At 43.6% G+C, this 60948-nt stretch overlaps 1 protein-coding gene across 2 annotated transcripts; it reads left to right on the plus strand.

The window, feature by feature from the left end:
* Positions 1-45309: 45309 nt before the first annotated feature.
* Positions 45310-60392, plus strand: TMEM250 (transmembrane protein 250). Of its 2 annotated transcripts, none has more exons than XM_032767707.2 (3): positions 45310-45467; positions 54954-58175; positions 59068-60392. In XM_032767707.2, exon 2 carries the CDS (start codon positions 55087-55089, stop codon positions 55504-55506), a length of 420 nt encoding a protein of 139 aa, XP_032623598.1. In that variant the 5' UTR covers positions 45310-45467; positions 54954-55086; the 3' UTR covers positions 55507-58175; positions 59068-60392. The 2 variants fall into 2 exon arrangements, with proteins under 2 accessions (XP_032623598.1, XP_032623599.1); XM_032767708.2 differs by lacking the exon at positions 45310-45467 and adding an exon at positions 51756-51817.
* The last annotated feature ends 556 nt before the right edge of the window (positions 60393-60948 follow it).

Here is a 60948-nt window from a genome sequence, read left to right on the forward strand (position 1 = left end):
ACAGCGTGATCCAGAGCGCACACTCCTTGTCTGCCTGGAGAAAGCCTGCTTTTGCCAAACAGAATTCTTCTAGCAGAGAGTGCATTGGGCGTTGATATTTCTATAGCCCTTCACCGCACCATCCAGGGAAGGATTTGGCCATTATTGACCTACTTAACCTAAAGTTTTTCTGACTTTACTGCCATGTTAAGTCATAACATTTCAAGGATTTCCATGGTTCTGTCTTTCTTTGAGGAATACCCACCCCCAAGCATAGGGGGGATAGACAGGATACCAAATTCAGCTGCATTCAAAGGTTATTTCATCAGATGAAAACACAGAGGGACAGATGCTCAGCTGGTATAAATGAACATGGCTCCACTGAAGTCAATACTGATTTACTCCAGATAAGGACCTTGCCTAATTAATAAACTAGTTTGGCAGAAGCTGAAAGCCCGGACTATGGTAGTTTGTATGGCGATGGGATAACCGAAAGGACAGATGCATGGGAATGGATTTTGCCCATGGTTAGTGACTGTGACCAAGACCATGAAGAGAACTACATTGCGGTACAATATTACTGCGGACTACTACTGGACTGTGTTCAGGTATAACACAGGCATTCAGGTACAATGGTGATAGGAACCAGTACTACACCTGGATAGGCTCTGATTGTGGCCCCACTGAAGTCAATGGCAAAACTTCCATTGACTTCATTGGTACAGGATCAGGCGCACAGATAGACGGATAGCTCCTGCTACTAACCAAAGGCCTTTGGTGGAAGCTAATGGGAGTTTTGCTGGAGAGAGAAGCACATGAGGGCTCCAGGCCTGCACAAATTGGCAGTAAGCCTTCCAAACAGCTTGTCCTTGAAAGCGCTACTATCCCCTTTTGGCTAAGCAGTGAGTGATGAAAGGAAAGGGTTAATTCAGCGGGAGCCTCAGGAAGTTACAGGCTCACTTACGATTATTCCCTCGCCCGGATGGCAGGGCCGTTATTTAGTCACCACCATAATTTACATTAATTGGATGTAATGCATAACAAATTTATGAGACTAGGGCCAGGCCTCACCTTAGCATGAAACTCATCATCGTGACATGCTGACCAAGCACAACTGGCTGAAACATGCCATTCTCCAGGTGAGCTGCTTTGGCACACACTCAGCAGGGTACAGAATGTACCAGAGGAATACGTGCACCAGCCCTGGACTCTAGGAGAAATATTACTATTGAACATCAGGCTCTTTGCAGGCCTTCCCCAGGGACAACATGCAAGAGCATTAGGGCCTTTCTTGACATGTACGCTGATGAGTACGTATCAGCAGAGATTGGTCAACAGTGCCGGAGAATGCTCATCGTGCTTCTACAAGCCAATACAAGTGGCTTCTTCAAGGACAACCCAGGGCACCATATTCCCAGCACCAAGATGAACAGAATCTAGTCTCATGGGGAGGGAGGATAGCTCAGTGGTTTGAACATTGGCCTGCTAAACCCAGGGTTGTGAGCTCAGTCCTTGAGGGGGCTACTTAGGGATCTGGGGCAAAAATTGGTCCTGCTAATGAAGGCAGAGGGTTGGACTTGATGACCTTTCAAGGTCCCTTCCAGTTCTAGGAGATTGGTATATCTCCTATTATTATTATTATCCCCAGCACACAGTGCCAGCCATAAAATGAGCAACTAAAACAATGAGCAGCAATGCTGTAGAATCATCTGTATCTGTCTGGAGGACTCACAGCACTTCATATGTATTGCCTCATCTGCCCCTTTCTAGGTAGGGAAGCATCAATATTTCCAACCCCAGGCACAGGGAGGCTAAGCCATTTGCCCATTGTTTGTGAAACACTGTAAAATTTCCAGAAGAGAGAGGATGTATGAATGTTAGAATTAATATGATTATTGTGGTTACACAGTAAGTCTGTGTAGCAGAGTTGGGGCTAGAACCCAGGGGTGCTGATTTCCAGGGCTCTTAAAATTAGGCTCACTCCATTAATACTCCAGGATCCACTCTGTACACATAAATTGTGGGTATTAGTGTGGAGAGAACTATATGAGGAGGAGCAAAAGAAAAGTGGCAAAGCGTAGCCAGAAAGAAAGATGGCAAAGACAGTTGAAAAAACTTCCCCGAAAGTTCATCTTGTTCAGACGATGGTGTTGCCCTCTAAACCCAAATCATTTAAAAGTTCCATTTCCTATTTAACCTAAACAGACAGAATATACAATAAAGAACTGCTCCGGAGAGAAAGGAGAGTAACTGCATCACAATCTGTAACTGTGTATGGAACTTGCACAGTGAATGAGCTCCATGCTTTTCTCTGCCATCAGTCAATTGCACCAAGTGAATGTATCGCTGTTGCCACCAATTACACTGGTCAGGGGGAAAACAATTAGCTGTGTTTGTTGGGGGGTCATTTTTCTTGCCTTTGTTGCAAACTCAAAAAAAGGAGTAAAACTAGAGGTAAGCTGAGTGTTTGCCGTAAGTAAGGAGGCTCCCATCTCAGTCCATCCGGACAATTTCACACCCATGGTGAGCATCAGGCTGAGATCTAGGGGGTTACTGAGTTTTCAAACAAAGAGAAAAGGGAAATGCCTGCAACTTGATCCCTGACGCTAATTAGTTTGACCCCAGCAATTGTGTCTTAAAGTAACACTGATGACCTTTAACCTTGAGGTTCTTCAATTATGATCTAATAAAAGTTTCTGAAATGAATTTTGCCTTTGCATGCGGCCCCAGGGTATTTGCGTCTGTTAACTTATTTGAGAGGAACCTGGGAAACCATAGAATCATTACATTAACCTTCATTTCCTTACTTTACAAGATACAGATTCTGTCTGAGATCTAATGACTGATAATAAAAACATCAGTCACCTCTGACCTAGCAGCCTTGTAACAGGAGTAAATACACACACAGAGCATGCTTTACAGGGTGAAGACCAAATGGATAAGGTACATGCTCCAGAATGCCCACCCAGGCAAAACTCCCATTGAAGTCCCACGGCTACGTTTTGATACCCTTTACGTTGGTTTAACTCCATTGCCTTCATTCCATTGTGACCATTGACTCCAGTGGAGTTGCATTGGGGTAATTGTGAGCAGGATTTAGACCCAATTTGTTTAACTACTTGTGGCCCTTGCTTTAGTATTTATTTGGGCACATTCTGAAAATGAATTATGTGTTATGTACTGCATGCTGGATAATAATATGAGAGGACTCCATACGTCTTAAACTAAACTGGTTCTTTATTAAGAGAACTATAAGGAGGGATGCTGCAATTGCAGTTAGCATTCTAGCCATGTGGACACAGACTGACTTCCTGGTGCCTCCTCCAAACTCTTCCCTCCTGCCACCTGTGCTCCTTCTGCCAAGTTCCATGCAGCTTGCAACATCTTTCTTTTTAATTGTTGTTGTTGTGCCTTTTCCTTGCTAACTTGCTAGGACCAGGAGTTACTAGTGCTTAGCCCACTGTAGGGATATGACCTTGATTGCCAGACCATTGTGGCTTCTTAGGCCTCATTGTCTTTCAAGTATGCTCATCTCTGAACTAGTCTCTCATTTCTTCTTTCTGTTATCTCTGATATTGGGGGACTTGCTTATACCCTGTTGCTGCCTTCATTCTGTCGGGGTGGCATCCTGGTGTTTCTCTCTGTTGTTCATATACCCCATTTCTCTAGCCTTTCCTGCATCAGTCCAGCTTAAGGCTGAGGCTTTTTCTCAGTCTTCTTTGACATCACAAAAATCTTCCACAAATATTTTGTGTACATACGTGCATTCTGTGCAAAGTAAATAAATAAAATGATACAATTAGCAAGATATGTCAAGGACTGAACATAACCCATTTGTTGCCTCACATGAAAATAGTTTGACTTCAAGAGAGCAGACAAAGAATCAGTGACACATGAAGCCATTCTATGATCTACAGCAAGGCCATGTGACTCCTACATTAAAGATCAGGTCCATGCTGTCCCGGTTTGAACACACAAGTCAATGGGGTTAGGGTGTAAACATGAAAATTACAGGCAAAGCCTCCAATAGAGGTTGAAGAACATGGTACATGACCAGACTCGCAATTGTCCTGTGCATGACACCAGGCAGTGAGATGAAAAGGTTTCAGACAAGGATCCAGAAACTCAGCATCTCCACGGCACAGTTGGGACCTGATCAGGCACTCACGGAAAGCACTGAAGAGCCCTTCATTGACTTCAGTGGGTCTTGGAAAAGGATGTCCATGAGCAGCACCAGCAGAATCACCATTACTTGCAGGACATAGAGGCTAAGGGAAGCAGTGGAACGCCAGCCTGGTGGTGTAAGGTCCTTCCTGATTCCACAACAGAAGAGAAGGAAGCAAAGAATCTGATGTGACCAGGGCCGGCTCCAGGCCCCAGTGCACCAAGCGCGTGCTTGGGGCAGCATGCCGCGGGGGGCGCTCTGCCGGTTGCCGGGAGGGCGGCAGGCAGCTCTGGTGGACCTCCCACAGGTATCCCTGCGGAGGGTTCGCTGGTCCCGCGGTTCCGGTGGAGCATCTGCAGGCACAGCACCCCCTGCGGCGTGCCGCTGTGCTTGGGGCGGCGAAATGGCTAGAGCTGGCCCTGGATGTGACACTCATATCTCTGTGATCGCAGTCAATGGGCTAGACTCTGAAGAAGCCCTCCTAAGCTCTCATTCTTTGACACACTGCACCCTGGGGGACAGAATCTTAATCTTTCATGCTGATAATTTATTACCAAATTAAGAGTATTACACAGCAAACTTGCCAGTAACGCTTTTCCAGTATATGTACAATACTTTGTTAATTAAAAGTATTAGGTGATATAGGCTCCATTGCTGTGAATTAATCAGTTTAATTATGGGGATGATTAAATATCATAATTAAAATAATAGCTTTCAGTCTTATACCAAGATGAAACTTCGGAGAATATTTTTTTTTCATCCCTAAATGATAAACCATTATTGGTCCTCATCCCCCCATCTCCTTCCCCTGGGACAGGAGAGCAGGAGGGGGACCTACTCTGAAGTGGGTGGATTACTGAAAGAGTGAAGCACAGAGACAGTAGCATAGCAAAGAGAGTGTGAATTAGATGCCCATTTTCTCCCATGCTGAGCCCATCAGGGAACAAGGTCCATCTCTTTCACGCTCCTGATGCAGCTGTGCCAGCTGTGGCACACTAACAGAGATTAGCGCAGGTTGCCAGTGGCTCTAATTTATGGCACCTGGTTAAGGGCTTACAGGACTTTGCATCAGTTGTGAATTGGCCTAGCTTAGCTGCATTTGTCCTGTGCCCATGTTCCCCAAGCCAAGGGCGTGGGGTGGGATAGGCTGTTGGCACAGGAGCCAAATATGCCACATGATGTCAGCTGAGAGCTCCCCCACACCTGCTGGCCAATGAGAGTTGGATTCCACCATTTTGCACTGTCTAAGTGGCACAACATGGTCAGAACTGGGGGGAGGAGAAATCTCACCTTAGATGGTGGGTGCTTATGGCAATCAGATAAGATGGGCCAGCACTGCTGTTCTGGACCCAGAGCTGTATTTTGAACTCCTGCAAGTCCTGGGGTATTTGGATCTAAGAGTTTTGCTTAAGACTATTATAGAGGGATGAGCAAAATCTGGATCAGCTGTGGGTTTGGATGTCAGCCATTTGGTCCAAGCCTAGTGGTGGTTGGACTCAAGGTTTGGGTGAGATCAGAGTCCTGATAGTCCAATAGGTTGACATAACATTTAAATGTTTGGTTTTTTTAAATGAAAGGCTAAGTGAGACTATAGGAAGAAAGCATTTGGTTTTCTCAACTATGTTTCCAAGCATGGGTATTCTGCTGAGGAGATTTGGTTTGGTTAGATGTCAGTTTTTAGGGCTCTCTTTTTCCCTTGGCAACTTTTGGGGAAAGCTGCAGGGCAAAAGGAAATATAGTTTAAAAAATGAAAGCATTAAATATATCACATGGGATTGAGGCTGTCGTCTTCTGAATGTTGTGGTTCTTTTGCTCTGGTCCGGTCTCTTTCAAATCCTGTAATAACAGCCAGAGACTTTTTTTATTGGAGATAATGGAAACCTTTTCACTCCAAGATGAAAAGATCTGTTCACTGTCTTCCTTTAAAAAATGATTTCTTCTTCTTTTATTCCTAGTCGTAAATCAAAGCCAGCCAAGTCTGTGTTAGGGAAGGCCACGGTAAGGATAAAATGCTGAAGTCTGGAAATGTAAATAAAAATTGCATCTGAGGCAGATTCAAAGAGTCTCCTGGAACAGAAGATTAATTTCAAAGAACAATAATCGAATGGACTCAATTAAGTGTAATGACAAACTTTCTAGTCTATGGAGCCTACAGTGGGCTATGGTGGAAGGGGCTACAGTGGAAGGCCTGCTCTGACGGGGAGAGGATTCTTGTGCACGTAAAGCTGTAATTTTGCAGCTCCTGTCTGTTATATGGTTTATCCCACTAACTACAGGGCAACCAGCTCTTCAGCTGGCAGAGCCTGGTGAAGCTGAGCCATATGCCAGTTGAATGATTGTCCCAACACTCACAGGCCTGTATGAACAGAATGGGCTCATAGGGCCCAATGCAACTCTCACTGAGGTCATTGGAAAGACTTCTGTTGTTTTCAGTGGGAACTGGCTTGGGTTCCTTTTATTCCCTGAATTGCTCTGGAAATAAGCCCTGCTGAGACCATTCAAGCTGTGATGATGGCTGTGTGCGCTAAAGTCTGTCATCAGGCTCACTGGAGCAACCCTGCTGACTCCACTGGCCGTGGCACAGGTGTGAGTGAGGACAGAAATTGGCTCTGCGAAGGGAACGTTGACTCATTCGACAGACATAAGAGCAAGGCAGATTGTGAAGTAACTAAAGGACCACGTCTCCCTGTAGACACCATTAGGGGAGTGCTATTTAGGGCCAAATGTTTAGAAATAGGAGGTCTAGTTGCACATGCAGACATATGTGCAATTGCACGACAACACTTGCCTGGGATTTTATCACAGCTGTGCACAGATTTGTACAAAGAAATGTCTGATCAGGACACACACATGAGGGCATGCAGCAGCAGAAACATTTCTAGGTGCAAAAGTGGACCACTGGCAATGGAAGGTGATTTAAAAAAAGTCTAGTATAAAGAAGTCCGGATTAGCCAATTCAGCCCTGGCGGAACTCCTCTGATGCCAGTAAAGTTGCCACAAAGGCAAATCTGGCATGAGCATGGCTTCCCAGGCAACAGCTGCCATTAGGAATGAAGGTCAGAAGGCAAAATGAAATTAGGAAGAGAGCTAGGATAGTTCATGCTCCAGCAAAACTGAGTTTTATGCATTATCGACGCTCAGCTTTTGTTTTACAACCTGGCTGTGTTTGGCCAAATGCACATGAACCCATTGGACAGGCTCCCTGCAGGTGACACAGCTTTTTGTTGTGAGGCTCTCGGTTTTGTGTGTGTTTTTTGGGAGGTTTTGTTGTTTGTTCTGTTTTGTTTTTTGCTCCCATAAACAAGAGTGAACCTTCACAAAGGTTAATTGCTGGGCTTTGCGTTTTTGTCTATTGCAGCTCCTCTTAAAGCCCAAGCTCATGTTACACCAGCAATGCCATCTGCTCAGTACAGCCTGGGCCCTGTGCATAATTCACTAGTTTCACATGTTGAAGTTCTTATGAGCAATTGTAGGCTATTCATGAGGAGGTTACCTCTGAGGCAAGGATCAGGTGACTGGTTATCTGACACCCTTCAAGGCTGACTTCTGCTCTGTTGTCCTTTTGCCCTTGTTGTTCCTAACTCAAAGTTGGGTGAGTTAATGGTCACTGAGAAGCCAGGATGGTGCTGACAGTTCTCATAAACCAGCTGGGTGGTCCTGTCATTCTGCAAAGAAAAGGGGAAGCACCAACCATTTCCCCAAAGTGTGTCTGTTCGGGTTCTGCCTGAGGCTTTGCTATAGGTCAAAACCAAAACTCCTCCTTCCTGGGAAGTTCCCAAAAGTCTCTTGGCTTTTTCCCCTGGGATGAGTGGATGAGGAAGGGTGTACATAGGGTGAGAAAAGTTTCAGCTTCAGCCAATGAATGAACCCCACAAAATTCAGAGGCCTGGAGAACAATAAATAAACACATTTATAGAGCTGCTGTTTATAGGAATGATTTTTCCTTCCATCAAGTCCCACAGAAATGCAGCCACCTCTGGGGTGGACATGGGGGATGGCAATCAACATTGTACATAGCATTGAGGAGGTGAGAAAATTTTAGTCCAGGAAACCTGGACAAAACTAACAAATTTATGAAAGCGCTGTGGCATTGTATTGATTGGTGTGAACAATCTTCAATCATATCTGAAAAATGCCCTAAATTTCACAGACACGTCCGACCCACCCCTGAACATATGAGCCTCCAGACCTGGGACTGAGTTTAGTGTTCTGCTCATCCAAAACTACAATGAACTTCAAGCTTCACTCTCCATTTCTCCATTCCTAACCTAGAGGCAGGTCCAAAAGTGACTCTAAGATCTCTTAGATTGTGGGGCCAAGCAAAGTGTAGGTTCAAGAAGTCTCAGGCAGAGTTCTAATTTTATCTGAAAGGTCCCCCCACACCCTCAATTTTCTGCATAGCTGAGTGACCTTTAACATATATTGTATGTAGGTCACTTCTGTAGCGGAGATGGGAGGTAGTGAAGAATTGGGAGGTTCAGTTAGAGAGTTGGAGGCCATGGTGAAATTCAGACACAGTTCAAGGTTCTATTTTTATGTTGTTGCTGTTCCACATGCTCTGTGTCCAACGCACATGCTGGGTGTATCTCATCTTTGATGTCAGAATGTATAGATCAAGAGAGGCCACTGCTGGAGATGAGTGAAGATTGCTGAGGTGTGTGGTGAGGAAGGTCATCGGGTGTTTTCAGTCTCTTTCAAATTAGCAGTTGGATTACAATTGAGTACTCTATTATCAATGAAACAATAAGCTGTAAGTGGGGGCTCTCTTAAAAAAATGGCAGATTCAAAGAGATTCGCTGGTGAGACCGTCTCACCTGTCACATTCTGTGTGCTCGATAAGGACAGTAAACAGTGGTGCTGGAACAATTTGTATAATGGGGGTGCTAAGAGCCATTGAACCAAACTGTAATCCCTGCATATAATGGAAACCACTTCAAGGCAGGGGATGCTGCAGAACCCCCCGCACCCTGAGTTCCAGCATCTATGACAGTAAAGTCTGGTTACAAGAGATCTACATTCCACTTTATGGCAACTATTTGCCTTCCTCCTTAAAAATTCCACCTTACCTGGAAAACTCCTCATACTTTTTAAATAGTAACACATTCACGCACAATTTTAAATGCTTCTGAACCTGCCAAGACTCTAGTTTGCATGATGTTACCTAAGTAATTAACAAGAAGCAATGAGCTTAATCTGCAGCAAGAGAGATTTAGGTTAGATATTAGGAAAAATGTTTTAACTATAAGGGTAGTTAAGCTCTGGAATAAACTTGCGAGGGAGCTTGCGGCTAGTCTTGCCTCAGCATAGAGGGCTGGATTTGATGACCTCTCGAGGTCCCTTCCAACCTAATATTTCTATGATTATATACTTTGAAAGCACCTCAAATGCAATATGATAGGGAATTTTCTTATTACCGTCGAGTGCCTGGCTTTCTTACATTAGGTAAGTCATCTCCCACATGTTTTTATCTGCCAAAACATCTGTTTCCACATCTGCGGGCTTGTGAAACCCAAGGATCTTTTCACTCTTTTTTAAAATAGATCCCTCTCCATTAATATTTAAGGAAGAATACTACCAAATGAGCTCTAGCTAACATTTGGCAAACAGATTTTTGATACACTAGGGTCTACTGAAATGATGATGCATCAAAGAAACAAACACTGCAAAGAAATGTGAAGTTTACATTTTGAGAAGAGAAAGGAATTTATTATCCAGCATCCTTCAGCTGGCCGTCTGAATTAAGTAAGCAAAAGAAGGAAGAGGAGGGGAGGATGAAGGAAGAAGGTCCTTGTAGGTTACATAGCTGATGCATTGGATGTGAAGGTGCGTTAATCTGTAATGATACATGGATACTGTAGCCACTTTAATTAACATATGGCCTTATCTACACACAAACTTGAACCAGTTTAATTAAACCAGTTTAGTTATATAGTCACAAACAGCTGTCTGACACTCTAATAAGAGTGGCTTATTTTGGTTGAGCTTATTTGATTTAGGCTAAAATGGTAAGAGAGCATCCACACTGCCTGTTGCATTGATTTAACATCTCCCCTTTAGTTAAAACAGTGAAACTCTCTGTGTCGATAAACCTTTAAAGTAGCAATTCGTTGCTGGGTCGTCAGCAGGGTCTGAACCCAATTACCCAAGGTCCAAAGGCAAGGCCTCTACAACTGGAGTTTAAGGACTAGCTTGTCAAAGGCGCAAAAGAGAACGAGGTGCCCAAGTCCCACTGAATGTCCCTGGGAATTGGGTGCCTAACTCCCATGTGTGCCGCGAACATCTTTGCCTCAGTCCATTCACTGGAAGCAGTAACAGCCTCATGATCACACTCGGTCAGTGTGTGCACAGCTTTAGGGTAGAGATGTGTGAAGGGTAAGCAGGTTCCAAGCTCCCCTTGTAAATCAGTGGGATGTGAGCCCCCAATTCCCATTTGTGCCTTTAATAATCTCCCCTTAAATAAATATGATTTTTTACCCTAATATCAGTGAAAGGTGACCTCCATCGCAGGGTTTATTTAAGTGGATTTGGTTGCAGATGGGCAGCCTCCAGAGGCTGACATCTATTTATCCACAGAGCAAAAACCTCCTGGACAGTGACGCTGCTTCCACACACTCTGCACCTCAGCCCTGTCCCGGATACATTGAATGGCAAGATTGATTCCGACTGCCCAGTTTACAGCACACTTTTCCGAATGTCCAGTTCATAAATGCACTTTGCCCAGGGAAATCTAGACTTTTCATGTGAGCCACCTTGCGGACTTAACTAAAAGAAGTGTGCAGGAGCACAAGCATGCAAATGTGTGGATTCATGTTGCATTGAGGCACCTTTGAAAATGCAGTGCTGGGGTTCATTTTTCATGAATCCGAGTATTCATTCATATTGAGGGATAAATCCTAATCTGGGCATCAGTGCATTAGAAGAAGGATGTTTCCCTCTTGTACCCATGTTTCCCGAGGCCTTTCTCATGCTGAGGCTTCCATTGGTGTGAAAACCAGCCACACCTAAGCAGGCGCAGGCCTTTGCTCTTCCACTATGGCTGAATATTAACCCCACGCGGTCACTCTCCTCCCAACAAAGAATGAGAAGGTATTGCTCCTCCCTGAGGCCTCCTTAGAGTTCAAGTGCCCAGACTGCCAAAATAAACTGAATTACCTGGTCCAAATAAAGCCAGTAGGTTCATTTGTGCAAGAGCCATGTATGTGGGCAAATTTTAATTGCTCTCCAACCCTACACACAATGGCTGGGCACCAAGGGTCTTTAAGAGGCTAAAGTCTTCAAGAATTTGTGCGCTGCTGGAATACTGCTATTTTCAGAGCTCCTGTTTGAGTTTCCCTTGTGAGAAGTATGTAGAAAAGGCTGATTTGCAAAGAACAATTTCCTTGTCAAGCCCTAAGTTCAGACCTTATGGTTTTTCCTTTCCCCTATTTGAGATCTGCCGTGGATTCTTCCATTGCCACTCACAGGCCACACTTCTTAAAGAGAGCAAGCTATTCCTCCAGCTAACAGAAGAACTGGCTTTAGCTTTCCCTTGTACTCTGGCAAATTCAATTCAGGGAATTTCATTTTAGTTTTCAATTCCTATATGTGTTCACATTTCAAAAAGTAAATCCACCCCCGCAGGGAGCAACGCTGCGAGTCTGAGCTGGATCAGGTTTGGAGGCCTGCTGCAGGATGCTCATTAATAGAACTGGACTTTGGCCCTGTGCTGAAAAATCTCAGCTTTCATATAAAAACAAACTAACCAACCAACCAAGTGTGTAGCCCTTTTCTTAGCAAGAGATAACTTGGAAAATTGAGGCAAACTGATTGCAAAGGTTGGATGCAGTTTGATGCAATTTTTGTAGCAAGAGGCTTCCGTGGAGCTAAAGATTTTGTCACCACACATACATGCAGGCAGGCTTGCAGCATGTCCATTATTTGAGGAGTGTTTCCCAAAGAATCATCCCCCAAATCTGTAGGCTGGACATTCAGGTGAAGATTTTCAGAGGGGTCTAAGGAAGTTATGCTCCTAACTCCCACTGAAAAGCAATGGGAATTGGGCACCTAACTTCCTGAATCCTCTACATGGCCATGGAGCAAAACCTACTTTCCACTATGCACAGTAAGTAGGGAGCAATGTCATGACCCTACAAAACACAGGGGGTACATGGCTGGCAGCAACTGAATTCTCACATTAGATAGGATTCCTGACTACACTTAGCAGGAAAGTGATGCAGGCCATTCCATGGAGGATTTTCCGCTCTGTGCTAAGCACTGCAATTTATTGGTATTAGCCAGGTTAATGTACTATTACTTTGCATATTTATAATATCTTATTACATTTGTTCTTAAGAGTGGTATCACATTGAGGCAAATTGGATTAATGGTGCCTCTGTCAAATTTACATATTTACTTGATTAAAAAGCAATATATCTTTTAGACAGCCCAGTGCATGGGTTTGCATGGCCGATGCAGTTCCCAAACCAGTCTGTAGCCTTCACTTTCCAATACTTGTTCTGAACACTGGTGTTAGTCATTGGTATTGACTAAGTTTAACCTGAATAAGGGTCCTGAAGTGGGATCCTTTTTCTCGAGGCAAATCCTACCCTCCCTGAATTGCCTGTGGGTGGCATGGAGCTCAACATCATCATGAAAAATCCTAAAGGGACCTGGTCTTCTTGTACATAGAGGGTCACCTGGATCCATCTCTAGCTATACCCGTGAGGTGCTCTGGCTTAATATTCAGGTTATGTCCATCACTGGTGATCTTATCGCACCACTGAAGCTTTTCATGCCCACTGGATCGCTGGCCTTGTAGTGGCATCCTTTGGCAAACGTACTTCAAAATGTGTTGGTTTTCCATCCTCATAATACGTTCATAACCAAGAAAGTTTCTGAAACCAAACCTGTGCTGATGGAGGCGGTTGCTGGGCATTGCTGTGAATCCTCATTTCTGACCTTGTCTGTCACTGACTATGGAGCAGAGAGAGCCTCTTCAATCCCCAGCTCTGATTCAGAGCTAGCACTCAAATGAATATTAGGATGGAGACCTACTTGTTTATCACATTTTCTGGGGTACCACAGCCCCTAGATTCTTCTCTGCTCAGTATGGGGCCCTCCGCATGGATGAATGGCTGTAGTGCTGTTCAGTACAATCATTACCGCTCCACACCCTTCCCCATTTGGCCTAGCATGGCCATCCCAAATTTATGAAATGCAAGATTTCACTGTATGCATTTAGAAGAACTAATAACTAGGACTGGGCAAAAGTGCACCGGGTCTTTTAGGATGTTTTAAAAAGTTTTCAAGACTTTTTATCCCTTATGTTTGCACCAGAAGTAGCTAGGCAAAGATTTTCTCATGGCATTTCCAACTGGGCTGTAACCAGGGTTCACCAGAAGTCTTCCATGAAGACTGTTGTCCTGAGGTTGCAAGCCTGGTTTCTTAGAATGGAGTTTCTTGGACTGCATAATGTAGATTGCACCTTAACAAACGAATTTAGACCAAACAGGCTCAGATATCGGGATTAAGCCTGGGGCAGCCTCTGTTTACAATTAACTGCCCCCTGGCAATTTGCCCATTGCTCACATTAATCATGTTATCATCACCACTGCTGGCTGGGATTGTCATATTGCATGGGTAGGACTCCTAATGTCTTCTGAAGCAGAGGGTTTCCCAGGGAGGTAGGTTCAGCTGAATCATCTAGACATAGGCCCAAAAAATGACGACTCTAATCTGTTCCTATAATGAGCTGAACCAAATCTCTTGATCCAAAAATCTCCCCTAGCCATAAACTGTGGTGGTGGGGGGTGTTTTTATAAAGGGTTAGCGGTCTGGCCCCAGGTTTTGATGGCATATCACCATGAGGATTAGAGACAACAGAAAATGCATGTTCTTCACTCACAGCTGTTGAAATGTTAAGCACCCAAAAGTGTTGAAGCAGAAATGACCACACAGAGCAAACACAAGTGCTGCTATGTATTGTACATACTCCTGATCCTGCTACAAAGATGAATGATCTTTAACGGAGTATTTTTGTAATTATCTAACCATTCCCCCCAAAAGGAATGAATTTCACTGCACATTTGTGCAGCAGGTATCTAAGAAAATAGGGACTGAACAGATCTGACTTTAGCTGCAGTGTCTAATGCACAGTGGCAAGACCTCATGCAAACAGGTGAATGATGTGGCCTTTGATGGGAATTTTACCAGGGTAAGTAGCACAGGCTTTGATCCCTCGTGCACTGAAGGCTTGAATCTCCTCTTACCCCAGTGTAACTCTGTTGACTTAATTGGAATTATTCTTTATTTTCACCGGTGTAGGGGAGATCAGAATCAGGCCCAATATCCACGATGAATGATGATCAAGTCTTCAAAGATTAATTAAACACAAATTCCAGCACTCCTGAGGCTGAGTTAATATTTAGCACCTCTGTAGGGCTTTACATGTTCAAAGCTCTGTAGAGCTCTTAATAAAGCATCGCTGACACCACCCAGCGAAGTAGGTGGTAAATATTAGAGTAAAGTGAGGCAGAGTGCTGCTGTCACGTCACCCAGCTCACTTAGTGACAGAGCTCGAATTAGAACTTGTAGCTTCCTGGTTCCCAACCCTGTGCCAGTTCCACTCATTTTCCTTTATAACGGTTTATTCATTTATACTCTGGACAATTCCACTGGAGACAGCATGGGCAAAATACAGATCCCTTTTCTCACCGCATTTGTGAAAGAAAGGTGCCCAAACATCCAGCTTCCTGCTAAGTCCCCAGCCCTACTTATTGCCACGATATGAAGTTCACACAGAACAGTTTAATCTCTCAGGATCTAATGTTGCCTAGTTGATCAGGAAAGTGTTAATAATATTGGCCTAATCCAATTGACCAGTTCCTTGGTCAAACAGAGCAAAAGGCAGCAGCCCTACTTAGCAGAGGTTTCTTTCAAGTCCTTTTGCGTGCAGACAGAATGAGACGTGAAGGTAATGGATGACATGTTTGATCTGAGGCTGTTCTGTTCTCTGACTTTGCTAAGGCAGTTGAAGGGAAGAAAGTGGAAATGGGCAGATCAAAGTACCTTTGTCCCTCTCCTATAACTCACTTCACTCCCCCACGGACTTAAAAGAAAGTATAGTTCTAAATCACCTCTACTAGCCCAAACTTAATTAAACCACCAGCTTCTAATTAAACCACTTCATTAAGTCCCACATTGATAGCAGGTAGAGAAAAGATAGAACAGACTTAATTATTTAACACGACATAGGGGAAACAAACCAAAACACAGCATGATAGCAGAATACCAGATTTGGTAGCATTGCTTATCCAGGGGCAGGACGTTCCCAAATGTACTTCCAGCTTCCTGCTATTCCCAAACAGGGCCAGTGTTCCAAGAATGGAAATGAGCAGCATGGTGGTGATGTGCTTTGGGGAAGATTTTCCCTAGGTTCAGTCTTTAGTCCCTGATCCAGCGAAATGCTTAGGCTGGGATTTTTAAAGAAGTGAAATTCATCAGATTTCCATGGGCTTTGCTTGCTTCACATATGCAAGCAGGCAAACTGACTTCCAGCACACTCACGGTACGCACCTGTTGCAGGAAGCCTAGGACCACTGGGATGCAGGGAAGTAGAGTGTGGTAGTGTGTACAGAAGTCACAGCAAAACCAGATAATCTGTTGATCTGTTTCACAAAGTACCTGAAGTTACATTTCAAAACAGGTGAAGCAACAATAAAGTTTGTGGAAAAGAGAAGCTAGTTGCAGAGCAAGTAAAACAAGAGAGGAGAAGGAAATTGGGGCTGGTTTGTTGTTCTTGGCAACTTTTGTTTATTATCTGTGCAAACATTAAAGCTCCTTGTAACGGAATATCATGAAATTCCCTCCAGCTCAGGTGGGATTTCCAGAAATGTTAAACGCGGCGCTTCTCAGCCAGGGGTGTGCGTACCCCTAGGGGTGTCATCAACTCATCTAGAGACTTGCCTAGTATTACAACAGACTACAGAAAGAGCACCAGTGAAGTCAGGACAAACTAAAATTTCATATCGACAATGACTTGTTTATACTGCTCTACGTACTACATACCAAAATGTAAGTACAATATTTATTTTCCAATTGATTTATTTTATAATTATCTGGTACAAATAAGACTGTTACTGAAAAATGGCTTACTATGAGCTGTGACACTTTTGTATTTTTATGTCTGATTTTGTAAGCAAGTAGTTTTTAAGCGAGGTGGAACTGGGGATACACAAGACAAATTAGACTCTTGAAAGGGGGACAGTCGTCTGGAAAGGTTGAGAGCCACTAGTTAAAAGCATCTGAGACAGTTAAAGCACAAGTCCCAGGCCTAAGGGGCTTTGGAAAATCTCACCCACCAGTGCTAGTAACTTAGGGCAAGGTTTTCTAAAGTGAGCAGATAACACCTGCATCTGCCCTTTGCAAATCAGGCCCTTCTGAGGTCTCAGATTGGGACCTTAAAAACAACCCCCCCTAAATTAGTAGTGTCTTTGGAAAATCTTGGTCTTATTAATTATATCTATGGAAACTCAATGTTTGTCTGTCTCTATCTATCCCCATGTACATTTCTCTATATAGCTCTTTATCTGAGGTTCGTTAGAAATGGGCTGATCCCAAACTTCAGAATGGAACAAATCCCCTGACCTCTTTCAACTCTCAGAAATCCAAATTCCGATCCAGATCTGAATCTTGCAGTTGGACCCTGTATCCAATAGGGGTGGCCGCATTGAAGTCAATAGCAAAACTCCCATTGATTTCAGTGGGGCATCTCACCCCCGATGTGGACAGCCCTGAATTTTGGAGTGTGGAATGTTGCTTAAACTTGTTCAGTCTATAGGTAACTAGATAGGGAGATAATAAGATATTGAGATAATAGCTAGATGATTATAATCTGTCCTTCACCTCTATCTCTTACCTATTTTCTCTCTGTGTTTTAACTTATCTGAACGAATTCTTATGTATGAACTAGAGCAGTAGTCCTAAGCGACCCAAGGGCTGGCATTCTACTAGTAAGATGAATGGCAAAGTCTTGTCAATAAATCCATAAAGACGCAAAGCCCAGTGATGAACATTCAGAGGGGAAAAGCAATGGTTAATATCTTCAAAATAGGCCCCAGAGCTTTAGAGTACAGAGAAAGAGCAAAGCAACAGTGACCCTTGTTAATCTTTTTATTGGCTCGAGCAGCTATTGGCACCTTTCGTCAGCCTAGAATTTGCAAGCCTTTCGGGAGCAATGATTGCACAGTCAGGGGTCTCTTTAAAAAAACCCCACAAACCTTTCACTCCTAAAATGGGACCATTCTTCCAAATGAAAATTGACATTTTCATTTGAACTTCACGACCTCTAGTAATCACACTAATGGCCGTGGCTGGGTGGAAGAGAGGGAATTGGCTGTCTCAGGGCTGCTGAGCCTGTACAGATACCTAAAGGCGAGGCTGGGAAGGAGGGTTCGAGGGGTTGCTAACGTGCTCTAACTGGCAGAGGCAATGGGCATTATTTCTGGATGAAGTAGAGAAGCTCCCCCGGCCTTTCTTCTGAGTCAGACGTGATCGGGGAATTGGCAAAAGCGTTGGGAAAGCAATCGCTGCAAGCTCTCTCCCTCCATCCATCCATCCATCTGTGCTGAGCTGTAAAAGCTAACGAATAGCGCGTAGATCTGTCTGGTTAGCAGAGAGGGTGTAAGGAGTGGGCAGCTGGCAGCAGCCTTCTGAGGCAGATGCCCTGCATTCGTTTGAAGGTTTGGGGAGGAAAAACATAGCAGTCTGGAACCTGCATTCTTATTCTCTCAGGCAATATTCTGGCCAGGCAGCTCCAGTTCTGGTGGAAGCAAAGGTCATTTTTATGGGCAGGTGGATGTCAGCAAGATCATCTTTCTCTTCAGTCTCTCTGATTAGGTCTCCAATCCCTGCTCCTCTCATCTTCTCCCCATACAGCTCTCTGTGTTCTCCCAAACCTCTGTGAGATTGGGACCTAGCCTGGCCGGTTCTCTCTCAGACCAAACAAACATACAGCAACATGAGGCTGTCCATGAATACTCCATGTGTGCAGTGGGAACTGAGGGACGGGGCTATGTTGAATCTTTTACTTGTTACTCGTTACCAACCTGATATTGGATTGTTTGTTTTTTAATTTTGGGCCTCTGAAATTTTACATCACAGTCCCTTGGCACAGTGAAGCCAAAATCAGATGCTCAGTTGTGGCCTCTCTGAGGGTAAAATTTGGGACTAGAGGGGAGTTTATGGGCATAGAATCCTGATGGCGGCAAAAAAACCCAAACCTGATAAATTTAAATCCTTGTCTACCCAGGAGATTTGACCCAATTCCAGCTGTTGGTGGCCAGCCGCTGGGTCAGCTGCAATGGTGCAAACCCTAGAGTAAAGAGACTGTGCTGCTAGAAGTCACTATTTGGTGCCGTTTACCCTAGTTTCCAGCAGGGCTAAGCTCCATTCATGCAAATTACAGTTCATACTGTTTTACCCTAACTACACTAGTGGCTGGCACTGGGAGCAGCTAGGCCAGTGGCCTTGTCATGGATGGTTGAAATCCTCAGTCTAGACGAGATGTAGGTGGGTGTGTTGGTTCTAGATCCTGCCTTGCACTGGGATAGCACAAAAGGGGCACAAGAGAACATGGTGGTGGGGGAGAGAGACTTTTCTTCTCATTGTCCACAATAACTGTGTCAGCATGTGTACACATGTTCACTAGAACAAAAGGGATAGAACAATAACAGCATTTACCCTTCCTCAGCATTTTCCATATGAGGATCTCAAAGCATTTTAAAACTTTAATTAATCTAGCCTTGCAACACACCCATGAGGTAGATAGGTATCATGTTATAGAAAGGGAAATTGAGGCACATAGCAGTTCAATGACTTCCTCAAAGTTGCAGAACACCTCTGTGAGGTAGGTAATATTCCCCCCCCCGCCATTCTCCAGAGAGTTTGTGAGTATTAAAAAAGCAAGACTACTTCCTTTTTAGCAAATACGTTTTTTAAAATATGCTTTTCAGTCTTTTTTAAAATGAAAGACAAACAGCATTGTCATCAATACAAGTTATTTCCTTACATGAGCCATTAACAAGTGAGTGTCAGGTCTACAAAATAGGCGAATACAGCAGAACTGAGACCATAAACATTACAGTATAAGTTATATGTGGACCCCATCAAGGCAACCTTAACTTCTAGGTTTAATAATCGTAGTTAATACTGTTCAGCATTTATGCAGTGCTTTCCAGCTTGAAAAATTTAACTCATGTTATACATCAGTTGCAATACATTACAGGTCTGTCCTAGGCTTTCCCTGACTTTCCGGGGCCAACCAATGAGTCAAGCAGTAAAGACATCACATCTCCTTCAATGTGCAAACTATCACGGGAAATCCAACCCGCTATTGCAGACCAGAGGACTGATGCATTCTATTTATAACTCTGTGGCCATTCCAGCATGCAGAGATGCTATATTTTTGGTAGTGGGGAAGGTGAGATTTTCCTGTAGGAGTCTTTCAGACCCAGCATTTTCTCCAAGCAAGAAGTTTTACACTGAGAAACAAGATAAGCTAATGAATGTTACTGAAGTCTCTAGAGTGCTAGTGTGGTCCAATGGACAGGGTACAGGAGGACTCCCTTCTAGGTCTGGCTTTACTGATGACTAGGTAACATTGCACAAACCACTTCAGCCTGTTTCCCCATCTGTACAATGGGGACAATTGTACCTTCCTTTATGAGATCTAGACATGAAAAGAGCTAGGTATTATTACAGGGTAGATGTAAGAGCACTTTGAGAGAAAGACCAGAGACCAAACGTCTGAGAGGTTTCTCCTTGGCTCAGAGAGACAGAGACAAAACTCTGATCAGAAAAGGGACACCACAGCTGCAGGTGTTGATATTGTGCAGTGCCTCACATTTAAAATGAAAAATATTAACATCCCTAAACTGGGAAGCAATATGGGCTGATAACAAGAGCAGGGGACTGGAAGTCAGGACTCCTGGGTTGCATAGTCCCAATTTTGGGACTGATTAACTTTGTGACATTGTTTGTAAAAGTACTTTGAATTCCTTGGATGAAAAGTTCTTTATAAGTGCAAAGTATTATTGTTATTGGGGAGTTTATCTGTTTCAAATGAGTAACCGGACGCTCTCCAAATGAAGTGAATTGCACAACCAGTTAATATAACTCCTTTAATATATACTTTGCACAATGTCTGCCATTCCAAGAATCCTCTCAACATCTTATCTTACAATACGAGGGAAATATCCTGGGCCCAGTACTTCACATTTTCAGAATAATCAGGTTAAAGGAAAAGTTCTTAATTCTTCCAATTTACACAAACCTACCACACATCAGAAGCCCCCGTCAATCAACCCCTTTAATACAAAGGACTGATTTTTAAGTAGTATTGAATAAATTTAAATGAAGTTGCTGCTGTCTAGAGGTGTTATGCATTGCTTCTTAAACCAGTTCCACTAAATCTCCTGATGGACAGCTGCAAAAGCACGTGACTCCGTCAGAAGAACTTGCAATTAAGCCTACATGAAGGCACGTCCTTCCTTCTATTAGAGTGAGAGGAAGCAGGGTCTTGTGGGTAAAGCACTGCACTGGGATTCTGGAGATCAGGACTCAATTCCTAGCTCTGCCTTTATGTGCTGGGGAAGTCACTTAATTTCTCTATCCCTCAGTTCCCAACAGGGGCCAATAGTAAGGGTTTTCTCCCTGCTCTCTTCTGTCTTGTCTATATAAAATGTAAGTTCTCTGGGGCAGTGACTGTCTCTCATTAGGTGCAAGGACACAAGAAGGCGAGTTGGGGTCTTTAGGTACTGGTGAATACAGTTAAATAATAGCATCCAAATAAAGGGAAACCAGGAATACAGGGTTATGGAACAAAGTATCTCCTGAGGGTGCTCTCCTGCAGGAAGCATAGCTTTGAGGATCTGGCCTAGTATTAATTATTGACCCAGTCTGAGAAAAGAACCACCACTATGGCCAGCATGGAAATGAAGCAAGGCTGACAAAACAAACCCTCCATTCCTTGCCACTGACCACACCACACCGCATCCATATTAAGTCTGGCTGGGCTGTCTGGTCTCAGGAATGCCCTGCTAAGCATGGAGTTTCCTAAAACCAATCCATTCTTCATAGCACAGCAGCATAGGAGAACCTCCCTAATGGACCTTGTTAGGTTTCACCTTCTTTTATATGAACCAGACGGATTCAGAGGAAATGGTGGTGTTTTGCTGCACTCAGAGCAAGCTAATCAGAAATGGGCCTCAGATCTGGATCGAACCTTTTCCAGAATCTGGGGTGGTCCTGAGCCAGGGTTTGGATGGAGTCCATCTCTATTTTAAATATGCCTTCAAACTGCAATGGCCTCTGAGCCTTCAACCCCATTGTATGTCAGTTGTTTCTGTCGACCTAATGTCATACAGAGAAATGTATTGTACAAAACCCTCTAGTTTCAGATAATGGGCAAAATTCTGACTTGGTATAAGCAGCTGGACGGAACTCCAGTGACTTCAATGAAGCTGCATTCATGCCAGCTCTGAAGTTAGCCCATTGTCTGGGAAGCAGGGTTGGCTAGTAGTCAGACCACAGAACTGGCTCCTAAACACTCAGATCTTAGTTGCAGAGAGTTCCTCCATGTCACTTAGGGCCAGATTCTTATGTGGGGGAGGGACTACTCATGCAGTACAATGCTGCTAAACCAGAGTAATGGCACTGGATTCTGACCCTTAACCTCTCTCTGCTTCAGTCCACTGGTTGTAAAATGGGGCTAACACTTTGTTTTGTAAGAGCACTTTGAGATCTTCAGATGTGAGTGCAAATGATCATGATTTTTAGTGTATTATTGTAGATGTGTCAGGAATAGGCTGTAGCGAAAGATGCAAGATGGTTATTTTATTATTATTTTTAAATACCTCGTTTAGTAGGTTAATATTCTGTGTTATTTTAGACAGCTTTTTCCATACATCTGCCACCCAAGCCTGTACAGATGTTTTAGGATTCTTTAATCCTGACAAAGGACTTAGTGTTAAGGCAAAATAGGTTACATAAAGATTCTTATCTCCTTAAGAAATAAAGCATGTTTTGTGCATATTGTACACAAAACAAGACTAAAATAGAGACAGAATATTCTGGGGCCACTTACCAGATATCCACATGTGAGGGCCTTCCTTTTTTTGTTTGTATATAGGTCTCTTTGCCAATGTTGCAAACATGATTGATGCACAAATTTGGGAGAATAGTGAGTGGTCTGTCACCACTCTGATAACAGGAAAAATGGGCAAAATGTGACAGACAAGTTGCTAGCAACAAATATTTGGATCAGTTCTACTTATTGGGCTAGATCCTTGGCTGGGATAAATTGGTAAAGCTCCATTGACTTCAATGGAACTATGCTGATTTACACCCACTAAGGATCTAACCCCGAATGTTTAATGAAAGAGAAAAAAATAAAACTCCTATGGCACTTTTTTGGGGTTGTTTTTCAGAGCTGCTGAATGTCTATTAGCTTCAATGCATGCAGGGTAGTTGTAGATGTGTCAGTCCCGGGATATTAGAGAGACAAGGTGGGGTCTCTGTTGGTTTGAGGCCAGCTGTCGAGCCACATGGAGCTCTTCTTCGGGTCTGGGAGTACCTCTCCCAAAGCTTGCGTCTCTCACCAACAGAAGTTGGTCCAATAAAAGATATTACCTCGCCCACCTTGTGTCTCTATTAGCTTCAGTGGAAGTTATGGGTGTGTATTTGAGGAATGAATTTATTCCTAACTAATCAACCTCCACAAGACCTTCATAAGACAAAAGATATTATCTCTGTGTTGCTGGGGAGTAAACTGAGGCACGGACAGGTTGAGTGGCTTGCCTGAAGCAAACTCAGCAAGTTAACGATGGAGTTGAGAGTAGAATCCCAGAGTCCTGACAACACTTCTTCCCAGCTGAGTAGTTTTATCTAACAGCAGGCAGCAATATTACCAGTTGCAACACAGAATGGATGAGTAATTAAGCACATATTACAATATATCTGACAACAGATAATGTAACATTAAAGGGAACCATCAGGTTTCCCAGTTTTCAGTGCTACTTTCCTCTTGCAGAACAGAATACCATTTCAAAACTTCTTCTGCTAGCAGCTCATACTCCCAAATTACCGCTACGCTCCCTGGGAAGAATGGCCTCTCATTATTTCTTGCTTGTTGTGAAATATGGCAGTGAGAGCAGGCACAGAAAGGAGGAAGGGCTGATATGTAATCACAGGTGCTACCCAGCAGACACATATTGAGACGGTTAGACAGCCGACTTATTTTAAGACTTTAATAATCAAGGATATCCAAGGCTTTGTCCCGTCCCATTATCTGCTCTGCTACAGATGCTGCGGGACATTTTAATCTAGCCAGTGACCTCGGATGCATCTCGAGTCCAGCTGAAGGAAACAATGGCAATCTTACGGGCGTGCCGCATATGAGGGAAGTATGCTTCCTGTCTGCAGCTGGGCTGCAGATGATTGGATTTTCTCTCACAGTTGAGCCATCAGAATCTCTTCAGAGAAACAACAAAGCAGGCATTCCTTCCCGTGAGGAAACAAGCAAATGGAGAGGGAGTCAGGATTTCCCAGGGTCCAGGGAACAGGGCTGGAGAGCCCAACAGAGAAGCCAAGAGAAAAAATGTAACTGTGACCCTGAGGAGCTGGACATTTCCCGGCAGCAGAAGGATATCTCCAGTTTGACCAGCGTGCTCAATAGAGATAAGCCTAGGCCAGAACATTCTGGGGACAGATTTTGAAATACATCCTCCCTCCCCTGCAAAGTTAAAGGGTACCCAGATGCAGCAGTGGGGTTGGTTTAGGCTCTGCCATATATAAGCAACATATGAACCACAGATCTGTGCCACTAATGTACTCCTCTCTCTATAAATATGTCCTTAGGATTTATTTTTCATTTACCCTTAACAGGCCTAGTTCTCAGAACAGGGCTTTTTAATAATAAAGTGCAGTATATCAGAGGCACACGAATTCTGCTGGGGTTTTAGTTCAAAGGCTATGCAGAGGTGGCCTATGCTAAGTCAGATCAACAAGTAACAGAGAAAGGGTTTGACAACATACTCCTTGGAGCTCCTATTCCTTCTGTCACTGGGCATATTGTATCTCGAACAGAGCACCAACCCCGTAGAGAAATGGCAAAGAGGATAGGAACTAGCAACTCAACAATGTTATGTTCTGGCCAAGAATGGGATTCACGTATCTCTCTATCATCATTATATTAATAATTTACTTATTATTGTTGTTATTATTTTATTGTTCCAGTAGTGTTTAAAGGTGCCAACTGTGTTCAGGACTCCCTTGAGCGAGGTGCTGCACATATACATAATAAGAGACAGTCCTTGTCCCGAAGAGCTTACAATTTAAATAGACAAGACAGACAAAGGACGGAGAAGAAGAATGATTATTATCCCCATTTTACAGATGGAGAACTGAGGTCCAGAGAGAGTAAGCAGCTTGCCCAAGGTCACACAGAGAGTGAATTGAATCCAGATTCCCTGAGTCTGAGTCCAATAGCTTACCCACAAGACTGTCTTTCCTCAGCCAGTGGTAGTTTCAAGGCACCTATCACTCTGCTACCTAAACGTCTTCCATAAAACAAGCCACATCATTTGAATTCAGGTATTTTGCTTGAGACATGAATTTTACTTGGTAACTGCCTATACTGATGAGTTTTGTCTTGGCTTGTTGAGGGCAGCAAAGGTCACCTCAATCTATACTGCTCTTTCAACAATGAAGTGTTAGTGGCCCAGGATTGACGTACAGTATTTCATCCTGTAAAATTGACAAACTCCTCACATTTTTGTGACTTCCTGATTGATCCAGCCCCATGTAAATTACAAAAAGGAATCACGAGCCTCCTGAGCCTGATGCAGAACATCAAACGAGCACAGGCTCTTGCTGCTTTAATTAAAACTTAGTTTAATTAAAAACCTTGAAAGCTTTATTAGACTCAGTAATTGATTTAATTTTCTTGTGGAATTCTATTACAAAATACTTTCAGCTCAGTCCCTTCTGAAGCCCAGCACCAAGAAAACTCCCCACTCTGAGCATCTGCTCTTCCTTTTCGAAGGCATGAAGTGCAATCAAATAAATACTTGGTCAGACATCGGCTTATTCCCAGAACAATGAAGACCACAAAGATTATTTATCAGTTTGGAGTGGCTGGCTGGCTTCATTATTGACCTTCATGTGTTGAGCATGATGGACCAGTCTGTGCCTGGGTTGGCCAATGGAGTCAATGGACTGGAACTTGATTTGAAGTACCTCATAGATTTCAGCTTCAGTTTTCATTTCATTCATGTCTGACTTGAGGAGTTTTATCGGATGTCTGTAAAGGTGCTGAGTCTGTGTGATCTGGACATGCAGGGCCCTTCTGTTGATGTGGAGCAACTGAGGCATATACTCAAGGAGCCTGCCAAGGATAAGAAGCCCATCTCCCCACCCTGAGAGACCCGAGATGGGTTTATCCCTGAGCTTTCCCTTTATGGGGAATGGTCCCTGAGGATGTTTCAGATGAGCCAGTGAACTGTGTTCCTCTCTGCTGTCAGTGGATTAGCTCCTCTGTCCAGAGGGGTGAACAGCAGCCAGAAGTTTCCTCTCTGCTTTTACATGCTAAGCAGGGCTTGTGCTGGACAATATTTGGATGGGAACCCTCCAAAGAGCACATACTCTGGTGCTTTCACCAGAAAATGATGGTGATGTTTAGTGAGTGGCCATTTTCCTAGTGAAACAGATCCCAGTTCACTATGTGCCTAACTTTAACTTATTAATAGACCCATTAAAGTCAATGGGACTGCTCACAGAATTACAGTTAGCGTCTCCTTAAGTACCTTGCTGAATCTGGGCCTTCGGGTTCAACCAGTGTCCCAGTCAGATGTTAGGTGGCTCTGTGCTGCTGAATCTGGTGTTTTTTGGATAAGATCTATAACCACTGATTCCACAGTGCTTTCTGAAGGAGCAGAAAGGTGCATACCTTGGCATTCAAGGCAAATATTGTGATGCTTTAATCTTCTGTCTCCCTATACAATGCTGCAGTTTCAAGAGGATTTGCTGTTTGCTGCTTTAACTAATGTGTAGTGTTGATATGCACTGTTAAACAGCTGCCAGATTTCACCACAGCAAAGGTTTCATTTGCATGGTAGGTAAAATGGTTCCCGAGAAGAGTTTAGAAATAAAAGGCTTTGACATGCTTTAGGATGAAAGGTGCTGTGGAAAGGTCAGGGACTGCTATTCTTCATAGGGGCTGTATTAGTTGTATACTGTTAAGACTCGTTGTGCTTAAATACCATTGTCCGCTTAAAGTGCATCACGTGCTTAAAGCCCAGATACAGCCAGTTATTTAAGGTTGTGCATAGCTTTAAGCATGTGAGCACTCAGGGGCTTAAAGTTAAGCATGTGCTTTGCTGGACCCATGTCTAGTTGTAAAACCTTGCACCAGGCCCCAGCTTCCCCCTGGCACTAGCTGGCTAATGCTTTAGACTGTCAGTGAGATGCTTAGCAATATAAGCTTCCTGGCCAGGACGACAGGAATCAAACGGGTAAAATAAGAATAGTAAAAATAAAGAAAGAAAGAACCACCCAGTGCGCAATGATTGTTTGATCTATATTTATTTCATAACATCTAGAATTAATAGGACACAGGAGTTAAAGCAACCATGGCAACTGAATGCAGAAAGGGGTGTCCTTGTAAATAAGTGAATTCATGAATAACTCACAAGTGCCGATATAAAAAGTCAAGGGAACCTAATGCAATGCTAATGCAATTCAGGTTTTCCCTTTTTGACATGCAGTATTATAATATTAGGTATGCTGTGATTTGCTCTGTGCTACAAGTGTCAGTCCTAAGATAATAGAACTTGCTAATTGTATCTTGAGCTGGGGGGCATGATTGATGAGGGCTTTGGGGGTTTTGTCTTCTCCAAGCTCTCGCTAACAAAAATGTTGCATCTTAAGAGTTGATCAGCTGTGAACAATTGCAAGAAAATAAGTTAAGCTTGGATGAGTAAACCTTCCATTGCCATGTGTTTAAAATGAGGATGTTATACCAGAAAGGACATTGACAATCTGCAAGCAGGAATCTGCCTGAAGTACCTCAAATAATGAACTGAGCCAACTGAAGGCTGCTGTTTCAGCAGTATGGTGCTCTCTCTCATATGATTTGGCGGTTTGGTTATTAAGATGACTTGATCTATCACTACGTCTCTCTCTTTTGTTTGGGTCAACACGGACTTAGAGCCTCAATCACCAGAGATATGCTTGTTGCATGTGTCCAGCTATCGGGGTCAAAATGTCTCTTGACAAGTACAGGAGTGTCAAGTCTAGCGCTGTGTGAAACGCTGTGTTTTCCCTTCACAGGAGTATGTGCAGTCACTTCTACCAGTCTTCATCCATGTAAGGTTTCCTGAGCCGTGGCATTTGCTTTGAGTGTTAAATTCAACAAATCCCACATCAAAACTCAGCCCAGAATGTTACTTTTAATCCGATTTTATGGCAAAACGTGGTAAAACTGTGGATGTGTCATTTCCAGTTAGGGACAGGCCTGAGCATATACCTGGATCCAAACACCCTGAAAGCATGGGCAGTTTGAACGCCTCACTCAAAGTCATAAATGGCACTTGTCTTCATATTGGGCCAAATCAGCACCCCAGAGCTGGACACTCTAACCTTTGGGTGTATAAGTGCACAGTCAGGCCTAGCAACTTGGGCGCCAAACCATAAAATCAGGCTCACTTCTACCGGTCCCAAGTTTGGTGTGAAGATCCATGCACCTTCCAATGAGCCTGCTTTGAGTTCTGAATGTGTAACAAAACCCTGGGGTTCAGGGTAACACTGCATATGTTTCATACAGCTCAGCTCAGGAGACCTGGGTTCTATTCCCTGTCTCTTCATAGCAAATCATTTAACATCTCTGTGTCTGTATCCCTATAAATGCAATGAGCATAATAACTACCTACTCCACGTGCAAAGCATTTGAGATCCTAAAATCATAGGTCCTGTATAAAATAATACTTACACTTGCAGATGGATTTTCAAAGGTGTCTAAGGGATTTGGACACCTAACTCCAACCTACATTCATTGGGCCTCTCACTCCCTTGGTCTTCTTTGGAAAACCCAACAGCACAGCATAACTGAAAAAAATAGATTTTTTTAAAAGCAATTTCAGATTTTTTTTATTCTATTATGATGCACAATCCCACAATGCTTGTGGGGGCTGAATGAAAGTGTTTGAAATAAAACAGTTACTTCTTATTTGCAGAACTGCACCCAAGCTGCAATGTTTGTATCTGGATCCCAACTTTCCCAGAATCTGGGGTTTTAGACCAGATCTAACTACAGGTCAGGTTTCAGGACAGAGTAAATATTCTCTGTCCAGTTATAAATGCCTGAAAAACTGGGTTAGTAGTGCAAACACTGACATAGTCTTAGCAGCTGAGGTTTAGCATTTAGGGACAGATCTTGTTTTGGCTTTCCCATGGGAGTAAATTTACCTATGCGAGTCATTCCACTAAATTCACCTATATTACTTGTCTGTAAAGTTGTACATGTGCTTGTGTTTGCAGGATTCAACCATTGGTATTAAACAAAGTACATTTGGAGAAATTTTTGTCTTATAAATTGGCCCACTGGATCTGCTGTTTCCTTTTTGGGGACCACTTTTATTGTAGGACTTTGAGTATAATGAGGCTGCTAAAATGTTTTTTCCCCCCATACAAATGTTCTGTGTGTAAATAAAGTCAAAGAGACTCTGAAATATGTTAAGTGACAGAACTTTATTATGTAATTGCTGTAGCCATGTAAGTCCCACTATGTGAGAGAGACAACGCCAGGATCCTGGACCAAGGTAGGTGGGGCTAGTGCAGAAGCTTAGTAGGCAGGAACAACCTGCGGGGTTTGGAGTCAGTATCAGGGTCAATTAGGGTGACCAGATGTCCTGCTTTTATTGGGACAGTCCTGATTTTTGGGTCTTCTTATATAGGCTTCTATTACCCTCCACCCCCTGTCCTGATTTTTCACACTTGCTGTCTGGTCACCCTAGGGTCAATAGTCAGACTGAGGGTCAAGCTGAATGGCAGAGCTGGAGACAGGTTGGGGGTCAGGCTAGGGTGACGAGATAGCAAGTATGAAAAATTAGGAAAGAATATAGGAGGTAATAGGTGCCTATATAAGAAAAAGCCCCAAATATTGGGACTGTCCCTATAAAATCGGGACATCTAGTCACCCTAGATCAGGCTGAAGGTCGATACCAAGTATCAGGGTCTGAATGGGTGCCCTAGAGTTTGACCCAGGAGTTCAGGAACAGGGACTGCAGGGTGATCACGGCAGCTAGTTACTCAACTGTATTGCTACCTGGACACTTCCTGGAATGCCCCTTGGGTTTATACCAGGTGGGGAGCAAATCAGGCACCATGAGGCTGCTGTCTGTCAAACCCTGGAGGTGGGACTTCCTGTGGTCTATGTGTGCAGCGAGTTGTGGGTAGAGGAGCACAAGCTGGTTACAGTTGTGTTTGGGTGGTGGTTGCTGCCTGGCAACGCTACGGACCGGGTTCAAGATCTGCTGCACTTTACAAACAAGATTGGTGAAGTCATAACTGGCATTGGATCAACTTCCGCTGGTGAATGAGAGAAGTTTTCAAGCTCCATAGCCAGTCCAATAAAAGAGATCACCTCACCCATCTTGTCTCTCAGAAATGTATTAGGTAAAGTTCCTTACACCAACCAGCATAGCATTTTCCTAAGCTGCAGGTTGAATTTTGCCTGTAGCCAGTGCAGATTTCACCTGTGTACACAAAATGTAGCCTGCCAAAAGGGCCAAGGATTAAAAATAATTTTCCCAGCAAGAGCTGGGGGGAGCTCTTTTCACCTTCCTAATATTATCCCTCTGCAAGTGACCTGTATGCGATGTTGTAACAATCAGGGTTTAGCACAGTGGTTCTCAAACTTTTGTACTAGTGACCCCTTTCACACAGCAAGCCTCTGAATGCAACTCCCCACTTATAAATTAAAACACATTTTAAAATATTTAACATTATTATAAATGCTGGAAGTGAAGGGGGGGTTGGGGTGGAGGCTGACAGCTCGCGACCCCCATGTAATAACCTCACGACCCCCGAAGGGGTCACAGCCCCCAGTTTGAGAACTCCTGCAAGTCTAAGTTGATTTCTTAAGCCTTGCCTTATATGTATGGAAACGGGAACAAACTGATAGCAATATATGTTGATAGAAAAGAGAGACAGAGGTTGAGTTTGTATAAATAAAGAGGACTACTGATATGGCCCAAATACTATGCTCCAGTTGAAATCTGCAGGTTAGGAGGGATCCTGCAGCAAGCAGAATGCACCCAAATGGGGGCAGCAGAAGTGATGTTGGATGGCTGGCTGTGATACTGAGGGGATGATCCATGTGGTTGGGGGATTGCTCACAACAAGCGAGGCTGGAGGGTAAGATACAGGCGACTGGAGTGCTCTCTGGGAAGGCTGACAGGCCTCCACTCTGCTCCAGAGACTCCATCCTTGATCTGGGAACTGGCAGGAGACTCAGAGCTGTCCACGCTTCAACATGCACCATGAGGACACTACGCCAGCAAGGGTTCTGGCAGGCTGAAATGTAAGATATAAGGTTCCTGCTGTGTTTTTCTTTCCTTGTATGCTCCTTTCCTGCTCCACTATCTTTCTCCTGTCCTCCCTCTCTCTTGGCTTCTGTCATGATCTCAGAATCAACAACACTGCACAGCACCAGCACTGTGGGTTGAGGCAGCCACTCCCCTGCCTGAGGAAGGCCAGTGATGAAGGGATGGATCAGATGGAGGACAGTCAGATGCATCCCCAGATCAGGGAAGCAAGACAGGGCTCAGAGATGCACCAGTTTGTGATCAACCTACCTGCATCAATTCCCATGAACAGCTAACAAAAAGATGAATTCCCCCGCCTCTGCTACTCAATTCCCTCATCTCCCTTGTGTCCGTCTCCGTGTGTCAAAAGAAGGAATAACCTTAAACAAGGGACTCTGGGTTAAAGATCCAACAACAGTATTAATCTCTTCCCCAAAAAGGACTGTTTAATAAACAAGGGTCTTTAATTAATATTCACTCTCTAAAGAACAGCAGAGAGTCCTGTGGCACCTTATAGACTAACAGATGTATTGGAGCATGAGCTTTCCTGGTGAATCCCCAATTCGTTGGATGCATGTCATGTTAGTCTATAAGGTGCCACAGGACTCTTTGCTGCTTTCACAGATCCAGACTAACACGGCTCCCCCTCTGATACTCTCTAAAGAACTTTGCCAAGCCTTGGATAGGATAGTCTGGAACCCCTTTGTCCTTAACCTCCAATGTTTTATGCAGAATTTTCCTTTCTTCTGTCTTTTACGTTTAACAAACATTAAGACTCTTGCAAGAATTTTGCAGCACGTTCACCAAAATGACTGAGCAAATTAAGGTCTCAGTGCTCACAACCCTCCCCCTTCCTGACCATGATAGCTTACTGCTATTCAGCAACCTCTAAGCTGCTTAGCCCCGTTTTTAATCTGTGTTGGCAGAGCACGCGAAGCCTCGAATGAAACATCTTTTTGGCAGGAGCACCCTCTGGTGGCTCAATGTTAGAATGTCTTCTGACCAAATAATTTCCATAAAGTATAGCACATTTGAAGGGACTTCATTTTTTAAATAAATATGTCTTATGCACATGATAGTGCAGCCTCTTGAAAATATTTAGGGCATTGGTAACATAAAGATCGTGAACCTAGAGAAATCAAAGGGGAGAAACTTATACATGGAGGGAGAACTTCTGTAAAGTCATTGGTAGGGTATTTGTTCTGCAGTTTCCATACCCAGGAACAAAGGCAAGTGTGGCCTACGGATAGCAAATGGACCCATACCCAGGATCCAAACAACACCAGGTTTGAGAAATCGAACTGCATCTAGATAGAAATTTTGGAATTAGCCCCAACTCTCTAATGGTTTGAACTATAATGGATTGAAAATATCAGACCCAAATACTCCCAAACTTTTCTATTCTGTTCTCTATAAGTTTTTATACTATCTTCATCCCCATAGTATCCGAGAACCTCCAGCAGTGCTTTAACCAGTGTGACAAACATCTGTCATGTTTTGTTTGTTCACTCATCCTTTACCCAGGGGGAGAAGCAGTACAGTGAAGCGTCTTGTTTTAGTAGTTGAATGTTTGGCTATCTGGACCTGAATTTAGCAGCTTGGAACCATCTCTTAACATCTCTCCTGAGCAAAACACTGGGAATCAGGAACCTCTCAGTTCTAACCCTGGCTCAGCCACTGATCCACTGTGTAGTCTTGGGTAACGCACTTCATCATTCTCTGCCTCAGTTTCCTCAGCTGTAAAGTGGAAATAGCAATGTCAGCCTATCTGGATTCATTAGTTAATGAGCTAAAATCACTGCTGGCTTGAGCACAACTTCACTGACCTCAGCTAAGTTGCGCTGGCTTTTGCCAACAGTGAGCTCGGTCTGAAGTTTGTTAAATGCTTTTGGAGATGCAAAGTACATGCTGAATTGTGTATTACTGATCAAGTAACAGTGACCTTTTACACCAATGGACAAACAAACTTCAGTCAATGCAAAGTAGGCTTGAAAGAACATTTTCCCATGACAACTTTTTTTCAGTGGCAAATGGCTTTTCAAATGAAATTTAAAGTTTTGTTTTTTATTTCATTTGAAAATTTTCAGCAAAAACAAAACAAAAAGTTCAAACCAAACCGTTCCAAATTTTAGTTTGGGTCCCACCCCCACCTTTTCCCACTGGAAAAGTTTCATTTAAAAAAAATCTTGTTTGTTTGGGTTTTTTGTTTTGTCAGAAATAATTTTTTTTTCCAAATTTTCCTGGTAGAAAAATAAATTCACTTTTTTGCTCAGCCCTAATCTAAAGCCTCCTTCCAGGATCCTGAGATGCTGAAACCTCCAGTACTGAAAATGACGTTACCATGAACAATAATGGCAAGAGTGAGACCTGACTGATGCTCTCCCATAATGATGCTTAAGAAATATGGGCATATCCTGATTTCTATTGATCTCAGGAAAATTAATGCTATCTCTAAATTTGACATTTAACCAATGCAGAGTAGATGACCTTATTGATTAGTTGGGGGGGGGGAGAATCAGAGGATCTTTAGATTTTAACTCTTGTGGAAATGCATCTTTTGCAATCTGGGAGGTTTGTTCTGGCTTTCTTACCAGTCTCTTTATTTTGCAAGGGGTCCTGCCCCTCTGCAAAGGCGACTGGGCTAAGCCTTGAAAAGCAGGATGCGCCATAGCATGATGTGTTGAGACCTCACAGATCTACTAGAAGACCTCAAAATCTGACACACCAAAGCCAGGACTTGTGGTTTATCTCCACCAAGTATAGCTGATGGGAAGAAAACCATATTCAGCTCTGTACATTTGAAAGCAACCACGTGGCTCTAAATGTCTACCATTCAAACACCTGAAGTACAAAGGGAGCACAGAGGGAGTATTCCCTAGAGGTGAAGACTAGAATCAACCTGAATATCTTGGTATCTGGGTTTGTGTTTCTCACTGGCTGTTTTTGCTACAGAGAGACATTTATGAGGACAAAATAAAGTGAGATCTGGTCTCATCATGAATATTTGCACCATTTAGGGGTTAAAACCACCTGAGAGGATCAAATCTCATGTTATTTCATGCCTGTAAGTGACTCCCAATGTGATCCTTAATTATCATCATTATTTAGCTGCTACTGCTGCTTATGGTGATGATGATGATTTATCTGAGTTCCATTGGCACCTATGAGCCGCACCGATGGACACAGACCCCATTGTGCTGGGTGCTGGATAAGCACAGAACAAAAAGACTGTCCCTGCTGCGAAGTGTTTCCCGTGTAAGCACTAGCCCTATGCTGGGCATGCTCCCCTAGGCGTTACAAAGTGTGTGAAAAACGTAAACACAGATAGGAATACTGGAAACACCAATGCAAGTGCATAACACCCTGGACATCCCAACTAGTGCAGATGGAGGGGGGCACTAGGTATTAAATCCGAGTTCTGCCACTGATTCATTGTGCAAATTCATTTTGCCAAGATGGCATTCAGAGGGCATCTTCAAAATGGATTAAACAGATAGAGGTATGCAAGGGGCACAAGAGCTGTTCCTTTGCAGGGTTCAGGGAGGCTGAATTAATGAATGGATGAGAAGTGAATGGAGACCCTCTGATGAAAGGTGCTTTGAAGTATTATTGCTATGCGTTATTTTGGAGGAGGCTGTTGCTGTATTTGAGTGTGCCCAGTTCACTCGTGGAGAACTATCTTCTAGAGAGAAATATGCACTAATAAAAGGGTATTTCCCAGTGCAATCAGCCTGGCTCACTCCTGCTATGTCTACACACAGTGGTTCTCAAACTTTTGCACTGGTGACCCCCTATATGAGTGCGACCCACCCCCTTATAAATTAAAATTATAAATGCTGGAGGCAAAACAGGATTTGGGGTGGAGGCTGAAAGCTCATAACCCCCATGTAATAACGTCATGGCCCCTGAGGGGTCCCGACCCCCAGTTTGAGAATCCCTGGTCTACAGTGAATGTTCCCAAATTCTCCCCCTGTTGCCCTACTGCCCAGTTATCTTCACCAATGGTACATGAAAATTGTTGGGCAGACAAGGTGGATGGGTGCAGGGTTAAATCAATGTAACACTGCTAAATTCGACCTAAACTCGTAGCGCACACCAGGGCTAAGAAGCGTGATGCTATTCCAGGAATAAGGGGCACCACAGAAGACAATGCAAAAGCAAGAGTGGAGAAGGATGCAAAGGGAGCGGTTGGCCAGAGGTCTGGGCAGAGTGAAGGAGTAGTATGGAAAGGAAGCAGAGATGTGGGCAAGATGAGTGGGAATGAAACCTGGACTGTGAAGACAGGCAGCTTGTGACTCTGAGACAGGCTATATTAATGGGGAGGAAAAACGCCCGATGACTTCAGCTGGAGCTGTTGGATCTCAGCACTGCTGAAAGTCAGTCTCAGGTCTGGACATCCAAAAAGCAGAGGCCGCTAGGGAAAATGCTCATCTTAACATCTCTGTCTCTCAGCCTCCAGTAGGGCCGACAAGAGTCGGGGGGGAAGCCGGTACAAATTACCAGGGCCCAGCAGTCCGGAAGGGGGCCAGCTTCCCTGGCTTCATCGGCCCTGGTTAGCAGGTCCGCCCTTGCTGAGGGGCCCGAAATTTTTTTTTTAACGGGGCCCGAACCCGCTCTCGGTGGCCCTGGCCTCCCACTCTGTATAACAAAGATAATAATCCCAGCTTCGCAGGGGTGCTGGGAGACCTAGCTCATTACTGTTACTAATGGACTTTTAGATCCATGGAGGAAAGCTTCATGCTGAGCACTGGAATGACTTCTGGCTGGTGAGCTGTGCTTTTCATTACACTATTTTTTGCAGGAGGTAAAACTGAACTTTTCCCCTTCATAAACTCAGGGATCTGGAGCAAAAACTAACAGTTGCTACATATACTAACCAGAATGCAGCCAAACTTGGCTAAGAAAAAACCCAGCCCCAGAGAACAAGTGTGGATTGGACACACTGGTCAGTCAATAATTCCAACAGCAAATGAAAACCCTTGGAGCAAAGGAGCGTTCTCATTAGCTAACAGCTGTAAACCCACCCTGATGCATTCCCATTGGCCTTGGGGTCTGTAGTCCCGGAGTGTTACAAATGGAGCCCTTTGCAAGCTTGCTTAGCCACAGGCAGTAGCAGCAGCCTTTGAAAAGCCACAAATTGCTGTTAGGGTTTCCGGGTGTCTGGTTTTTGACCGGAACAGCCAGTCAAAAAGGGACCCTGGTGGCGCCGGTGAACACTGCTGACTGGGCTGTTAAAAGTCCAGTCGGCGCCACAGTGGGGCTAAGGCAGGCTCCATACCTGCCATTGCTCCACATGGCTTCTGGAAGCAGCGGCATGTCCCCTCTCCAGCTCCTACACGTAGGGGCAGTCAGGATGCTCTGCACACTGCGCCCACCCCAAGTGCCAGTTCCGCAGTTCCCATTGGCCAGGAACCGCAGCCAATGGGAGCTACAGGGACAGCACCTGTGGACAGGCAGCGCACAGAGCCGTCTGGCTGCGCCGCCATGTAGGAACCAGAGGGGAGACATGCTGCTGCTTCCAGGAGCTGCTTGAGGTAAGCACTGCTCAGAACCTGTACCCCTCACCCTCTCCCATACCCCACCCTCCTGCCCCAGCTCTGATCCCCTTCCCACCCTCCGAACCCCTCGGACTTAGCCCAGAGCACCCTCCTGCACCCCAAACACCTCGTCCCCAGCCCCACACCAGAGCACGCACCCCCAGCCGGAGCCTTTTACCCCCCCCACATTCCATTTTACCCCCCTGCATTCCAACTTCCTGCCCCGGCCCAGAGTCCTCTCCCACACTCTGAGCCCCTCATTTCTGGTCCCACCCCAGAACCTGCACTCCCAGTTCAGAGCCTGTACCCCTTCCACACCCTAACCCCCTGCCTCAGCCCAGAGCCCCTCCCATACTCTGAACCCCTCTGCTCCAGCCCACAGCCCCCTTCCACATCCCTGCCCCATCCTGGAGCCCCATCTTGCACCCTGAACTCCTCATTTCTGGCTCACCTGAGTCCACACCCTCAGCCAGAGCCCTCATCCCCTCCCATACTCCAACCCCCAAGCCAGCCCGGTGAAAATGAACGAGTGAGGGTGAGGCAAGCAAGCGACAGAGGAAGGGGGGAATGGAGTGAGTGAGGGCAGGGGTTCATAGGGGGCAGAGCAGGGGCGGGGCAAGGGTGTTCGGTTTTACTAGCACTGTTAAACAATAGAATACCAATTGACATTTGTTAAATATTTTGTATGTTTTTCTACATTTTCAAATATATTGATTTCAGTTACAACACAGAATGCAAAGTGTATAGTACTCACTTTATATTATTTTTATCATAAATATTTGCACTGTAAAAATTATTAACCAAAGAAATAGTATTTTTCAATTCACCTCATACAAGTATTGTAGTGCAATCTCTTTATCATGAAAGCGCAACTTACAAATGTTGATTTTTTTGTTTCATAATTGCACTCAAAAACAAAATAATGTAAAACTTTAGAGCCTACAAGTCCACTCAGTCCTACTTCTTGTTCAGCCAATCCCTAAGAGAAACAATTTTGTTTACATTTACAGGAGATAATGCTGCCTGCTTCTATTTACAATGTCACCTGAAAGTGAGAACAGACGTTCACATGGCACTTTTGTAAACAGCATTACAAGGTATTTGCGTGCCAGATATGCTAAACATTCATATGCTCCTTTATGCTTTGGCCACCATCCCAGAGGATATGCTTCCATGGTGACGATGCTCATTATAAAAAATAATGTGTTGATTAAATTTGTGACTGAACTCCTTGGGGGATAATTTTATGTCTCCTGCTTTGTGTTTTACCCACATTCTGCAATATATTTCATATTATAGCTGTCTCGGATGACAACCCAGCACGTTGTTTGTTTTAAGAATACTTTCACTGCAGATCTGACAAAACACAAAGAAGGTACCAATGTGAGATTTCTGAAGATAGCTACAGCACTCAACCCAAGGTTTAAGAAGCTGAAGTGCCTTCCAAAATCTGATCGGGACGGGGTATGGAGCATGCTTTCAGATGTCTTAAAAAAGCAACACTCCAATGCAGAATATCAATCTTCTGCTGGTGGCATCTGACTCAGGTGATGAAAATGAACATGCATTGGTCTGAACTGCTTTGGATTGTTATCGATGCATATCCTCTGGAATGGTGGTTGAAGCATGAAGGGGCACATGAATCTTTAGCACATCTGGCGCATAAATATCTTGCAACGCCGGCTGCAAAAGTGCCATGCAAACGCCTGTTCTCACTTTCAGGTGACATTATAAACAAGAAGCGGGTAGCATTATCGCCTGGAAATGTAAACAAACTTGTTTGTCTGAGCGATTGGCTGAACAAGAAGTAGGACTGAGTAGACTTGTAGGCTCTAAAGTTTTACATTGTTTTATTTTTTTAATGCAGTTATTTTTTGTACATAATTCTACATTTGTAAGTTCAACTTGTATGATAAAGGGATTGCACTACAGTACTTGTATTAAGTGAATTGAAAAATACAATTTATCTTATTTTTACAGTGCAAATATTTATAATAAAAATAAATATAAAGTGAGCACTGTACACTTTGTATTGTGTTGTAACTGAAATCAATATATTGAAAATGTAGAAAACATCCAAAATATTTATATAAATAGCATTCTATTATTAACAGCGCAATTAATCGCAATTTTTTTTATTTGCTTGATAGCCCTAAATAAAAGGAAACATATTTTGCAGACTCTTACATTTTAGATTTGCAGGGAACATCGATTACATCTAACACGTAAGGTCCAGACTTGACCCTAAATCTCTTTAATACAAATTCCTTCATTTGTATTTTAGCTTCATGGACGATGTGTTTTCAATAAAATGAAGTTTAGATGAGGTGCTGTTGGGTTGAAGAGTAATTTAGGATGCTGCTGGCAATCTGCAGGGAGAACTGGTTTGGAACATGCTATGATGACTAGGTTGTTGTTGTTTTAATCCTTCTGAACTTTGTCCAACTTTTAAGAGTAGCCCCTTTGGTCTCTGAGTCAAATTCTGAAGCCCTCACTCTGGATTCGCTTTGTGGTACAGTAGATACAGTGGTAGTATATTATTATTTAGTTAGTATTTGTTATTATTCATTTCCACTAGTGCCCACAATGTGCTAGGTGCTGTTGAAATGTAAGAAGGCATGATCCTTGCTCCAAAGGAAAGATGAAAAAATGTGAGGGTGACCACTGGAGAGAGTATATTTCATATTAAAGCACTTTACAAAGATTAATTAAGTCTCAGAACACCTCTGGGAGGAAGATATTTTACAGCTAGGGAAACAGGAAAGCGGTTAAGGACCTGATTTTCAGAGGCATGAGCAGCCACAGCTCTTCCTTCCTTCACCTGGACCTATGAATGCTAAGAACCTTGGAAAAACAGGACCTACGGCCTTGCTTATAGTAGCAGAAATCAGACACATCTCTCATCAGCTGTAACAAGGGTGGAAGCTATTACACAGACAGGGGTCAGGCCTGTTGCTACATGGCTGCAGTAGAGCTCCTCCAATCGAGAATTACAGGTTCCAATTTTGCCGTTGTAGATGCAGCCTAAATGACATGACCAAGGCCAAAGAGAGACGGTAGCAGAACCAGAATTAGAACTCCAAAGTTCTTGGTGCCTAGTCTGGTGCTCAGCCCACCAGGCCACACCCATAAAATCATTCAAAAACAAAGCAAATGCCAACACTAATGCATGAAACATTTCACTTTTTAATTCATCCTTAAATAAAAGATTATCATACAGATTAACATATCAGACAGTAATTTATCTAAGTAATGTGCCTCCTTGATAGACATTTGAAATCTTCAGTAGAAACAATTTTCCAGAAGAAATTATAGCAAAGAAATTGTTTCCATTACAAAAAGGTTGTGGCATCTTAGCTGTTACTTTCTTTCCTCTCAACTTAGAAAGCATTTCTTGCATTCTTGTCTCAGTGCGCTACCTTAACGTCCCTTAATGTGCAGTACCATAGTAATTCATCATTACCCAGCCTCCAAATTATTCTAGTGTTGATTAAATTAGTAAATGCAATCACAATCTGAAGCAAGTTAATTGAGAGAATTTATTTGGCCCTGACAGTTTTATGCATGTTTGATTAAGTATTATAAGGTTTGTTTTTGATTTTGCATAATTTAACTTTGAATCCTGCACTTGAGGGGAGGGGGTATCAACTATTAATGACCAAAATAAACTCTTTTAAGATGCATATATTTATGATTTATTTCTATATGCAATATCTTCCAGATTTTTTTTGTTCTGTTGCCAAAGTGACAAATATGTTTAAAGTAATATTTTGAGCCATTCAGTTCACGCTATAAATCTTCGGAAATGTATACAATTCATTAAAAGTTTTGAAAGAAGTACAAGTTAGCATTTATATTGCAACAAGTGACATATAAATGTGTATGTTTGTCTTCTAAGCTTGCCATAAAATATATCAGTGTTAGCTGGCCACTTTGACTAGTACTAATGGCCTGCTCTTGGGCCCGATGATAAGTTTCATCACAAATCTTCAATCCTGTCAACACAAAACTGTTCAATCAACAGGAATATGAGTTGTATCTTTAGTAAAATTAGCACAGGAAAGAAATACAACCAATAGCTTCACCAAAGTGCACGTGGATGGGTTCTCTTTGGACTGAACTTACGAGTGTTTAAGATCTGATCTCTTATCTCTTTGAATATCAAAGCTTCAATTCCCACTTGGCCCTAGGACATTATATTTATGAGAACACTCATTCGTTTAAACAGCAAAGTGGCCAAAATACCACAAGCAGAAAAGTGGATCCTACTGTCTGCTTTTTGTAACTGAGACCTGAAACATAAAAAGTTGCATTTGAAATACATCACTGATGTGGCTGCTGCCAGGAGTTACCCCTTCTGCTTTCATTCCATTTTGGTTCCTGTAGTTGCTCAGAATTAGCTGAGGACTGGACATTTCTAGAACGTATCAAAGGCATTTCTTAATCAGTCAGAGGGGCTGCTATTGGATATCAGGAGGACTGCCGTCTCCCACCCCCCTTACAGCACTCGGATTCAGCAGCAGCCCCAGCATTTTCCAAATCAGAAGATGGGAAACCAAGACTGGGATGGGACAAATCTATTTTCATAATTTTGTTATTATGCACTAGCTTGACTGAATTTTACTTCTCTTGTTCCCTCGCTGTGGGCTCCAGTTCCTGCGAGTTAATTCCAGGGAATGACTGAGGGAGATAAATGGAAGGCTGCTGTCTTGCTAATCTTAGTCATTGAGCAGATGTTTCCAGTTTCGTGCTACTGAGAAAATCTATGGACTTTTCACCACCTCTTTTCCCTCCCACCAGAAGGTATGTGGGAGAAATAGAAAGGGCAATTTGCTAGGAGTATAAGGCTGCCCTGTTACCCCTGCTGTAATTTTCCCACCGCATACATCAGGAACCCTTCTCTGTCTTCCTATATGCAGAATAAAAATACTCTCCAGTGCAGACATAAGCTAGAGAGAATGTTGCAATAACCCATAAGACAGTATGTGCATTAGTAAGTTACTGTACACTGCTACAAAGGGTATGGTCCTATGCTTTCAAATGCCCACGTAGTGTGGCTGTAACCTCTAATGATTGGCCTAGCTTATTGGTATTATCGGGTGGCCCAAACTTTTCTTGTTTCTTGCTGTGTCCCATTAACTGGCGTCAGTGGCTGTTGTTCTTTGTCTCCAAGTGTTCTTATCTTGTGTGTCTTCCAGGCTGACACTAACCTTTTTCATGTACTCCTTCACCATCTCAAACCACTTTTTCTTGGTCTTCCCATGACTACTAGATCTTGTACTCTCTGGCCAATAGGTCTGCATCTCGTTGTCTCACATGACCCAGCCATCTTAATTGATACTCCCTCAGCTTTTCCAGGACCATGGCTTGCACGGGCTCAAATTATTATTATTTAATGTTTACATTGTGGCAGAGCCTAGAGGATAACCAGAGCAGGGGACTGATGTGAGTTTTGTATCCTTCCATATTGGAAAGTAGTTCCTTTTTCAAGACTAGAGAAAATAGTAGGGAAGACATTTCCTTTTCCTACTGTTTTTAATATAGAAACTTCTTCTGATCATTCCAGTTGCACATAGACACCATCTGGAACCAGGCCAAGGCACAGCCCTACTTCTGAAGGCCTTCTTCCAGGCCACAGCACGTTGGTTGGTTCTTAAAATCACAGGACAAACTGGACTGAATCTGTGCTTAAATGTATTGTGGTTTAATGTAGGTCAAATCCTGGGCGTAATCTGCTAGAAAATGGCTTTTCAATCATGATCTTTGTAATGCTTGACATTTCTGAGTGGCTTTATATGCTAGGACAACTTAAGCTGTAGCATCCCACTTAATATTCTATCTAGTTTGCTCCTGATAGAGCTGTGTTTGGTACATAAAAGATTGTAACAAGGAGGAGGGAGAAAAACTGTTCTCCTTAATCTCTGAGGACAGGACAAGAAGCAATGGTCTTAAATTGCAGCAGAGGCAGTTTAGGTTGGACATTAGGCAAAACCTCCTAACTGTCAGGGTGGTTAAGCACTGGAATAAATTGCCTAGGGAAATTATGGAATCTCCGTTGTTGGAGATGTTTAAGAGCAGGTTAGACAAACACCTGTCAGGGATGGTCTAGATAATAGTTAGTCTTGCCATGAGTGCAGGGGACTACACTAGATGACCTCTCAAAGTCCCTTCCGGTCCTATGATTCGAAGGGGCCAGGCAGATATCAATTTACTGGAAAGGCTACACCTATTGCTCTCTTTGAACATGGGCAATTCCCTCTCTGCCCCTTCTCCCCCCAACAGCACTACATGTTAGAAACTCCATTAATTTAAATTTGAGTTATTTATTGCCTCTTAGGGGTTGTCATAGGGCACATCATGTCTACATTTTTTCCCCCTAAAAATGTCATGGGATTGCTACCACGGGTACAGAATCATCAAAGACAGAAATAATGGGAGTGCTAATGTAACACCTAGTAGCTCCAGTCATGAACCAAGACCCCGCTGTGCTGGGTGCTCTGCAAACACAGACAATGAGATAACCCCTGCCCCAAAGCATTAGCATCCATTATCATTTTAACCACCATGTTCTGCAGTCATGCACTGAGCAGCTTGAACACAACACACTGCTTAAAATGGCAGCAGTCTTCGGAGTATTGCCTACACTAGCACTCCCACCACTGTTATGGCAGCAACAGTAACTGTAGGAACACTGTGAAAGTTTAATTTGAAAAATATTGTAGCACAGACAGCTGAAGAGCATGATCTGGCCCTTTCATACTAAGAGGAGGAATGTTTTTCCCCCATTTCCAAACATTAATTTTAAAACTCCTAATTGTAAGAAGTGTTATACAGTGGCGATGGGGGAATGAGGGCACCCTTTGGCCCTCTACAAGTTGTACTGTGAACACAAAGACCTATTTGTGAGAGTATGAAAGGTCAGAACAGAGCCCATAGGATAGAGTTCCACCACTCTTTGAAAAATCAAATTACCTGTTTTGGTTGGGTAGGAATATATTTTTTCTATCATGCTGTGGTACTGTATGTTTTAAGAAATTACATTTTATTTAATCTAAATTTAGCCAAATATGTTGTCCAGTGGAAAATTCTAGAAAAAACAAGTTTTGCTTTTGTTTGACAAATACAATACATCTGATGAAGTGGGTTTTAGCCCATGAAAGCTTATGTCCAAATAAATTTGTTAGTCTCTAAGGTGCCACAAGTACTCCTCATTCTTTTTGCTGATACAGACTAACACGGCTACCACTCTGAAACAAACTTTACTGTTTTGCTTGGCCCTGCTCCACCAAATGCCTACACAAACACATGAGAAATATAAGCATGATAAGGAAAGACCCTGGGAAGTCAAGATACATTTTATTCTAGTAGTCACTGATGAGGTACGTACTTTTATCTATGCCAGAATGGGGTCCGAAAGAGCATTGCATATATCTTATTTTGAGCAGGAGCCTGGGTATTTTTATTTAAAGGAACTTCCGAAATAACACTGCACACAAATCCATATTAGGAAACATATTATAATTATTGTTGAAATTTCATTTGACAATTTTCCACGGTATGGTTTTGACTAAATAAGAATTTAGTAATAAAACATTTCAAATGTGAATGTATAGAAAACTGAAAGTTCATTTCAAATTCAAATTCATTTCAAACTGAATGAGGCGGAAAGTCTTGGTTGTGTGAAACTGAAAAAAGGTAACGGGCTAACTGCATCCCTGGTGTAACGTCACTGATTTAAATGGGAAAGACACTCATTATTTTTGTATATATGTATTTGTAAATACATGTATATATTTAGAAAAATACAAAAATTCAGAGTTATAACCAACAAACAATTGCAAAGATTGGGAAAAGTCCGCTTTCTCTGCGGATTTCTAAAAAGACCAATAAATTAGGGACTTCACCTCCTGGTAAGCGGTGCCTTTCAACTTCTTACCAATGGGAATTTACAAAACATGAACACCGCTTGTAAGTTTCAAACGGTTCTGTTCCTGCACCAACTGCGCCGACCTTGGAGCGGATGCAATGAGCTGGAGGGCGGGGCAGCAGGTGGTGCCGACGAGTTTCCGTGGCGCTGCCCCTAACGGGAAGAGAGCCCGGGAGAGGAGAGGCGAGCCTGCCTGGGCTGCGCTTTGCTCGCTCCGTCCGGGCCCGGGGTGCAGCCCGCCGGCCCCCAAGCTCGTGGGCTGCGCTCGCACCAGCCAGCGCGGCGCCCCCGAAACGCTGCAGCGCTGGGCGGCCGTTCATTAACCCTCGCCGCTCGCCTGCGGGGGGCCCAGCTGTCCTCTGCCCAGGGGAAACAGGGGCAGCGCCGGAATCGGATAGCGAGAAGCGGGGGCAACAGAACTACCACCCCCACTGGCGCCAACACTGCCCCCACTTCCCTTGCTACTGCCGCCCCCTGTCCCCCCCGTTACCCTCCCCTCGTTATTGCCCCCACTTCCCTTGCTACTGCCGCCCCCTGTCCCCCCCGTTACCCTCCCCTCGTTATTGCCCCCACTTCCCTTGCTACTGCCGCCCCCTGTCCCCCCCGTTACCTTCCCCTCGTTATTGCCCCCACTTCCCTTGCTACTGCCGCCCCCTGTCCCCCCCGTTACCCTCCCCTCGTTATTGCCCCCACTTCCCTTGCTACTGCCGCCCCCTGTCCCCCCCGTTACCTTCCCCTCGTTATTGCCCCCACTTCCCTTGCTACTGCCGCCCCCTGTCCCCCCCGTTACCCTCCCCTCGTTATTGCCCCCACTTCGCTTGCTACTGCCGCTCCCTCAGTCCCTCAATTGTTACCCTCCCCTGTTATTCCCCCCGAGTCCCCTCCCCCCGTTATTCCCATTCCCCTCGCTCTTACTCAGTCCCCTCCTCATTGCCCCCCGCTTCGACCCCCTTGCCGCCTGTTTTTGTCCCTCCCCCGTTACCCGGGCGACAGGCTCCGCCCACCCTGGCGGCTCTTCTTTTGCTGTCTTAGGGGAGGCGAGGCGCTGGATGATGACATCATCATTCCGCGCCACCCCCACCCCCTCCTCAGTCGCCTCTGCCGGTACCGGTTGGAGCGCGAGCGCCGCTGTCCCGCACATGCGCATAGCAGCGGTTGACCTCAGGCCCGGGCCCCCCTCGGGCCCAGGACACCTGCCCCCAGTAGCGGCGGCCGCTCGGGCCGGGACCATGGGCAGCGCGGTGAGTGTCAGCCCCAGAGTGCGGCTGCTGGGGCGGGAGAAGGGAGGAGAGAGCCCTGTGGCCGGCGCCAGGTGCCCCCGAGGGAGAGAATGGGGTGATCGCCCAGTGACCCATCGCCCTGTGCCAGCTCCTGGCAGTCCGGGGCTAGGCACCCCGGGCGTGGGGCTGCGTCCCTGCCCCTCTCCGCTCATAGCCCCGATGGGCCTTTGCAGCGTTGTTAACTGACCACTCCGCCGTGAACGATCCCGTAGCGTGTGTTACCCCTGACGCGAAACAACCTCTTCCACCTGGGATTAGCTGGGACGGGCCCAGTGCCTGCCCCAGACCCGAAGAAGAGCTCTGCGTATCTCTGTCACCAAGAGATGGGCCCATAAAACATACTGTCTCACCCACCTTGTGTCTCATTTGTGACCAGTCCTCTATGTATGCCGTGTTGTAGCTGTGTCTGGCCCAGGATATCGGCGAGACACGGTGGGTGAGGTAATATCTCTTATTTCCCCAACTTCTCATAGCTCTGGTCTGTACTGGGGGGGGTCGATCTAAGTTGCGCAACTTCAGCTGAATAACATAGCAGAAGTCAATCTACTTAGATCGACTTGCCTTCACCGCTGTGAGTCATAGAATCATAGAATCAAAAGGTTGGAAGGGACCTCATGAGGTCATCTAGTCCAACCCCCTGCTAAAGGCAGGACCATTTTCCTAACAAACCCACAGGGTGGGTCTAGCCGGACCTTAAATAGCTCAAAGATGGAGATCCACCACCTCCCTAGGTAACCCATCCTCATACTTCACCACGCCCACAGAAAGGTGCTAATATCACCTCGACTTCCGCAACTCAACTTCAAACTCATGCCTCCTGTTCGGTCCCTTCACCACCGAGACAGCCTATCCCCCCACTTGAAACCCTTCAAGAAGTTCAGGGTTGCTAGCAAATCCCGCCCATCTTCTCGTCTGCAGGCTAATATAAGCCCATCTCCTTCAGTCCCTCATAAGTCAGGGTCCATCCCCACATTTCGGTCCACTCCGCTGATCTCTCCAATGTTCCACATCCTGTGAGGTGGCCCCAATAACGGACCACAATATTCCAGAGCGCCTCACCATGCCCGGAAAAGAGGATAATCACAATCCTGCGATCTGCTGCGCAACACTCCTACAATACAGCCCAGTATGCATTACCTACTTTTGCATACAAGGCACCACTGTAGGCTTGAACTTTCCACTACCGTAACCCAGCTCCTCTCTTCACACGCTACTTACCAAGCAGTCCCAGCTGTACAGTGGCATGGGGTTTTTCGTCCTAAGTGCAGGACTTTGGCACTTGTTCTTGTTGAAACTTCATAGTTTCTGCTGGCCCACTTCTTCCCAATTTGCTACAGTTCCCCTGATCCTAATCCCTGCCTCGCCAGCGGTGTCCACCACTCCTCCACACTTGGTGTCATCTGAATTACTTAAGTGCAAACGCTATCCCATCATCAAGATCATAATGGAAGGACATGAGATCAGAACGGCCCTAAGAACGACCCCTGGGGCACACCCTGTTACTGCGTTGCAACTAGAGTAGGTGTGCATTGAATACTACCCGCTGAGCCCGTTGATTTCAAAACCATCTATCCCACTTCACAGCCGTTCCTCCAAACCCATACTTCCTATTTCTGATGAACAATTTGCTTGGGGAAACCGTTCAAAGCCCTTTACTAAAGTCCAAGGAATACAACCTCAACAGCTTGCCCCCATCCATCAATCCACGTCATTCTCATCGGAGAAACAATGGGTCATGGATTTAGCACATTGTTGTAGGATCCCATCTGACTGCTTCTGATCACCTTTTCCTCTAAGTGTCAGGATGGGATCCTCCAGCATCGCTCAATGATTTTCTTCAGGAGATTGAGAGATGACGAACTATTGTCTGTAAGTTCCCTGGATCTCCTTTTTCCCTTTCTTAAAATAAGGTAAACTATAGTGCTTCTCCATCCCTGGGACCTCTCCTGTTCAGCCATTGAATTCAAAGATAACGGTCAACGGTCTGCCAATCAATCACTAACTCCCTCAGCACCTCGGATTGCAGTTCGTCGCGCCCATAACGTGCACTTAAAAACCTCTTAAGTGTCCCAACTACCCCTACACAGGTGCTCCTCCTCCTCTCCCTCCTGCGTCCCAGGTATTCGGTGTTGATCTGCCTAGACTTGGGGGAAGGAGAAAAGTGAAGAAATTGATACTTCAAGCCTTCATACTCACCACTAGGAACTGCCCATTGAGTAAGGACCTTCACCATCCCTAGTCCTCTCTTTGCTACTACTGTAAACCCCTTCTATTATCCTCACATCCCTTGCTAGTTAAACCAATATGCCCTTTTGGCCTTTTCTGATCTATCCCTGCAGGCCCGACAATAATCTTATATGCCTCCCAGTCATCTGTCCAACTTCCTATGTTTGGAAGCTTCCTCTTTGGCTCACCACCACTGAGGTCCCTGTTAAGCCAAGCTGTGCACTTTCTTACGCTGCTGTTCTTTGCACAATCGGTAGTTTGTTCCTGCTCTTAGCATGGTCTTTAACTCAAAGATGCCTGGACGACCCATCCGCCCTACTTGTCAGGCTTCCCAGGAATCCTTGCCCATCATTTCTCTAAGGGAGCTGAAAATCCGCTTTTCCGAAAATCCAGGGGTTTGCGTTCTGCTTTTTTTTCCTCCTCCTTACCTTGACCACGGTCTGAACTCTACGATTCATCGATCACTGGCTGCCATGCCTCACCCTTACTTCCCCGATCAACTCTTCTCTATTTGTGAGCAGGAGGTCGAGAGGCGCAAGGCCCCTCGTTGGTTCCCCCAGCATTTGTACCAGGAAGTTGTTCTCAGCGATCTCCAAAAACTTCCTGCTGCTGCTCCCCCGTCGACTCTGCTTGCGCCTGTTGCAGTGGTGGAGTACAGGAGTCAAAGGGAGAGGGCTCAGAGGTCGATCTGGCGGGTAGTATAGACATACCCTTAGTGAGAGAGGTAGTCTCTCAAGCTACACACAGCTCGTTTTCATGAATTTATCAGATTCTCTTTTTGAACCCCGTTATGCTTTTGGCCTTCACAACGTTCCCTGCAAGGAGTTCCACAGATTGACTGTGTGTTGTGTAAAGAAGTACTTCCTTATGTTTGTTTTAAACCTGCGGCCTCTTTATTTCATCTGGTGACCTCTGGTTCTTATGTTACGTGAAGGGGTAAATAATACTTCCCTATTCACTTTCTCCACCCCACTCACGGTTTTATAGACCTCAGTCATATCTCCCCATAGTCAGGAGGAGGGCAAGGACCACAGAGAGAATGAAAAAGAGCGGGGAGGAAGAGATGGGAGCAGAAGGATGTGGAGGAAGGTAATGGGTTGGGCTTTGGGGTAGTAGATTTGGCAAAGGGTGTGTGTTGGGGGGGCGGTATTGTGTGTAAATCTTCTCTAAGGGAGGTGGCTCTGCCCACATCTGCTTGTTCTCTGGATGGATATTGCGGTAGCTTCTTGCTCCTGTGCCACTCTGATATCAGGCTACTGCTAGGAAATGTCGTTCTGTCCAGTGCTATGTTGTGGTTTGTGGCTGCAACAATCTGCTCATCTCGCAGAACCTTCTTTGATGGTGTGAGCGTGCTCTGCCAAATGTGTGTGTGTGTGTGTGTGTGTGTGTGTGTGTGTGTATAATGTGTTATTTGGTGTCCATGTGTACATGTAATGGTGTATGTCATATATAGGAATATACGCATTGCCAGACTGGATCAGCCACAACCCATCTAATCTAGTATCCTGTCTGATAGTGGCCAGCAGCAGTTGCTTCAGAGGAAGGTACAAGAAACCTCATATTAGTCACATGTGGGAATATCTGCCCCTCCCCCGCAATTAGATCTCCTAATCTCTTAAATTAGAAAAAGCAGGAGGTTTAATAACTCTGCAAAATTTTGTAAACTCCTGATCTACCGTCATTATTTTATACATTTTTTTATCATGTCCCCTCTTTATTTGTAAGGTAAATAATCCAAGTCTTGTAAATCTCTTTTCAGTTGAGAGATTTTCCAGGCCACTGATCATTCTCATCACTCTTATCTGAACTCCTTCTAATTCTGGATTATCCTTTGGGGGGGGGGGGCGGAGGGGGGTGTTACCAATACTGCACATGGTATTGTAGATGAGACCACATCACTGATTTACAGAATGACATAGTAATATGCTCTATTCTCCACATCAATCCTTATGCATCCTAACAGTGATTGATTTTTTTGGCCCTAGCTGCACATCGAGCCAAGGTCTTCATTGGCCACAGTGTCACCCGGATCCCTTTCCTGAACTGATAGTCTTAATTTAGAATCTTGCAAGGTGTATGAGGAGTATAATTTTTCCCTCCAGTGTGCATTACTTTTCATTTATGTACATTGAACTTCATTTGCTGTTGTGTTGCCCATTCACCAAGCTTGTTTGGGTCCCTCTGAAGTCCCTCACAAGCCTCTCTGGACCTGACTGACTTAAATAATTGTGTGTCATCTGCACATTTTGCTACCTCACTGTTTACCTCCCTTTCCAGATCACAAATAAATATATTGAACAACACTGGACCGAATCTGGTGTGATTCTAGTAGAATTGGTGTTATAGGAGGTAATTATAGCATTTTCATCATGAGCACCCTTTATATAAAGAGAGAATAAAATGTGCCAGCTTGATTGCCTTGGAGACCGATGCCTCCATTTACCCACAGAATGGGATCATCATGGGCAGCACTTTGTGTGTGCACATGCATTCCCCCACCTACCTTAGCAAGCATGGAAATGTCTGAAAGGGTAGAAGGGGACTCAGTTTTCAATGACATTCAAATCTTTAGCCTGACAGCATGGTAAAGGGTGCTGGTGGTGGTGGTGGGGATTTGTGTTGTGAGAGCCTGGATCCAGACTGGCACTGAGCCAGCCAGATGGGATGGTCTAAGCCTTTGAGTTGAAATTCCTAGAACCACAGTATCAAATCCAGAAAGAGTTGACTCAGCTTTTCATCCTCCGGAGATAGATACTTCCTTGCAGCAGCAGATCTTTAGAAAGAAAAAGAAAAAAAAAAAAAGCCAAAATCTTCAAAATACAGTGCATAAAGTTAGATATCCAAATCCATAGTTAGGAACTTTAGGTGCCTAAATACAGATTTAAGTGCTTAGCATTAAACACTGAGATTAACAATTTTCACTCTATGTCCTGTAGGGTCTCTAATGGGCCTTAAACATACGGTAGTAAGAGGGGGAAGTTGCCTAACAGTTTCTGGGGGAAATTTCCATTCTCCCTCTTTTGTGCAAGATACTGTGCATCAACTGATTGATCTTTTCTATCCCTGTGACAGTTGTAATTTGTGGAGATGGATGAATTAAGCCCATATTAGTTAGAGCTGTGTGAATAGAACCTTGCACCTGTTCTGAACTTTAATGATTTCAGTGGACCTTCCTCCACACAGATCCAGTAGCTTTTGGGAAGAAAGGTGCTATAGATATGTGAAACAGAATTTGTTATATCCTTGCAGAAAACTAGCATTAATACAATGTTAAGGCTGAGTCCAGGTCTCCACTATAAACTTACATCACTTTAACTATGTCATTCAGGGATGTGAAAAATCTAAACCATGGTGTAGACAGTGCTATGTTGATGGGAGGGCTTCTCCCGTTGACATAGCTACTGGCTCTTGCAGAGGTTGATAGACTGTGCCTACAGGAGCAGCTCTCCTGTTGCCATAGTAGTGTCTTCACTGAAGCGCTACAGCAGCACCATTGCTGTGTTTTAAGTGTAGACCTTCCCTGAGAGATCAAGCACCTAAAAGTCTACAATTTCAGAGTTAGGCCCTAGTCATGAAATCACTTATGCACTTGCTGAACTTTAAGAGTGAGTGGTTCCTTTGAAGCTACAGCTGGAAGCGTTACATTAAGCATGACATCTGTTCCTTGAGCTTATACCTTAATAGAGGTCTCTCTTTATAACATTATAAATTATTTGTCAAATTGCTACTATGTACAGTATAATATAAGACAGCCATGTATGCAATGAACTACAATATATTATGTGCTCCAGACTTGGCTTGATATTTTTTGAAGTCTTAGTGAGATAGATTAGAAGACAATTGTTTCAGTAGTTTGAAAGTTTCAAGTCAGCAAGATGAAACTTATTTTTTTATTCTTTAGATCAGCTCCAACCTAGAAAGCTGTGGAGCTGTGAAACTCCCTAGCAATCTTTTTCACTATACCTAACAAGTCAGGTGGTACCGGAAAATGTCAAATATTATTTCATTGCAAGAGTTAAATGGCATCCAGAAAAACCAATGGATTATCGACCTTTTGCTGAATGGATGGTTATGCCATTAAAAATGTAATATTCTTAAAAGTTTACATTTCATTTTACAACACACCCTCCCACAGCTGCTCCAGTGTCAGTGTTAATGTTATCTAAGAGCATAGACCCATTAAATGTCATTTATGTTTACATGATGGGCACAGCAGCATGCAAATGAGAACAAGCTGTTGCTGTTAAATGACCTGGTCAGCTCAGCTGTTGAAGCATATCTCCGATTAACCTGCTGATTGTTTCATGGGAGAGAATAACAACTCTCCCTCTATGACAGGGCTCAGACATAAAGCCAGTATCTTAACTACACCCCAGCATAATACCATGAAAAGGGGGAGTATTCATGGGCAGGGTAGAACAGAGCAGATTCAGAAATCAAGTTTTAATGCTCTGACACTTATACTTACTAATGTACTTACTCTTAAGTAGGTAAATAGTTCAGTTGACTTCAGTGGAGCTACTCATCTGAGTAAAATTAAGTAGGTGCATAAGAGTTTGCAGGAACAGGGTCTTAGGGAAGGATTTTAGAATATTGAAAAATGTTCCAATTAAAGATATTCAAGAAGAGATTGTATTTTTAAAAATACAATAAAAAATAATATATAAAATGTTGTTACTGCCATATCTAATACATGAATATACCAAGTTCTAAGTTTTGTAATTTGTCCATTCACAATATTTTTATTTAAAAAAAATCACTTAAAAGCAGTATAGTATGTGGAAGCACATTGTTACATGTACTGCCATGTCTAAGTTTATCTAGAACTTCATCTGTTAGAAAGATACTTCATTTTCTTAATCACAGGATTAAGAATAATTCATAATAAGATTAGAATAATAATAATGCTTTGCATCTATGTATTGTCTTTCACTCAAGGATCTCAAAGCACTTCAGAAACTTGCATTAATTGTATGTTTTGGGCTTTTTCTGTAATGTTTGTCATGATAGTACCTGAGCACTTTACTAAATTTGTTCATATAAAATCTTGTGAAGTAGGGAATTATTTTACAGATGGGTGGCTGTAGCAAAGACTGGGGAGGTGGCTTGTTTAGGGTCATATAGGATGCCCCTGATAGACCCAGGAGCAGATCCCCAGATCTCTCAAATAACTTAACCACAACACCATTAATTTTCCTCTCTGAGCCTCTGGGTTATACAGTGCATTGGTTATTAGGCAGAATTTACTTGGGGATTTCACCTTAAACAGTGCACCAATACATGGCCCTGTGCAATAGGTCAGGATTATTATCTGTACACAGTTAACTGAGGCGGAGAGTGGTTGTGACTTGCCCAAAGTCACACACTGAGTTAATGAGGCTGTTGTGAGGTTTGTAAAATACTTTACTATACTGGCATATAAGGTATTATAACCTTATAGTTAACTAATAGTAGCCTTGGTAATAATAGGAATTAGTTTCAAAGAATGGTCTAATAATAAAATGAAATTTCTTCTTAGGCCTAGCAGTGATAGTATTTCTCCTTCAGCAAAAGAAAGAACTTTCCAGGCCTGTGTGTCTGAGCTTTCTCCAGCTGTAAGATGCAAAGTAATAACAAGAAACAATGTTATGGGGTGTGGAAGGAGGCTAGGGAAATTCCCCATTATTTAATAGCATTGTCTGATTAGTGTGTTGTCATCTGATAGTTCCTGGAAGTTGGCACATTAGAAGCATGAGGTGAAACAGAGAGTAGCTAACAGACTAATGCTCATCACTGTCAAATAATAACAAAGGTTACATGGAAACATGCTAAGATTATAAATCATAAAAACTGTGTAAGACTATGGATATTTCATTTATTTTTGTAGAATATGAAGGAAGAAATAAGGTAGGTAAATACCTTTTAAAACTATGGAGCACAGGGAATTGCGATGACAGTGAGCCCTCCAGGCTCATCCAAGCGAAGGAACATCCTGTACAGTGTGAAAAAAACACATTGCTTTGTTTTTCTTGAAAAATGTTTCATTGTTTTCATTTTGTTTATTGGAAACATCATTCTGGGATGTATTAGCAGGAGTGTTGTAAGCAGGACACAAGAAGTAATTCCTCCACTCTACTCCACGCTGATTAGGGCTCATTTGGAGTATTGTGTCTGGTTCTGAACACCACATTGCGGGAAAGATATGGACGAATTGGTGAGAATCCAGACAAGAGCAACAAAAATGATTAAAGGGCTAGTAAACATGACCTGTGAGGGAAGATTGGGGGGAAAAAAATGGGTTTGTTTAGTATGGAGAAGAGAAGACCTATGGGGGCATGATAACAGTTTTTGAGTACATAAAAGATTGTTATAAGGAGTAGGGAGAAAAATTGTTCTTATTAACCTCTGAGGATAGGCCAAGAAGCAAGGGGCTTAAATTGCAGCAAGTTTAGCAGTTTAGGTTGGACATTAAGAGAAACTTCCTAAATGTCAGGGTAGTTAAGCACTGAAATAAATTGCCTAGGGACATTGTGGAATTTCCATCATTGGAGATTTTTAAGAGCAGGTTAGATAAACACCTGTCAGGGATGATCTAGAGAATATTTAGTCCTACCCTGAATGCAGTGGACTGGACTAGAAAACATCTCAAGGTCCCTTCTAGTCCTTCGATTCTGTGATTCTATAATGCTTAGCAAGGTTTAAAAATTAGCAGGAGCCCAGAATTGCTGTTGTCTGTACTATGTCCAGTATTTATTTGCACAGTATGTTGAAAGCCTCACTTGAATAGAGTGTTACTTATAAATGAATAAGGATCAAATGAAAACCCATGGATCAATGGGACTACTGACATGGGTAAGGACTGCTCATGTTGCAGTATCGTGCCCTGTTGATTAAAGGGATATGCTATATGTTAATCAACCTTGCAAAATTGTCATGAAAATATACCAGCTCAGAGACACAGTCCTCTTGTTTCCACTCCATTACCATAGTGAGGTTGATGATAGGTTAATATTATAACCTAGATACCACACAGATTGGGTGTTTTGTAATCATCCAGTTAGGCAATAATGGAAAAAATTCTATTTTACTTGCCCATCAAAAAATACATTACCCCAGGCAACAGAGTGAGTAGAGTTTTGCAAGGTGGCTGTAAATAGCATCAGGTTGGAATAGATCCACCAGACTCTCTTTACCTCCCTCTGGAGTTTTTTAAATGTGTTTTCCTTCTGTTCCTTCCTGCAGGCCTGTTCCTTCCTGGAAATTCAGCAGAAAGTTTGCATTCATAGGTTGCTGAATCTTTTCCATATTAATGGATGACATTTGGTATGTGCACTGCAAATCCTGCTCTGGGACTCTGTGAACTGTGGGGTGCCTGATGCCTGTAATCCCCATTCCCCGCCGTGTCCGTTCTTTCCACGGCCCCCACACAACATGTCTGCATTCAGCCTGTGGCCCAGTAAGGACCACTCACTTGGTGCGCACCAAGTACAACAACTTCGACATCTATCTGAAATCCCGATGGATGTATGGATTCATTCGTTTCCTGCTGTACTTCAGCTGCAGCCTGTTTACCTCCATCCTCTGGGTGGCGCTTTCTATCTTGTTTTGCCTTCAGTACCTGGGCATCCGGATCTTTCTGCGTTTCCAGTACAAACTCTCCATCATCCTCCTCTTGTTGGGGCGAAGGCGGGTGGACTTCAGCCTCATGAATGAACTGCTCATCTATGGAATTCACGTGACCATGCTGCTAGTGGGGGGGCTGGGCTGGTGTTTCATGGTGTTTGTGGATATGTAAATAAAGTGAGCGCATGTGGGCTCAGGAGGTGACTCTAACTCTACCCCAAAACCTATGGATATCTCCTTTGCCTTTTTTTAAATACAAATTTATTTATCAGTGCTAGATTTTGATAAATTCATGTACCTGTCTCTGGAATTGGGTTTATTTTTATTTTTTTGAGGGCTGGGGTGCTGCTGAGTTACCGTCCCTGATTGCAAGTGGGCTACATTCAATTTTTGTTTCCACAGTGAAAACTACATACATTTCCTTTCAGTCCATAGGATTCTAGCCTGCTAAACTATTCCAGTGGGCATGGAAAGGGCAGTGATTTAACTGGAGGAGGGAAGCCAAATAATTTTGCACCCTGCCCCTTTAATCATCTGTATCCTCTTTCTAAAAATGTTCAGTGATGTCCTGTGCAAGTAATATATATTCCTATCTACCCAGTCTTCTCCCTTGGTGTATTCTGGACTTGCATTATCCTTTGCTAAACATCTTGGGCCAAATTCATCAATGATTTCAGTAGACTTACACCAGCAATGTATTTGGACCATTTTGATATTGTATTTACCTCAGACTGCTGTTTTGATAGCTTTGAGCGGCTTACCCCTCTTTAGGCATTTAGGGTGGGATCTTCCAGAATCACTTGGCACTGATATATCATTCCTATGTGAAGTAATGGAAGCAGAGTTAGGCCCAGTGCTAAGTGCTTTTGAAAATTCCACCCTCAGCAAATAAACCACTGGAAAATGATAGGCCTAGAGTAACTCATCTCCATCTCTTCCTTAATGCCTAACATATCTGGACCTGATTCTGATCTTTCTTACTTTGAGTTTACTCTAGTGTCTTCATGGAAGTTACTCCTGAATTGCACCAGTGCAAGTGAGATCAGACTATGGTGTCTTTCATCTAGGGGAACTTGAAAACTAACCAAAATCTGAAAGTGCAGCATTGTGAATTCTTTAATAATATAGAGGAAATATTCTGGCTTTGCCACCAGTTGTGGCAGTGGAAGGTCAAGTCATTAGAAACTTTTTCTGATGATTTAATAATCAAGAGACAAGTTCTGATCTCAGTCACACCGATCTTAATCTGGGGTGATTCCCCTGAAATCAATTTACGCATAACTGCAAGTAAATTCAGAGCCTGGCCCAAAGTGTCTATTCAGAGTTACCAGCATTTACTCAAAACAAAGTTAGAATGTTGTCCCTTTCCCCATTTTTCTGTAAGGAATTGCAGATTGATTTCTTACAAGAAGGTTGGCTACAAAGACCAAGACCTGTTTCTGTTTTCAAATCATTGTAATTCAGTCCATTGAAGTCAATGGAGTCATGTTGATATAAAGTTAGGGTAAGTGAGATGAGAATTAGGTCACTAATGTATTGAAAAGACATTTTTTGTGGTCCAGTATTTGTATTTCCTTCAGTAGGGTTACTTCATAGGGTCCAATACATACTCATATGCAGAGGGAAAGGATGCTTTTACATTGCAGCTTATGGGGACAGTGCCTTTTGGTGGTAGACATTTGGTTTTGCAGATTTGCAGATGCAGAGTAGGGATGCTTCTCTCTGAAGCCTTAATCTAGAGCAAAACCAGAAATTATCTATACAGTCTGATGATGTAGTAATACAGACTGACCACAGGGTGCTGATTGAGGCTGGGTCCTGGCAGAATAAATCTTAGATCAGCACTGCAGGAGCTGAGAGATGTTTCCATGGGAGCAAAGTGGTTAATCAGTGTTGTGCCATAAGCCATGTTCTCTTGATGCTCCTTGGTAGTTGCCAGAACTGTGCATGTAACTGCTCCCCTTGGGCTTTGTTCTAGGAGAGTTCACCCAGCTGCTGTGTTTATTACATCTGCCTACCCAACCTGCACTCATCACCCTTGCGTCTGAGCACCTTACACATTCTTATTTTGTTTTACTAATATCTTACATTTAAGGCTGAGATTTTGTCATGGGTATTTTTAGTAAAAGTCACAGACGGCCACGACTCACGGTGCTGTTGGGATTTGCAGCTGCTCCAGCTCCACCACTGCTCCTGGGGGGCTGACCCAACTCTGGCTGGCTGCTGGTCAGCTGTTCCGGTGGCCCTGGGGTTAGCCACTGGTCAACTGTTCCGGCAGCTGTGGTTTGAGCAGCCCCAAGGCTGACAGCTGCTCCAGCCCTGCCCCAGAAGAAGTCCTGGAGGTCCCGGAAAGTAATGGAATCTGCGACCTCCATGACAGTATCACTGCCTTAGTTATATTTCTTATATATGAGTTTCCAGAATTGCTGGGAGGGAGGGAGATCTAATGTGATACTTCCATTCCCCAGTCTTCCCACCTAAAACGATGAGGCCCAGATTCTGGGTTCCAGTGCGCTGACCTTTTCTAGCAAAGCTACATCGAGTCTCTGGGGAGGGTGGGTCCCCAAATGAGATGACAATGCCCTGTTATCTCTATTCTCCATGCAGCTCCCAGCCTAAGGGTTGGAGCACTCTGGGCACTGACTATCCTAGCCTCCCTGACAATTCATAGGGAGCCACTGCAGGCAATGTAAGTTACAGCAGCCATGGAGCTGCTCTGACTAACGCTGGAGGCCCCAGCAGTCCCCAAACCATCGAAAATCCAAGAGGTGCAAAAATCAGGTAAAGCCACCTGTGCTCCTATGCCTGGCTGGCACATCACAGGATCTGGCATTAAGTCAGGTAGAAACTCTTGGCAGAGGGGATCTCTTTCAGTGCTTATTTAAATAACAGTCAAAAGAGGCATCAATGGAGAGTTTGGTGGTGTGCTCTCTTGATTTCCGCTCACCTGTTCCAACTTCCGCATGAGCTACCTACAGTGGTCCCAGTCCTTGTTAATCTAGGGAGCCAGGCACCCCTCTGTTTCAGTGCATTGCAGTGTTCCTAAAGCACCTTTCTGGCCCTCTGTGTCCAAAATTGGATATTATGTATCAAGTGAATGTCCTAAAGTCAAGTAAATGGGTAATGCTTATCAAATCAAGGAAAGGAGCAGGCCAACCAAGGATAAAAGGTCACATAAAAGATTAAATGAAGATGAAAATGGTGCCTTATATATGAAAATGATCCCTCAATTTGTTTCCTATGCCCAAATGTCTGCTGTCACAAGGCCCTAAAGCTTCACTTACCAAGACCTGATGTCAGGACTCTGTGATTCTCCTGGAAAGGTGGATAACTTGGAAGGCTGTAAATGCATGGTATGATTACAGCAGGCGAACAAGTAGCAAGATTCCTAGGTTCTGTTCCCAGATGTGTCACTGTATTGCTGTGAGCTTGGATACGTCACTTAAACTGACTCATTTTCCATATCTGTAAAATGGGGATAATACCTACCTTCCTCTGTAAAGTGCTAGTGATCTTTGGTTGAAAGGTACTAAATACACAAAGGGAAAAATATTATGTCACGGGCACTAAGCCATTGCAAGACTTGTATTCCTTACAATGCATAGGTGATAGTGATGTTATCTGCTGCAGCTGGGGAAACAATGACCTTTGAACACCAATGTGGGCAGGTAAGAGGAAGAGGGGGTGGTTTTCAAATAATTTGTTTTAAAATATGTCAGCTTGAACATTTTAGGTGTACATGAATAGAATAATATTTGGCACCTATATAGCACTTTTCATCTTCAAAGTGTTTTACAATCACTAGCTAATTAATCTTCACAACATCCCTAGAAGGTTGCTGAATAAGTAAGATCTTGGTAACGATTTGGGATTGTAATCAGTTTTTTTTAATACAGGGATTTTGTTTTTAAGCATTTGTTTACTTTTAATTAAAGGTTTTTCTCGAAGTTGAGATGTTCAAAGTGACCTACAAGTTCAAGGAGGTGAAGGCAGGCTGTGAGGAGAAAGCTGTTAACCAAGCCAAAGCTATATGATGGACAGAGTAAATGACACAGTAAAGCGTATGCTTTCAATAAGCAATTTTTTCTCATAAAGCTTTCTTCATTGCAAAAGTCCTTTCTTAAAAAAAAAAAAAAAAAAAAAAATGGTCAGAACAGACCAAATAATAAAACGGGTAGAAGCTGGAATTTATTCCTATGTCTTTAAGAGTCAGACAAATAGCAAATTAATGTTAGTTGCCAGAAATATTTTAGCCTGAGCAGGTATGTGCAAACCCTACTCCACTGTTTTCCCTTGGATTTATTCCTGTTTCCCAGACTCGCTCAGACATGAGAGAGACATAGTCAGATTAAAATAATTAGACAAAAAAATTCATTATATTACAAATAACTATAGATAATAAAACTGAAACGATTTGAAAAATTTAATCAACTTTTCATCATTGGTGATGTTTGCTTCACTTTTTCAATTTCATCTTGGACAATGAGAATAAACTGGTCGCTTTCATTTTTGTTTTTAGTTAGCTTTTCCTTGATCCTGTCATACTGCTTCTTTGGGCTATAAATACTGCAGATTAATGTTTATTTGGTTTTTAAAATGCTTCCAGAGGAATTTTAATAGAAACCATAGAAGCAAGACAAATAGAAATAAGTTTTGAGAGAGATTATTTTTACCAGACCTACATATTGAGCTGTATTTGATCTGACAGTGTCCCTTTGGGGCCCAATCCTGCAGTCTTTGCACATCCCAGACTCCCTTTGATATCTCCTTTTCAAGTCATTGCAGGTTTCAGATATGCAGGGAATGGAAGACCTTTATGTTTTTGAAGCTGGAACTCCCAATCTGTTACAGCAGACTTAAGGGCAAGGATGACTGCATGTGTGGTAACAAAGTCGCATTAGCTCTGCCCTTTAACTGATTAATGTATAAACTACAATGCAAAGTGTTTGATTTGCACCATGTTAACCTTTTGAAACATGGATACAACTCAGTGTCTTGAGTGCCTGTTGAGTTCTTTATGAAACATGCCACCTTCATTAAACATTTTTATTAAATGTCTGAATGGATTGGTTGTTTAAACCAATGGGAAAATGTTAGAGATACTGTTTTACAAAGATGCTACCACTCTGCTCTGGTATTGTTTGACACCCACATTGCACAGATGTAAATTACTACAGCAGGTGCGAGCAGTAGAGAATCAGGCCCAAGTAATTAAGCCTCACAGACATCCTTGTGAGTGTAATTGTCTCAATGTTTATAGCTGAGTAATTTAACGATTAGGAAGGTTAGTCACCAAGGAGTTACTGGGAGAGCCAGGAGTCCTGACCCCCAGTCCCTTGCACTAACATGACTTGTGTCTTGCCATATCCTCTTGCAGGTGTGGAGTAACTGCGCAGGTTGCTGTCTGCTGTCCCTCTCCCGTGTGGAGATGAGACTATACTACAGCATTGTAATCACAATTCAGCAATCAGCGACTCCATAGCATCTATTACGGATGTTGTTATTGCTACTGATTTTACATAGAAGGTACTCAGATGGGAGAGTGATTGGCAGCAGCATACACAGATCCAAGATAGATGCTGAATATGATTTGTCTTGGTCTACGCTGATTGGT

Source organism: Chelonoidis abingdonii, chromosome 24 (assembly GCF_003597395.2).
Source record: "Chelonoidis abingdonii isolate Lonesome George chromosome 24, CheloAbing_2.0, whole genome shotgun sequence".
Classification (NCBI taxonomy): Eukaryota; Metazoa; Chordata; order Testudines; family Testudinidae; genus Chelonoidis; species Chelonoidis abingdonii.

What these genes read in the sequence shown, in the direction of transcription:
- TMEM250 (XM_032767707.2), top strand. Translation starts at nt 55,087, where the DNA reads ATGCCTGTAATCCCCATTCCCCGCCGTGTCCGTTCTTTCCACGGCCCC.